The sequence below is a fragment of the Budorcas taxicolor genome, chromosome 2 (genome assembly GCF_023091745.1).
Source record: "Budorcas taxicolor isolate Tak-1 chromosome 2, Takin1.1, whole genome shotgun sequence".
Taxonomy (NCBI): Eukaryota; Metazoa; Chordata; class Mammalia; order Artiodactyla; family Bovidae; genus Budorcas; species Budorcas taxicolor.
Window position 1 is genome coordinate 139,485,309 of NC_068911.1, and position 72,089 is coordinate 139,557,397.

The 72,089-nt window shown below is 41.1% G+C and overlaps 2 protein-coding genes across 2 annotated transcripts; one reads left to right on the top strand and one right to left on the bottom strand.

Moving 5' to 3' along the window:
• Window positions 1-267: 267 nt before the first annotated feature.
• On the bottom strand, window positions 268-22,078 carry MDH1B (malate dehydrogenase 1B). The gene is made up of 9 exons (XM_052635998.1): window positions 22,057-22,078; window positions 16,542-16,654; window positions 12,910-13,044; window positions 12,579-12,721; window positions 10,463-10,959; window positions 5,339-5,480; window positions 3,786-3,949; window positions 721-860; window positions 268-405 (listed from the first exon to the last, which is right to left on the bottom strand). Exons 1-9 carry the CDS (start codon window positions 22,076-22,078, stop codon window positions 268-270), a joined length of 1,494 nt encoding a protein of 497 aa, XP_052491958.1.
• A 314-nt stretch (window positions 22,079-22,392) lies between these two features.
• On the top strand, window positions 22,393-40,173 carry FASTKD2 (FAST kinase domains 2). The gene is made up of 12 exons (XM_052635452.1): window positions 22,393-22,442; window positions 23,112-23,932; window positions 26,861-26,964; window positions 27,859-27,967; window positions 28,239-28,362; window positions 28,619-28,758; window positions 29,855-30,027; window positions 34,713-34,876; window positions 36,534-36,746; window positions 37,160-37,244; window positions 38,919-39,033; window positions 39,978-40,173. The coding sequence occupies exons 2-12, from the start codon at window positions 23,213-23,215 to the stop codon at window positions 40,095-40,097; spliced, it is 2,067 nt and encodes a 688-aa protein (XP_052491412.1). The 5' UTR covers window positions 22,393-22,442; window positions 23,112-23,212; the 3' UTR covers window positions 40,098-40,173.
• The last annotated feature ends 31,916 nt before the right edge of the window (window positions 40,174-72,089 follow it).

A 72,089-nucleotide genomic window follows, 5' to 3' on the forward strand; every position in this document is an offset into this window, starting at 1 on the left:
CAGCTACTGCAGCCTGCAAGCCTAGAGCCTGTGCTCCACAACAAGAGAAGCCACTGCAATGAGAAGCCTACATACCGCATCTAGAGAGCAGCCCACACACAGCACAAAGACCCAGCATAGCCAAAAATAAGTAAGCAAAAGCAACAAAGAAATTTGAGGTGTGATTTCTTTAGCATTCTTATCAGATACTTTATTTCAAAGGATATACTAAACTTATAGTTTGTCAATAATTTACCTGAAAACTGATGAAATATGGATTACATTTATTTATATTAAATAGTGATTTTGTTTTAACACATATTTTAATACTATTTTAATAGCAGCCCTATAAAATATCATATCTAATAGATTACCTGATTGACATGGCTGAAAATTTGCCAACTCTCCAAGTGCAACAAGTTGCTCCTGCGGAAAAATTTTGCAAAAATTTTGTAATCGGAGAATTAAATGATCACATTAGTAACCTAATCATTCTTTACTAGAAATGTACTTTGATTCTGGATATTTAAGTAACCAACTACTATATTTAACATACTAGAAATTACACAACCAAATAAGTAGTGATCTTCTGCTGATTTCTCCAAACTTTTATGGCCTTCTATTGTTCCTAGAAATAAGAAGCAAATTTAAACCACAGTAAAACAGTGTATGCCTTGATCTAGGGGAATCCATTTAAGGCCATTATTAAAGTCAGTTTCTTTGTGGCTATTCTGACATTACCTGAATTAGATCATTTGCCATTCTGGTCATTACTTGTTGACTTATTTCTGTATTTTTGAGATCTGTAAGAACCACCCAAGTTCCATTCTCAAATTTCACAGGCATAGAAAAGACAATCCCTTTAGGAATACCAAACTGGCCTGCAGGGAACAAACACAAAGCAAGACAAAAGCACTCAGATAAATAAAGCTTCCTGGTGACACTGTAGAGAAGGACAGACACAGCTTTTAATGACATGGTTTTTAATGATAATAGTGGACCTAAACTTCTGCTGTTCCTTCTTTATCCCTTTCATCCCTGCTGGGTTCAGACGGCCTGCCCCTGCCTTGGGGACTAATGCAGCCCTTCTCTCCCACCTTGTCTGGATTCCTTTTGTCTGCTTCCTTAGTTTTCCCTTGGGCCTCTAGGTAGCCCCTGAGCCCCAGACACTTGTCCAATCTGGCCTTTGCTCTTCCAGCCTACGACTGCAATCACAGAGCCACGGAGCGAGCACTGGGAAGGAGAGCTGGTGATTTTCCCACAGTTCCAGTTCCCAGTTTAAATGTGCTCCAAATAAAAAGATTGATAATGTTTATTACTAACTGAGCAACCTTCAGATAAAATGCCTCCTGTTTTCGTGCCTCAATCAAGTAGGAAAATTATTCACACCATTCTAGCCATCAAAAATGTTGTCACTATGGAGAACAGTGTGGAGGTTCCCTAAAAAACTAAAAGTAAAGTTACCATGCGATCCTGTAATCCCACCCCTGGGCATGTTTGTGGAGAAAACTCTAATTTGAAAAGATATATGCATTCCAAATTCATAGTACTATTTACAATAGCCAAGATGTAGAAGTAACCTAAACATCCATTGATAGATGACCGGATAAAGAAGATGCGTTAACATATTATAATGAAATGCTACTCACCCATAGAAAAGAATGAAATAATGCCATTTGCAGTAATACGGATGGACCTAGAGATCATCATACTAAGACAAAGATAAACACCATATGGTATCACTTATATGTGAAATATTAAAAAATGGATACAAATGAACTTATTTACAAACCAGAGTAGATCCACATGCATAGAAAACAACTCATGGTTACCAAAGAGAAAGAGGGAGGGATAAATTAGGACTGACACATACACACTGTGCTATGCTGTGCTTAGTCATGTCCGACTCTGTGTGACCCCATGGACTGTAGCCCACCAGGCTCCTCTGTCCATGGAGATTCTCCAGGCAAGAATACTGCAGTGGGTTGCCATACCCTCCTCCAGGGGATCTTCCCAATCCAGGGATTGAGTCCAGGTCTCCCGCATTGCAGGTGGATTCTTTACTGTCTGAGCCACCAAGGAAGCCCAAGAATACTGCAGTGGGAGCTTGTATATGCGGTACCATCTAAGGGACACAATGATCACTTGCTTCTCACCTCACTTGCCCCCAGCATCGAGCACTTATTGATGAATTCCTATAGAGATTAACTAAACTTTTGGCCATGTGGAATCTTAGTTCCCTGACTAGGGTTCAAACCCATGCCCCCTGCAATGGAAGCATGGAGTACTAACCACTTCTCTAATTACACCAGGGACTTCCTAATTAAACTTTTTACAGAAAAAAAAAAGGTGAGGTTTTAAATGCCTAATTCACTAAAAAGGTAACACAGTGATTTGAATTCACATGATGGGTTAGTGCACTTTCACTTTAATTGAACAAGACTCTTTGAGCGTCTACCCATGAAGGAGCAACAGGAAGACCCAGCCAAGGCCCTGCCCTCAGAGTGAAAGTGAAGTCGCTCAGTCGTGTCCGACTCTTTGCGACCCCATGGACTGCAGCCTCCCAGGCTCCTCCATCCATGGGATTTTCCAGGCAAGAGTACTGGAGTGGGTTGCCATTTCCTTCTCCAGGGGATCTTCCCGACTCAGGGATTGAACCCGGGTCTCCCGCACTGCGGGCAGATGCTATACCCTCTAAGCCACCAGGGAAGATGAACTCTAATGGAGAGGACATATGAGGCTAAGAGCCCATCCATAAAGGCAGGCTGTGATATCCTCTCTGATAGAGGAACACATGCTATGTGAGTACAGAAAGACAGACATGAATTCAGACTAGCAGGATTTGGGGAGACTTCCTTGAGCTGCACCATAGTCACTGAAACAATGGGAAGAATCATGGTTCCGTTAGTAACATAAGGGATACAAGAGGTGGATTACATCGGGGAGCAAGACAATAGGTTTAATTTGGTGTATGTCAGTTTGAAGTGACAACATGACATCCAGCTGGCAATGTTTGACAGGGCAGGGCTCAGCAGTGAGACCTAGGCCTGGAGCTTTGGGAATGAATGGGCTTTGCTCAGGAAGAATGGAAAGCTGTAAGGTAAGAGATACTCTAGGTAGAGCCTACGCTCTAGGTAGAGCATCAGCTATTCTTTCTTTCCTATATTTTAAACACAGAAGTGCTCTGTATAGTTTTTAGTGGATTAAAATAGTAAGGACATAAAAATATATACCCATCTTTTGCGGATGGAGAGCAAGCTTTCCACATTCCTGTTGCTGCCTGGTACCCAAAGAGCTGTGCCCTTTTGATCTTGCATCTGTGTCTTTGCTCCTGCGGCTCCTGCACCCAGGTGATTTTCCCATACTTGTCTGTCAGGGAAATATGACTCACACTTGCAGGTGACACTTCTGAAGTGTCCCCTCCTTTATGATGCCTGTCTTGATTCTTCCTGCTGCCTACTGAAAACTGAGCTTGCTTTCCCTTCCTCAGCTGGGAAACAGTGAGAAAAACTCAACGGAATGATTTCATTGACATATGTGACTCTCCTTTTCTCTGCTGTGAGTTTCCTAAAAGGCAGAAGCCAGGCCTTCTCCCTGTGTGTGTTCCCAGCACATACACACGAACTACTGTGGCATTGCTGAACGGACGAGTGAAGGAATGCACGCGTGCATGATTATGGAATCGTGAACATCCAGATAGCTCACAGAACCTGGAAAGAGGTAGACAGGCGAGGACACAAAAGTAGGAGCACAAGGCATACACTGAGGTGTTTAGTCATCGTAAGATATGAAAAAACCATATTTACCTTCGCTCAATACCCCTAGAGACACAATCTCCCCAGGGGGTGAGCCATGGCACCAGTATTTCAGCGTAGTGGCTATACTGTGTGCAGCTAACATGCCTCCAAATTGTCTTCCTGTGGCAGTCAGCGTTTTAAGACTTGCCACAAACTCTCTGTTTACCCAATCCCTGTGAGGAGGGAAGGAAACGATTTTACAACGGAGAAAGGACTAGGAATGAAAAAGAATGGTCCCTGGGTCAGTGCATCTAAACACAAGAAATCACCTCCACAAAACAGAAATATGACTTCCTGAATCCCTCTTCAAACTTCTTCAGTCCCATAAAGAGTCAAGTAATGAAACAGGGCAGAAAGGAGGCCTAAAGCTTCAAACTAAAACCATGACAAAATAAATATGAACACGGAAGAAGGGCCAAAGGCTGCAAGAGCAGTTTTATCACAAAAAATGGATTCTACGTAGAGGCTACTGGAGCCAGGGGTACCTTTCATTTTAAATAAAGTGTCATGAAATGCTGACTTCCTCATATTCGGAAGTAAGGAATTCTTAAGCTTTTCTAATCTGAAGTTTAAAAACTCAGGGAATAGTCCAGCTGGACTAGAACAAGCCTGAGAAGGCCGTCTCTGCTGAGCCAACACAACAGCTCCAGGAGATGCTGGCCCCGCCAGGGAGCCATTCAGTGGAACCGCAGGAACTGTACTCCAAGAAGGTGGAGGACACAGAAGGACACAGCTTCTAGGCATGGGTGAAAGAAGGGAAGGGAAGAAAGGGGTGATGAAACGCATGTGCTCCCACGTGCACGTACTGCATGTGGAAAGTACTGCGAAGTTTAGAAAAAAGTTCCAAATGTGTCCCTCCCTCTACTTCTTCCCATACTCTTTCTGTGATGGTGGTGCTGACTGTGACAGGCACAGTTCTGAGGGCCTTGCCTGTCTTAATCCATTTCGTCTTTCCAGGAACTCTGTAAGGCCCATCCATACTCTGTTACCGTTTCCAGTTGGCACATGGAAAAATCGGGGCACAGAGACATTAAGTAACTTCTCTAAAGTCACACAGCTAATAAGTGACTGGATGAGAATTCCAACCCAGGCGGCTTGCCTCCAGAGACAAGGCTTCTTAATGCGTCTCAATTCTGTCTCTCCTGAGACTGAGCACCCAGCTTGGCCTGGACCTGCCCACCGGAATTCCTAATTCTCGAAATTCCTGATTCTCTAAATCAACTAGTTTTGATTTGAACACATATCTCTGTCTTTGCATTAAGCACTTTATATAGGTTTGCTTTAGCAATAACATTAATGGAATATGTGAACCACTTTAAGGATAACCTGAAATATAAAAATTCATAATTCCAAAATCAAATAAATTGGAAGTGGAGTCTGACTGGTTGAAATTCTGTGGAATTTTCTTTACTTCTTCAATAGAAAGCAAAAATGAGGCTGAATATGAACAATGTCAGGTTATTTTTGTACACAGATTTCTAAGATGATTTTTAAAAGATTATAGCAATTATTATATGTTTATTCAATCTTGTTAGAATACTTCACTTAAAGAGATACCATACCGATCAAAAAGCAGGCTTAAAACAGGGCGTGAATAGTGCGGAGGTCCCCAAATAGCGCTCTCATATCTGTAAACCTTGGCTTTTCTCAGATCAACGTAGTTATTTCCACTAATATTACCCCAAATGATCACATCTTTGATGCCTGTGAAGAAATGAAAATTTAAAAATAATATAACATAAAAAATGGCCTGCAGCCTTTCTGTTTGTGTGCTTGTTTTACAATTGGTCTTTTAAAAACAGACAAATTTATGCTCCCTAAAACTCTGCAAATGATATGGGTCATCTCCTTGATCGCCAGGGTTTGACCATTCTTAATAATGGTTGTGGGTGGTGCGGGCATATGACTGAACACTGGAGACACTGAAATGCTCCCTGAGTGAAACTGCTACTGAAAATGAAACCCCTGCTGTGGTCCTAACGTCACCATTCTGCTTGCCATGAAGAGGATCTTTTTTTTTTTTTTATCTGCTTTGATTCTGACAGTGAGTCCTTGATTCTAGACTGGAATGAAAATTTGGGCAAGTCACTTGACTCCCTGCATGGCGTTCATTTCCTGCAATATGTGGGTGTTGAAATAAGAGGATCCCTGAGGAACATCTTAATCCACAGAGTTACTGAATCAGCTTGTACGTGGGAGGTACTTTTAGATGGGAGGCTCAGAAGAAAACAAATCAGCCCAAATTCCTGCAATATTCTGGGGGTGGAGGGGAGTGAGTGAGAAAATAACTACTAAAAACATGATACGTACTTCGAAGAAAAAGAAGAGGATGCAGTTAGAGAGAAATTGGGATTGGCCTTTAATACGATTCTAGTAATTGTGGATTTTTTACAAATGTATCCAAGGGGAAAGAAGGCATTATTGATCTATCAACTTATTTGCTTCAAAACTTAATTTCTTATAATTCCACACCACTTTCTAGTATGGCGATAGAATTCTTCCCTGTTCTGTATGAACTAAGTTTGCTGTTGGCTTCAAGTAACAGAATATCCTTCTGACTTAGCTTAACTGGAAGTTCACTTTTCTCAAATAATAAGTCGAGGTAGGCAGTGACACTGGTGTTTGTTCAGCAGCTCAAAGATGTTACTGTCTTGGCCTTCCCCTCATGGTCCAAAAATGGCTCCAGCAGTTTCAGCTACCACACTCTTACAGAGTTGTGTTCAAAGGCAGGCAGTAGGAAAAAGAATTTTTCTTGTAAGCTTTAAGGCCCTTTATGGTTCTAAATGCCTTAAGTTACGCTAGAGAACATTATAGTGGACATCTTCTTTTTTCCCCCTAACATCTCTATTTTTTTTTTTTTTCTTTAACTGCATACAGGTTTTTCTTTAAGGTACTCTTACCCAGTTTCAGCCCATTTGGTTTGGGTAAAGCTGTTCTCATACCTCAAGTCTATCAATGGGTACGAGACCTAGATTCCAGATTTCTGATCACAACAGCTGATCTGATCTCCTGTTCTGATCACGAGAGCTGAACAGGTCTCCTGATCTCTGCTCAGGAGACGGGCACATGGTCCAAGATTGAAGGCAAAAGGAGAAGAGGGTGGCAGAGGATGAGATGGTTGGATAGCATCACGGATTCAGTGGACATGAACTTGGGCAAACTCTGGCAGACAGTGAGGGACAGGGAAGCCTGGTGTGCTATAGTCCATAGGGTTGCAAAGACTCAGACACAACTTAGCTACTGGACAACAACACATGGTCCAAGCATAGCCAATGAGAAAATATTCTGCTAGATTTTATACAAAGAATTAAGAGAGTATTTTTTTTTTTTTTGCTCCGTAGGGTTGTTGAACAATGATGCCAGGGGCCATTTTGCCACTTTTTAGAGAAAGTCAGTCTGAGAATCAGACCAAAGCGACAGAAAGCAGAGCTGAGTGATGAGCCAAGTCAGAGCACAACCCAGGCTTGACATCATCATTTGAATTCCAGCATCTGGCTACACCTGGAATAAGAACTACCCCTGCACTCTTATGTCAGAAAACACTGTCTGACTTCTGTCTCTTTGAGTGGACTTTCTGTCACTTGTACAAAGTGAAAAGCAGAGGAGAAAAGAAAAGATACACCCATTTGAATGCAGAGTTCCAAAGAATAGCAAGGAGAGATAAGAAAGCCTTCCTCAGTGATCAGTGCAAAGCAATAGAGGAAAACAGTAGAATGGGAAAGACTAGAGATCTCTCCAAGAAAATTAGAGCTACCAAGGGAATATTTCATGCAAAGATGGGTACAAAAAAGGACAGATATGGTATGGACCTAACAGAAGAAGAAGATATTAAGAAGAGGTGGCAAGAATACACAGAACTATACAAAAAAGATCTCATGACATGGATAATCATGATGGTATGACCACACACCAAGAGCCAGATATCCTGGAATGCCAAGTCAAGTGGGCCTTAGAAAGCATCACTATGAACAAAGCTAGTGGAGGTGATGGAATTCCAGCTGAGCTATTTCAAATCCTGAAAGATGATGCTGTGAAAGTGCTGCCCTTAATATGTCAGCAAATTTGGAAAACTCAGCAGTGGCCACAGGACTGGAAAAGGTCAGTTTTCATTCCAATCCCAAAGAAAGGCAATGCCAAAGAATGCTCAAACTACTGCACAATTGCACTCATCTCACACACTAGTAAAAATACTCAAAATTCTCCAAGCCAGGTTTCAACAGTATGTGAACTGTGAATTTCCATCTGTTCAAACTGGTTTTAGAAAAGGCAGAGGAACCAGAGATCAAATTGCCAACATCTGCTGGATCATCAAAAAAGCAAGAGAGTTCCAGAAAAAAATCTATTTCTGCTTTATTGACTATGCCAAAGCCTTTGACTGTGTGGATCACAATAAACTGTGAAAAATTCTGAAAGAAATGGGAATACCAGACCACCTAATCTGCCTTTTAAGAAGCCTGTATGCAGGTCAGGAAGCAACAGTTAGAACTGGGCATGAACAACAGACTGGTTCCAAATTGGGAAAGGAGTACATCAAGGCTGTATATTGTCACCCTGCTTATTTAACTTATATGCAGAGTACATCATGAGAAATGCTGGGCTAGATGAAGCACAAGCTGGAATCAAGATTGCTGGAGAAATATCAATAATGCCAGATATGCAGATGACACCACCCTTATGGCAGAAAGTGAAGAACTAAAGAGCCTCTTGATGAAAGTGGAAGAAGAGAGTGAAAAAGCTGGCTTAAAACTCAAGATTCACAAAACTCAGATCATGGCATCTGGTCCCATCACTTCATGGCAAATAGATGGGAAACAGTGGAAACAGTGACAGACTTTATTTTGGGGGGCTCCAAAGTCACTGCAGACGGTGACTGTAGCCATGATTAAAAGATGCTTGTTCCTTGGAAGAAAAGTTATGCTGAACCTAGAGAGCATATTAAAAAGCAGAGACATTACTTTGCCAACAAAGGTTCATCTAGTCAAGGCTATGGTTTTTCCAGTGGTCATGTATGGATGTGAGAGTTGGACTGCACAGAAAGCTGAGCACCGAAGAATTGATGCTTTTGAACTGTGGTGTTGGAGAAGACTCTTGAGAGTCCCTTGGATTGCAAGGAGGTCCAACCAGTCCATTCTGAAGGAGATAAGTCCTGAGTGTTCATTTGAAGGAATGATGTTGAAGCTGAAACTCCAATACTTTGGCTACCTGATGTGAAGAACTGACTCACTGGAAAAGACCCTGATGCTAGGAAAGACTTGAAGGCAGGAGGAGAAGGGGACGACAGAGGATGAGATGGCTGGATGGCATCACCAACTCAACAGACATGAGTTTGAGTGAACTCCGGGAGTTGGTGATGGACAGGGAGGCCCGCTGTGCTACAGTTTATTGGGTTGCAAAGAGTCAGACACAACTGAGTGACTGAACTGAACTGTATGGAAAACATCCCAAGTAAGCGTCCCAATACACTAGGTCTGAGAAACAGGTTTTTGTGTGACTGAACTCAAGGAAAATTCTGAAAATGTTTGCTACCTTCTTGGCATCTGGAATTTTCCTGAAATGATTCTCCGTGAAGGCTCACCTAGTTCACGTCACTTTAACTCTGTCACTGCCAGCTTCCTCCCTACCACTCCCCTTCAACTGCTGTCCCTCTGTCATCTCCCTTTCTTTGTCCCAACTGGTCTCCATTGTTTTTTCCTTTTCTGCTTCTCCTGTGCTCCCTTTAAACACAATTCATCTTCTGACTGTCTCATCCTCTTATGATTCTCGAGTCTACCAGCCCAAACATTACTAGGAACAGAAACTGATGAGATAGCATATCCTCTTAACAAGTTTACTATCCTTACCAACCATTACCATGTGCCAGGCACTCCTCCAAGCCCTTTTGAAATGATATCTCTTTGAGTCTTGGCATCGGTTCTAGGAGGTAGGTGGTACTCACAACCTGATTTTACAGATGAGGAAGTAAAGTACAGTAAGGTTAAGCGATTGCCCTAAGTCACATAGCTGGGAAGTGGGGTAGGACCATTTTAACAGAGCCCTGAATACCTTTTAAAAAACACTGATGACTGTAGATAACCATTCTTATGGGGGAAAAAAACTGAATATTAAGCTTCAAATTACTACTTGAAAAAAATAGGAATCTTATTATTTAAATATTTGTTTCTTAATTGTTATAATGATGTTAAAAGATCAGCTAGTCATAAAAGCTAAGGAGATCAAACCAGTCAATCCTAAAGGAAATCAACCCTGAATATTCACTCGAAGGACTGATGCTAAAGCTGAAGTTCCAATACTTTGGCCACCTGATGCGAAGAGGTGACTTATTGGAAAAGACCCTGATCCTGGGAAAGATTGAGGACAAGAGGAGAAGGGGGTGACAGAAGATGAGATGGTTGGACGGCATCACTGACTCAATGGACATGAAAGTGAGAAAACTCAAGGAGATAGTGATGGACAGAGAAGCCTGCATTTCATGGGGTCACAAAAGAGCTGGACACGACTGCGCGACTGAACAGCAGCAATTAAGATGTTTGCACGGTGCTGAGATCACACAATCAGAAATGCCTGGCGTCTGCTCCGTACTTTCTAGTCCAGATATCCTGACTGCCTTTAGAAGGGACAGGTTCTTCCTGGAACCTGCTGCTGTGATATCTGTTAAAAACTAGACATGGAAACTTGAGCTCACTCACATGAGGGAGTAATTTTCAGTTTCCTGGCCAGTGCTGCCTTCGCTTGGCCTTCCACACCCAAGGCCACCGCGATAATATTGCGGGCAAAGGTTGGGGCGTATTTCATAAGCAACGCTGTTTTGAGATTCACAAAGGTTTTCCCTCCCACAATAATTTTGGCAAAATTATGAGCATTTTTCTCAATCAAGGATCCGTAGAGCTGACACAGAGGAGCTCTGCTGCGAATGCAGTCTTCCAGACTGTATATCTCCTTGTCCACGTGGTCATCCAGGATGATGATCACGTGGGCCCCGTGGAAGGCCTCTTCCGCTTGGGTGCAGATGGACACACTCTGGAGGTAGGGTGACGCCAGATCCTCAGCCTCTTGTTTGTGGCTTATAAGTTTTTCTTCTGTGTGCTTATTGTCAAATAGGTTTATGCTGATTTCCATTTGTGGTCCAAACACTTCACCACTTGTCAAGATGGGAATTAGATGGTAGCAGGCAAGAGATGATGCACTAATAAAAATGGAAAACCAGATTATGAATGGTTAAATCTTTGGCTCCTTCTCAGGCTCTATTCTTAATAGGTATTTTTCTGCATGTGCGTTAATACTTGATTAGTATCTTAATTGACATATACAGCTGCACAGATATTTTTAAGGCTAGGAATCAAAAGTAAAACAAAAATTTCTCACTGCTAACTTCTTGTTTTGGTTATTGGAAAACAATCACAAGGTAAGAAGTGTACCTGTTTATAAGGCTTCTCCAATTAAACAGAATAGGCAGAAAGCAAAATTTAAAAGAACTGTCATGTTACTGTAATTTCATGTTGGAAAGTGTTATTCGTTCAGCTGAACACAGGCAAGGTGTCATGTACCTGTACTCACAATTCAGCCAGTATTTGAGTACTCTATACCTTGGCTGATAATGAGAGCCCTAACAACCTCATTATCGTTAGGGGACTTCAGGAATACATCTGGGCACTTTTGGTTTTCATTCAGGGTTTGGAGAGAGCTGCAATGGGGTTTTCAAGAGCATCTGTACCATTTTAATCCTTTAAAAATATCTAAAGCAGATGAAATATTAAATCTGGGTGTTTGGTTCATGTATGGTTATTACATCATTTTCAGTTATTTTAGCATTTGGAATATTTCATAATAAATAATTTTTCAGCTGAGCCTGCATATTAGGATACACACGTAAGCAGTAAGAAGGGCAGTGTGAGAGACAGATTAAGAGGTGAGGAAAGGAAAGGGAGAGGGAGAGATGCAGTAAGATGCACAGCAAAAGAGACAAAGAGAGACACAGTGCAGAGAAAGAGAGGAAAAGCAGTGACAAACATTGAATGCGTCCACCCAGCACTGAGAGCGAGAGTGATGAAAGTGAGAAAGAGAAAAAGAAAGAAGGGGCGGGAGTGAGAGGAGGGGAGGTTACAGAGAATGAGCGCAGCAGGAAGACCCAAGGATGAGGACGGCGCTAGCATGTGTGGGAGAGGAAGAAGGCAGCAGTCAGGAAGATGGGGGGGGGGGCGGGGAGGAAGGAAGCAAGGGGAAGGGAAGGGTGGTATTGGGACAGACAGTATAAGACACACAAAGAGAGGGCAGGAGGGCTGGAGACAGTTATGCAAAGTAAATATCTTTGCTATAAAGCTGCTCTTAGATTCAGTATGTATGTGCATTACATGCATACTGCGTACACATTAAAACTATATGTAGTCTAGAACTCTGGTGGTGATTTAGTCGCTGAATTATGTCCGATTCTGTGTAACCCCATGGACTGTAGCCCACCAGGCTTCTCTGTCCACGGGATTCTCCAGGCAAGAATACTGGAGTGGGTAGCCATTTCCTCCTCCAAGGGATCTTCCCGACTCAGGGATCACACCCAGGTCTCCTGCATTGCAGGCAGATTCTTTATGGACTGAGCCACCGGGAAAGTTCTAGAACTCATATATGGGGCTATATTAGGTGATATATATGCATATACATATACTGTGTATCTATAGTAGTCTTATAACTACATACAAATCTCAAACTTGACATTCAGATATGCTTCCATCATGTAATTAATTCCACATCATTTTTCCTTTCTAAACATAAAAAGCCAGTCTCACAAATCCTGGGATTTGACGGTCCCACCTGGTGATCCAGACCTGCAAGGGGTTAACAAGACCTTTCAGGGATTCCTTCTCCAGCTCTTTTTCTATATGTGTCCCCAGGTTTTCTTGAGCAACGCTCTTCATCAACTCAGTCGTCATGCTAGAGGTGACACCATAGTAAAGCTAAATATTGGCAAAGAAAAAAAATCAACACCAGGATAGCTAACAATGGCTATAATGGAAAGTTCTTGTTTCAAACCCAAATAGAGTAAAAAGAGAGCTGAGAGAATACCTTATAAAGAAAGACATTTGAAAAATACAATAATAAATCAATAATGTTTTAGACAGATAAGTCAACTTAATTTTTATACCTGGGCATGTTCTAGGAACTCGTTATATCCTCCCAAAAGCAAACCCTTTCCTCCACGATCCAATAGCTCTCTCCAGATGATAGGGGACTTGTTGTGACTCCACCTATTCTTTTTGCACAAATCTTTCAGCCACTCCTATGGAATAATAATGTCCATGAGAAGTCACACATTGTATCTGTCTTGGAATTCAATTCAGAAGTTCACACAGTAAAATTGTAGTTTTTTTTTTTTTACCACCTCTGTGTATATATAATAAAATTGAGATATCTTTAAACTGTAAAATACAAATATAGAAATAGTGATGAGTTGAGTAACAAATTAATCAAGTAAGAAAGAAAATTCTTCAAATTCATCGACCAAATAAGGGTATTGAAAGTTGCTCTCTTTCCTGAGCAGACCTGAAGTGCAAGTGTTTAGCTTAAAATAGAAGCCAAATTTTCTGACTCAAATGGTCTTTTGTATGAGCTATCTCTGGTCTTAGGGCCACATCTTGATATTGCTTTCCAAATATGTGAGTATAGTTTATATTTTTTAGACTGAATTAATGAGCTAAAATTATCTGGGGATTTCTGATAATATTTACTGAGGAAAAAGTTTAAATCATCATTATCTGGTTGGCACACACTAGGCCATCAACACCTGCAGAGAGAAAGAGCGCAACATTGCTATGGGTATAAACTATGTGGCAACATTCTTGCCTTTGGAGGTGTGCATAATGAGGCTACCTACCTACAAACAACATCTTAGAAATCAATTTTCCTTGTTGACGTTTTCACCATGATGAGTCCCCCACGGTCCCTCCAGCTGCAACCTAGGCTCACCAGTGAAGTACTGGGAATCTGGAAGAAAGGGACTCTACCTCAAAGGCCTTCAGCAGCAGGCAGGGTATGGGGATGTCCTGGCAAGAGCTGGGAGAGTATGTACAGAACTGGCCCCCGAGGGAGCTGAATCAGGAGGGGAACAGAAACCTGGATGAGAGAGTTTGTCAGAGTGAGTCACTCTTCTATGAAGGAGTGCACCCTGACAAAGGTGCACTCAGAAGAGTGTGTAACATGCTGCTAGGACGGTTCTTCAAAGCTTTGAGGAAAGGATGAAACAAAACGGAAATGCCAGAACTGTCAGGAACGACCATGGAAGAAGGGATGAAAAAGCTTAGAAAGAAAAGGGCTCGTCACAGTGGATACGTTACAATGGAGGGCTGGCAACTCACTAGTCTACTGTGTCCTCTGGAAGGGCCTGGAGGACACTACATTCACCAGAGTGACAAGGAATGCAGCCGTGAGAAGGGTCTCGGCATCACTGAGAAGCCCCGTGTGGCTTCATTTCTGGGCCACGGTTGTTAAAGGTCATGCTGTTATAAAAGAGCTGGACCCCCTAGAAACTGGGATAATAGAATTCTGAAATAAAAGAAGACAGGGGGCAGTGCCCAGCAGAGGACGTCTACTGTGAAAGAAGCACTAAGCAACCCCAGCAGTAAGAAAACTTAGTCAGCTGAAGGCACAATGGAGATATGAAAAAGTTATGCAACGGCCCAAGAAAACAAGTTATCACTCAACAGAGCTAACACAGCCATTGCTTTTGCCATTAATGCTGATTTCTTGTTAATGGCACTATCCCTCAAAGACTACAACCAGCCTCTTGGTGGCAAACTGATTACACGGGATCCCTCTTCCCTGGAAAGAGAAGTGATTCATCTCGATTTTAATCAACATATATTCTGGGTAGAGAACTGCCTTTATTGCTTATAAGACTTTGGCTAGCACCCTGTTCAACACTTTTGAAAATGTTTAACCTGAGTTTGGGTAAGCTCCAGTAACTGGTGATGGACAGGGAAGCCTGGCGTGCTGCAGTCCATGGGGTCACAGAGTCGGACATGATTGAGTGACTGAATTGAACCTACCACATGGTTCCTGCTTAACATCACTTTGAACCAAGAAGCCCACTGCAAAGGAAAGGATGTATGGCTTTGGGCACGTAACCAGGGTGTCCACTGGCCCTGTCATGTATGGTACCATCTAGCAGTGCGATTAGGGGATGGAACAGCCCACCGAAGGTGCAGGCACCAGCTGAGAGACTGATACCTGCACACCTTGGTAGTGGCTTGCTCAGTTTTTCTGGCAAGTGGACAAGCACAGCAGTCACATCCTGAAAAAGGAATTGAGACAAGGGCTTGGGCCGCTAAGGATACAGGTCTAAGTCACCACACCTACTAAGTCACCTGCATCTGCAGAGGGTGAGGGGGCTCCACCAAGGATAGAAGAGGAGAAATGTGAGGAGTGTCAGTTATGGTACTGAAAAGATGTGTAGTGGAGGCTGCTGCTGCTGCTGTAGTGGAGGCTACTGTCATTTAACTAAACTTCGACAGAGGACGAGATGGTTGGATGGTATCACCGACTCAATGGACAAAAGTCTGAGCAAACTCAGGGAGACAGTGAAGGATAGGGGAGCCTGCTGTGTTGCAGTTCCTGGGGTCGCAATGAGTCAGAAATGACTTAGCGACTGAACAACAATTTCTTATAAAGTTAACCAGAATTCTGGAAAAGCTGTTCCAAGATAGTGTGAAACTTACTATATGGAGCATGTGGATCCACAAGGCACAACTGTTGCACTAGCAAATCCTGTCACATGTCGTCCCTATTCCTCCTTCGTGACCAAGGCACTCATGCCCTCTGCCACCCGGTATATTGACTACTGATGTTTCAGTGCTGAGTATCTCTCTGGAAATTGATCTCAACCGAAAGATGTTCCTTTGCCTAAGGTTAAGTCTGTTCCCCAGGGCAGCCCACATCCAGTGACTGTTAGCTGTCGGAGAATAGAAGCCTGGCCTGCTTGCCGATTTTGGGGGGTATCTCTGAAGGGTCATACCAGCTTTAGAGTTCCCTGTAGGGCCAGCTGAGCTCCCTGTCAGTGCTGTGCATGCCTGCTAAGTCGCTGCTAAGTCGCTGCTAAGTCAAAATCCTGTTTGACTCTTTGTGACTCCATGGCCTATAGTCCGCCAGGCTCCTCTGTCCATGGGATTCTCCAGGCAAGAATACTGGCGTGGGTTGTCGTGCCTTCCTCCAGGGGATCTTCCTGACCCAGGGATCGAACCTGTGTGTCTTTTGTCTCCAGAACTGGCAGGCGGGTTCTTTACCACTAGTGTGACCTGGGAAGCTCGTTAGTGCTGTATGGCAGTTCAGCTTCTCCCATTGCACAATTCTGCTACCTTCATTCTTTCTCAGGATGCTGTTCCAAAGAGTACTCCCCAGTAAAGGAAACTCCTTCACCTAAATTTCCATCTCAATTCAAATGAAGGTCATGTCAAGTAAACAAGTCCCTCATGCCATTAGAAATCAATATGAAGGAGAATTCAAAGTTAAAGAGTACATACAGGCTCCGCGGATTCTTATCAGAAAAAGAACAGCCAAATTTATTCTACTTACTGATTAGGAACTCATTGGTTCTACTAGGCACTAGGAAGAAATATGAATAATGTTTTCACCCCGAGAAGTAGGGATTTATTAGTATCAAAATATCAATAGTACATGAACATTCAATACTGGAAAGCTATCTGATACACTAGCTAGTATTTAATAAAACCGGAGCACACTTTTATGTGTATGTGAGTTTAACAAACTATAAAGGCCTCTTACCTCCCAAACATCAGGATGTTGTGTAATTTTATGTATCCGGAAATCAGGAAGATTCTTTTGTAAATAATCTGCCAGAAGTTCTGCTTTCGCATAATACGGGCAATCAGCTCTACCTTAAAGAGTTCAAATTAGCAATATTTTCTTTCATCACATGGAAATTATCATGTAGTCCCAAGCATTTGTCATGTAATTATGGAATTAATCACATAGTTACAATGTAATTTATATAGAATTATAGCTTAAACTGTTACCACATAAACTTTTGACTTTTCTTATATATATATATATATGGCAAAATAAAATGAATTTCATAGGAGAGCAGAATCATAAGTTATAACATGTAGAAAGGAAAAAAAGACTAATGAATATTTATTCTCCTCCAGTTCTATTTTAGATCTCAGATCCTCTAAGAGACTGCCAGGTTACTAATTAAGCATGAACTGCTAATAATGAATGACTCATTAGTAGCGACAAAAAGGCAAAGTTTAAAGGGAGGAGTGGTAAAATTTCTGGAGGATCTGATATGTGTGGCAGGAATGCTATGGAAAGCAGAAGTGGAGGGAGACAGAAGAGTCTGGGATACCTTTTTGGCGTGGGTAGGGTGATCCTGACCTTACTAGAGAAATTGTGGGTGCGAAGGCTCAATTATAGGCAAGTGCAGTTGGAAATGTCTGTAGTGTATCTGAGTGGATATGACCATCAGGCAGCTGCATGTTCAAATCTGAAGAGCAGGCCTCATGTAATGGCTTAGGATATAGATTTTGCAGTCATCAACATAGAGAAAGTGACAGCCACCAAAGTGGGTGGGATTGAATGGACGTCTGGGGCAGGGGCCAAGGGCAGCACCCTTCCTATGGCACTCTTCCCTGGTTACTCCCAGTCACCAGTTCTTCAACCTTTTCGTGACTTCTAAGTCATCAACTCCTCTCAAACTCCCCCTATTAGCTTCCCTGTCTAATTCAAATCCAAAGCTCACGAATTCAGACCACGCTCTGGCTCTTGTCTTAAATTCTCTTGCCTCACTGTGCTTCTGGCAAATTAGCCCTCACTCTGGATAAGCTCAATAATCTGCCTTTTCTGTGCCTGAGTTCCATGTACTTGGCACCTCTGGATAAACATGGTAGAACAAAGCAGAAGAATCATTATAAATTCATGGTCACCAGTCTCAGTTGGCATCACCAACTCATGGACATGAGTTTGAGCAAGCTCTGAGATTTGGTGATGGTCAGGGAAGCCTGGCATGCTGCAGTCCATGGGGTCACAAAGAGTCACACATGAGTCGCGCACTGAGTCTCAGTTGGCTCTCAACTCTTTCTGGAGATCCCTCTGTTTCCCTTAGCAGCTCTCTCTTCTGTTCTCTACAATTACTATTACAAACTTGGTCTACTTCCTTCTCTCCAGTATTTTTCTGCGATATCAGATGATAGAAAATTCTGCTTTCTGCTTTACACAAACTAAACCAAATCATACAAAAAGGCATCAGTTGGGAAATCTCTCAACCTCCTGCCATCAAACCTATCGGCCTGTCTGCATCTAGACTCATTCTTACCTTCTTTCTTCTATTTGATGGAAGAGGGGTCCTACCTTCCGTCCAGGTCTAATCTCACCACTTATGATCTGAACACCACCCCTTTCCACTTCTATTGGTTACCTCTCTAACATCTTAGCTCTGCTTCTACTGGCCTGTTTCCATCATATTTAAATATACCTATAATATTTAAGTTTCTCCTGTCCTAACATTCAGAAAATGAAGATCATGGCATCTGGTCCCATCACTTCATGGGGAATAGATGGGGAAACAGTAGAAACAGTGTCAGACTATTTTTTTGGGCTCCCAAATCACTGCAGATGGTGACTACAGCCATTAAATTAAAAGATGCTTACTCCTTGGAAGAAAAGTTATGACCAACCTAGATAGTGTATTCAAAAGCAGAGACATTACTTTGCCAACTAAGGTCCATCTAGTCAAGGCTATGGTTTTTCCAGTAGTCACGCATGGATGTGAGAGTTGGACTGTGAAGAAGGCTGAGCACCGAAGAATTGATGCGTTCTAACTGTGGTGTTGGAGAAGACTCTTGAGGGTCCCTTGGACTGCAAGGAGATCCAACCAGTCCATTCTGAAGGAGATCAACCCTGGGATTTCTTTGGAAGGCATGATGCTAAAGCTGAAGCTCCAGTACTTTGGCCACCTCATGCGGAGAGTTGACTCACTGGAAAAGACCCTGATTCTGGGAGAGATTGGGGGCAGGAGGAGAAGGGGACGACCCAGGATGAGATGGCTGGATGGCATCACGGACTCGATGGACGTGAGTGTGAGTGAACTCCGGGAGTTGGGGATGGACAGGGAGGCCTGGCGTGCTGCGATTCATGGGGTCGCAAAGAGTCGGACATGACTGAGTGACTGAACTGAACTGAACTGAACTGAAGAAATAAAAAGCCAATGACTCCCTTTAGCTATTGCCTCCTACCTGCTCTTTTCTATTAAAGCTTTTTGAAGCAGTTCTTTACATTTGCCATCCCCAGTTCCTCACTTCTGTTTCTCATACCATTGCAATCTGACTTTTCCTATAATTCTTTAGAAGGTCACCAAGACCTTCATGTCACTAAATCCAATGGATACTTTTTGATGCCTTTCTTATTGGCCCTTGGTAGCATTTGTCTCCCTTCTACTCAAAATACCTACTATGGTGGGGGCATTCTTCAGGTGTTTTTTTTCCTGCTTCTCTGGCCCCTCCTCATTATACTTTTAGGTTCCTTTCATTTATCAATTCATTGAAAGATTAGCATTCTGCAAGACATCTTATCTTCATTCTCTATGATTCTTCCTGTATACTCTTCTCCATTCTCTTGGTTTCAAGTAGAAAGCTCTATTTTCAGTTCAGAACTATTTCCTTATCTATCTTTATATGCTTGTATTTTTTCAACTCCTTATCTATCTTTATATGCTCTTTCTTGTATTTTTTCAACTCCTTCTGAATGTCTCATAGGCACTCAGCATGTTTATGATAGTTTTGCCACTACTCCCCCACTATATCTGCTCCTTCTTTTATGTTATGTCCATCTACCCAGTTATTTGGGCTTCCCAGGTGGCACTAGTAGTAAAGAACCCACCTGCCAATGCCGGAGACATGGGTTAAATTCTTGGGTTGGGAAGGTCCCCTGGAGGAGAGCGTGGCAACCCACTCCAGTACTCTTGCCTGGAGAATCCCACGGACAGAAAAGCCTGGTTACAGTTCATAGGGTCGCACTGAGTCGGACATGACTGAAGTGACTTAGCAAGCATGCACCCACTTATTTAAGGGTAGTAGGAGTACTACAGTATGAAGCCTGCTTTTCTGCTTTTTATCAATGACTTACCATCTACCCAGTTATGCAAACTACTGCTAGAAAATAATTTTAACTCTTCCTTCCTCCATCCAATTAAATATCTAGTTCTATAGATTCTGTCTCCTTAACATCACCCCAATCCATTCAGTTCTTTCCAACTCCATTGCCCACCATTCCAGGTGAGGCCACCAGTATCTCCTTCCTGGACTACAGAATCTAACTGAACTCTGGATAACCAATCTTTTTCTTCTCACATTGTAGTAATAACACTCAGATAAAATGCATATTATATATTTGCATTTTTGTATTTTGCATTGTCTTTTGCATTGATTATGTATTTACAAAATACAGAATCAATGTATTTTGCACTGATTATGTATCTCCTTTCAAAAGCCTTCCATGTACTTTGGATAAAGTTTAAAATACTGAACATGGCTCACAAGAATCTTTTGATATATTATCTAACTGTGGCCTCAACTGATAATAGTCCCTTCCTTGTACTCTATGCTTCAACGCTACTAAATCTCTTTCAATTTTCTGCTTATATTCTCCATCATTACCCAACTAGTGCTCCTACTCCCAGCTACCCATGCCTAATTTACTCTCTTCCTTCTAACTTCCTCTCTGACAGGTTAAGCACCCGGTGGCTCAGACGATAAAGCGTCTGTCTACAATGTGGGAGACCTGGGTTCGATCCCTGGGTCGGGAAGTTCCCTGGAGAAGGAAATGGCAACCCACTCCAGTACTCTTGCCTAGAGAATCCCATGGACGGAGGAGCCTGGTGTCCATGGGGTCGCAAAGAGTCAGACACGACTGAGCAACTTCACTTTCACTTTCTGACAGGTTATGCTCATCTTCCCGGACTCTGATTAAAAAATCCCTTTCTCCAGGAAGTCTCTGCCTAAATAAGGTTCCCTGCCACTGCTACTGCTCTGATAGAACCTAGCCTGGCCATTACCAGAAATGCTTCTTTGCACATCTGTTTACCACTGTCTTCCCAGCATACAGTCAGTCATTGCTCAAAAATATTATTCTGAATGAAAAAAGAAACAAAGGAAATAGGTTTCAGGCAGATGGGAGATGTCAGTTGTGTTGACGCTTCCAAGAGGTCAAATAAGACAATGACAGACAGCTCCTGTAAGAGTCATTGGTGATTTTGATGAGGGCCATTTTGGAAAGGAGAGAGAAGTAGAAACCAGATTTAAGACCTGGAGATAGAAGAGCAGTCTACTCTTGAGAAACTAGCTGAGAAGGAAAGGAGACAGGTACAACAGTCTGTTGCAGTAAGACACTCTGGTGGTTTTCTGGATATCAGTCCACATTTTCAATCTCTCTCCTCCATTGCTGACAAGGTGGATTTCCTAAAATGCAAACTCATTAAGATACCCGCCTGCTTAAAAATTTTAAATGACTCCTCATTGTTCTCAAGATACAGCTCAAACACCTTCGCTTGGTGTCCCTGAAGGGCAAAGATCTGACTCCTCCTCCCATTCTTTTTTTTTAAGCCTTAAAAAAAATTATTTTTAATTTTTAATTGGAGGATAATTCCTTTGCAATGTTGTGTTGGTTACTGCTGTACAGCATGAATCAGTGATATCCCCTCCTTCTTGAGCCTCCCCCAACCCATCCCCACCTCTAGATCACAAAGAATCACTAGCTATCTATTTCACACATGGTAGTGTGTATACCTCAATGGTACCCTCTCAACTTGTCCCAATCTCTCTTCCCTCCGTGTGTCCACAAGTCAGTACTCTATGTTTGTGTTTCTATTCATGCCCTCCTGCTCCCATTCTTGACGCAGGTCCAGTCACTTCCTCCATATCCAGGGACTTCTAGCCTCTGTCCCTTTCTCTGGAATATCCTCCCTACTTCAAACTTTCATAAATCAGCTCGTGTCACACTTCTCAGAGCCCTGTGCACATTTCCCTCATTGCGTTAACCGCACCATCAAAATTGTTTGTTTAAGTGCTACTGGATCCCATGAGACCAAGAGCACCTCGAAGGCAAGGATGTCTTTCCCTTCACTGTATCCTGCTTCCGGCAGTGTTTGTACACACTGCTCAATTTACCTTTTTGAATGAAAGCATAATAAAGCCTGGGTGGCCCATATAAAAGCTGGGGCGGCCACAGGAGGTAGGCAGTCGTCGGTGTTTTGAGCGATCTGCGGGTGTACGGGGGTATCACTCACCCGCCAGCACGAATTTGGCCATGGCAAAGCCGGGACCCTGGACTTGGGACCGCGGCTCCACCGTTTCCAGGTAACCAAGCCGCCCAGGACTTGGCGCAGGCGCACTCGCCAGCTGAGAGCGGACTCGCGCCCAGCTGGAAAGATGCTGGGGTGCACAGTTATATATTGCTATTAAAAGCTCTGCGGTCTCCCTCGTGCCTGTTCCCTGCAGCTAAGAAAAAGTAGTCATTCTTTTCGGTAGGCTTTTTTCACTCTAAATATTTCCAACCGTCCGCGAACAAACACTTTTTGACCTACGAGGGATCCGTAAAATCTCGCGATTCGCTCAGTTCGCGGGGAAACTGTCATGGCCGCGCCTGTCTACAATCACAGGCTTCTACTCTAAGGTGAGTGGAGGACGAACTTAAGCGGAACAGTTGGTTGTACTACGCCTTAGACTTCTTGCCTTTCGGAGAAAGGTCTCCGAAGTTGCCCGGGAAGTAAGTTGAGGGAAGTGGGTTCATACTAAGACGCCCGGCTCCGGAAGCACGGACTCCTCACACGGGTTCTGAGACCTGGGGAGACTGGTTGCATCTCTCTCCCAAACGCAGGCCACGTGCAAGCATCACTTCAGTTTGCTGCTTCCTCCCCTGAACCGTTGTGCTTGTCCAAGGCCTTATTTTAACAGTTCGTGTTTAGCTGCTGTTAAATCCTCGGGTTAAAAAGTATCCATCATGGTTAAGCCCTTAATTTTTAATGCCGACATCTCCGTAAAATCTCTTACTGCAAAGAAAGCTTTATATGAAAACTTTCCCGTCAGAAACCCACTTTTTTCTTTTTTTAAGACTTACTTATGCATCCACTACTTCCAAAGTAACCTTGCTCCTTTAAGACTGTGTATACACATTGTGGTAGAGGTGGAAGAACCCCGTATTTGGTAAAATGGTTTTACCCTTTTAAGGTAAATCTTAATGTCTCCCTAAGTCCCCACTTTAGTCTCTGTTACATGGGTTTTATATTTTTAAGTAGAAATTTTACTCTAATTTTTATTTCTCCTATAACCCCTTCCCCTGCAGGAAAACGACGGCAGACATGAGTTTTTTTTCATATGTAGAAGCGACGTGTGTGTCATCTTGATAACTTTAAAGTCTTTTGAAAGTACTTCAGTAACTAGAAAATGAATAACAGAGCGGGTTCCTTTTTATGGAACCTCAGACAAGTCAGTACTTTCGTTCCAACAGGCAGAACTGTGAGGCTATGTCCTTTGGCATTTTGCAGACCAAATATTACTTATTCAAACTGGAGCCGAAGAAACCTCTTAAATACATTTGGTAATAAAATGCATTCATCTACTAGATATCTGTTTCAGGATGCTTTAATTTTTAAATCGGAAGGTGATAGCTGTCAAAAAAAGGGCATAAGCACGGTAACAGTATTTACAGTTGACAAACTACGTTGTCCTAGAAGACTGTCCTTTGATTCAAAACACTTTCCTGTCTCTGTTAATGAACTGAAGAAAAGCTTTCATCAGGAAGCCTCTGATGAAGATGTTCTCACCAAGAGAAGAAAACCAACCCTAATCAGCAGTAAAAAACTGTCTCAGGAGTGTAATTCCCTGAGTGATGTGTTAGATATATTTTCAAAAGCACCTAAATTTCCCAGTAGTAACTATTTCTCAGCCATGTGGACAGTTGCCAAACGCATGTCCGAGGATCAGAAGCGCTTTGAAAAACAGTTGATGTTTAACCACCCTGCGTTTAACCAGCTGTGTGAACACGTTATGAGAGAAGCCAAGATCATGTATTTCGACAACCTGCTGTTTAGTCTTCATGCTATAGTGAAGCTTGGGATTCCTCAGAACACTCTGCTCGTACAGACTTTGCTGAGGGTGGTCCAGGTAAAATCAAAAGGAGGTGTAAATATACTCGGTTTAGCAAATCTTGAAAGAATGATAGGAAGTAGACATATAGCCTCCTTGAATGAAACTTATCATTGGAATGGTAGTTTACATTTCTTTCTGCATAGACTAATATTCTATGATTTAGATACCTCAAGTTAGCAAGATCTTTTGCTTTAGAAGTTTATGAACACTTGCCCCATTTTTCTTCTCGGGAGTTGAGTAATAGTGAATAAGCTAAAGGGGGAAGAGAGACAAAATATACACGAACAGGTTGGGTAGTTGAAAGGAGGAGAGAAGGGAAGGGAAGGAAGCTAGTATTTATTGACTCCCTATATACCTTTTACTTGTGTTGTCCTGTTTAATCTTCACAATAGCAGTGTGAGGTTGGTGTTACTCTAGCAGGTGAAGAAAGAGATATTGTTAAGCAACTTGACTAAAGTCACAACTACTGAATTTATTTATTCACGCAATAAGTGTTCATTGGCCTGTCACCTGTGGATTAGTTATTACACTTGTTACTAGGGATGTAAAGATATGGAGAACATAATTCCTGCCTTTGTAATGTAGAGGGGACAACAGATACTTTGTAGGCAATTACAAAAATAACCAATATTCATTCATACATTTATGACATTGTAGACACTACGAAATTGTAGCACTGATCATTGGGAATACAATTACAAAATAAGGGCCACATAGAGCTTTTAGTGCAATGAAAGAAAAATATACACAGTGTGTAACCAGGGGCTTCAGACCTAGTTGGGAGAATGCCTTCATGATGAGAAGAGGTGATGGGGGAGAAGGATACAAGATTACTGTTTGAAGCAGATATATACAGAGTTTGAAAGAAGGATGGTCTCATATAATTCTCAGTGTAGCTTTTAAAAGTAGTTATTGTTACTTCTTCCTGATTAGGAAATTTAGGCTTAGAGAGGTTAAATAGCTTGCCCAAGGCCACATATTTGTTAATGTCACCATTTGTAGGTTTTTGATAAATACTTGCTGGTTTAATGAACAAACACCTTGTCATAGTAGAGCTAAAATTCAAGCCCAGTAGGAGATGATGTCTAAGCTGAGTGCAAGGGATGGCCAGCAGTCAGTGAGAAGGTTGATAGCAAAGGAGATGGTGTTTCAAGTAGAGAAGACTATATGTTCAAATCCTGGAGAAAAGTTTGGTGAGCTGAAAGTAGTTCACTGTGGTTGAAGTACAGATTATTGGGGTTATGAGTCTGAGGGAATTGTTAGGAAATTGTTCCTGTGGTTGTCAAGGAGGAGGGGTTGGTGTCATGACAGGGCATGAGGTTCGGGAAAAAAGAGGCTGAATCATAAAGAGCCTTTTATGCCTGGCTAAGGAGTTTGCCTTTATGCTATAGGCAGTGGGGATCCACTGGAGTATTTTAAGCAAAGGTCAGGCTGCTCCAGTTAGTATTTAGATCACTCTGTGAGTGGAAAGTTTATTGGAAAAATGAAATTGGGTGGGGGAACCACTTTTAGTTTCAAACAAAGGAGTCAGTGTCCTCTTCAATGTCACTGAAATGACACCAGGTTGGCCAAGAAAAAGAATAGTTTCTTTAAGTAATTGTTTACCTCTTAAGAGTGGGCTCTTCAGACTTTGAAACTCAATGATCATAATTAAATAAATTTTTTTTAAAGATAGGAATTTCCTGAGGATGATCTGACATGTATTCTATCGAGTTTGTAGATATTTGAGAATTTTAAACTTTTAACATTACTGTGATTTCCATATGTTTTCAACCAGTAACTAATTTGTATTGTGTGTGTTTATTTAAACTGCAGAATATCTGTGTTTTTTGGTAGACTCTGTTCCCTATATAGTTACTTAAAAGTAATTGCAGTAAGTCACTTTACCTTGTCAGTGATTCTCTAAATGAATTTTGGACAGGTATTCCCATCATCATAGTATCTTCATTGGTGAAATAGGACCAGTGGGTATTTGGGGTCAGATTATCTATACATGTAATTGTATCTCACTAACATGTGGGAATGTTGCAAAGACATTTTAGCTAGGTATGAAATATATCATCAGTGAAGCTTGCCCTTCAAACACCTAGCCAGGTGGTCTTGTCTTTTATAGGAGATATTGGTGGAATGCTATAATGGAAACCCTCTCATGGGAATGAGACCTTTTTCCCTTCCAGCAGTATCCATTTCTTATCAATATTTGCTTCTGATTTGAGGCATTGTGGCTTGTTGGTCATGTAATTTTAGCAAACGAGTGTACATCTTGCAAGTGTGATTACAAGTACTCTTGTGAGGTGTATAGACTAGTTGTGATTAAATTGTAGAGCACTAGGTGAGCTGTGGTATTACTGTTCACTTTCTAAATTAGGCCCTTTCTGGAACTAAAGTAATACCCTGATTCAAAGGGTTTGAAAGGATCCAGGGGGCCTGGGTTCCTCTTGAGATCAAGATAGTGGTGGTAAAATGTGACAGCAGATGTGAATTAGAAAGTTTACAACTGAGGTTGCAGTTTGATACTCAGGAAAGAATATAGGGAAATTGTAAGCACAGCAATGTAAGATTCACGAGGGGTGGGAAAACTGTCCTATGGCTTATTACTGCACTTTTCACCATGATGGCCTTCGGTCTCAAGAAGGGGTAAAAATAATGCTTGATGAAAGTTATTTCAGAAGTGGAGGAATATAATCAATGTCAAATCATTTTCAGTGGTAATTGAAAGTGTAAAGAAATTGTTGATAAAAAAGAATGTGTATCAATTATTTGAAAAGTTCACTTACATATAACGTCTGATTTTCCAAAGTTGCTGTTTATTGTGGACTGACTGAATAATTGGTTTGATACTTAATCCTTTAGTTGAAAGCATCAGTTCAGTGGTTTTGCTTGGGTGAGGTCATCTACTATGAACTCATTACCTATAGTGTTTTTGTGATTACATTTCAATAGGAACGTATCAACGAGTGTGATGAGAAATGTCTTTCAGTTTTGTCAACTATCTTAAACACAATGGAGCCATGCAAGAATGTGGATGTTCTTTTGGCAGGATTGCGGTGAGAACTCTCTTACACTTTCTTCAAGTGGCTTTCTCTTTTTCTCTTATCTCAAATCAAAAACCAAGATGAAAATTGAACAACTTTTTTTTTTTAAGTGGGAGCATAAAAAACTTTGTTGGTGGCGGTGGCAGTTTGGTTGCTAAGTTGTGTCAGACTCTTGCGACCCCATGGACTGTAGCCTGCCAGGCTCCTCTGTCCATGGGATTCTCCAGGCAAGAATACTGTAGTGGGTTGCCATTTCCTTCTCCAGGGGATCTTTCTGACCTGGGAATCAAACCCAGGTCTCCTGCATTGTAGGCAGATTCTTCACCAACTGACCTACAAGGGAAGCTGGTCTTTCATAGCTTATTAAACTTAAATCCTGACTTTGGAACAGGTGAAGCTAGAAATAATGCTTCTTTCAGGATTCAGTATAAGAAAAAGTGTGGACAACATTAAAATTATCTTAAAACATAGTATTAACATGGGCCGGGGGAGAACTGATACATGCTCAGTTCATAATGGTTATTTGGGCACTATGTGGGACTCACATGACAGTAGCCCAGCTTGCAAAGGAGGTTGAGTTTTTATAAAATTGATGCACCTAATCTTATGTCATAGGTTTATGAAAATAATTTTTAATTCCCAATTTCATGACTATGCATTGGGATGTCTTAATATAATCTCCTGGTATTTGTTTATGCACAAAGATAGCAAAATAATGTGAGAGAAAAGAATACCGGTCAGGTCCTGGAGCTTTCACTAACTGTTTAAACTCTCGTGGGCAGATATTTCATTTCTTTGGGCTTCATATTCCTTGCCTATAAGTAGGAACTGGACCAACTGACTTTTAAGATTTCTCTTCTTGTTTTAAGATCCTAAGACTGTGGTATTTGTTGTGTTTGATGACAGGATGCTAGTTGATGAGCAAGTTTGGAAAATAAAACATGTCTTCACATTACAAACTGTAATGAGAAGTATTGGAAAAGATGCTCCAATTGGTCTTAAAAGGAAATTGGAGGTAATACTTTCTGAATTTTCTTTGTTGGGTAAAATTTGAAAAAGATATTTCCTGTGATTTGCTAGCATCTCCTAAAGTCAGTTTATTAGGAGGACATTGTTGTGCTTTTGGATATAACTTTGCTTAAGTGGAATAATAGAAATATTTATGTGTATATGTGTTTACATACCTTTATATGTCTGAGTCATTTTGCTCAAACTTTATCCTTTTTTATTTAAATATAAGATTTTAATTTATTTTACCACAAATGATAAAATTTATTTTTCTTTAGATGAAAGCCTTGAAAGAATTAGACCAGTTCTCTGTTTTGAATTGCCAGCACATGTTTTCAGTGCTGGCTGCCATGAATCACCGTTCCATTATCCTTCTGAATGAGTGCAGTAAGAGAGTCACAAGTAAGGGGAATTTTTCTTACATGGTTTATAGCATCCGATCTGTTCTGAACTATATTTGTTTTGTTTGTTTGCTGTTATATGAAAAAATATCTGATGATATCATTAGATCTAAAGTTTATTTTTACCTATAATTATTGTTTTTTGTTTTTACAAAATACAGTGCTGCTTTTCTAAAAAAAGTGCTGGGTATATAGTATTTTGAATCTTACAGTCAAAATCATCTGGTAATTTTTGTTTATCTAACTCATTCTTAAAGGTAACATCCATGGGTGTCCTTTTAAAATATTGATCAACATATTGCAGTCTTGCAAGGACCTCCAATATATTAATATAGATCTTTTTAAAGGAATAGCAGATTATGTGGCTACAACTTTTGACATCTGGAAGTTGAAAAAAGTAAGTATGTTAATAGTTTAGAATAAGTCTCAGAAACTTTCAAGAAATGTATTAATTTATTAATTTGTGGATATCCTTCTCTATCATTTTAAAGTGGTTTAGATTCCAAAATATTCCAATGCTGAATTGGTTTTGAAAAATTAGCTCCTTACAATTTCTGTCTGAGTGTTACCTATTGTATACTGTTCAACATCTTGATCATCTTTCTGTCTGAAACAAAAATTGTATTGCCAAAGTCGGTTTTTCATAATATTATATGGTACTTTGGTTGGATACTAAGGATTATTTCTGCCTTTCTGTGTTTCCTTTGTTAGATTTAGAATAATAAAAATAGGTAATATGACGGGCTTAAGCTTTTTGAAGAATAAAATGTCATTACTGTCTTCTATGTATGGAAAGTTTGCTTGGTTCTTCAAGGGTAAGAGCCTTTAGGTTCAGGCCTGTGTTAATAATAAAATGTCTAAATGAAGCAACTGGTAAAAGCTGCTTTTTATAGTGAAGCCGAGGTAACCATGTTAGATTACTGGCTTAGTTCTCTTTGGAGATTGAGGTGAATATTGTGTTTACTATGGAAATTGATTTTGAAAAGAGAAGTCCTTATTGTAAGAATGATAAAGAGGGAAATGAGAGGTGAAGTCGAACGTTTATTTTAATCAATGTATTTCAGCTCTATTCTCACTTGTAGTATTTAATATTGAACATAGAAATTTTTGAGTTATCTTTTATCTATTAGAATATAGGAAGTGTCTAGGTTTGGAAAGGAGAGCAGTTTGAAATTGACTTGGTCATTTTGAAAAACTTCAGAAGAGGGATATTTAAAGGTAATTTGCAGAGATTTTGTGTGAAAAGCATGTAGGAAAGGATTTATTTTAAATGACACTGGAAATGAGAACCATTGTGTGCTCTGCTTCTCGGCTTATAAAAAGAGGTGGCTTATTAACTTGATATTTTATAAGGGAAAGATAATTACTCCTTTTAAGGGAATATTTTTCAATCAGGACAATTCTGTTGCTATTTAAACTGTTTGAAATCGGAAAGATTTCTGAGAACACTGTAATTCTTAAGAAGTTTTTCCTCAATTCTTTCTGTTTTTTAGGTTCTTTTTCTCCTCATTTTATTTGAAAACTTTGGCTTTCGACCTGTTGGTTTGATGGACTTATTTATCAAGAAAGCAGCAGATGAACCTGGCTTCCTAAATGTGAAAAGCCTTGTCGGTATTCTTAATGTATATTCTTCTCTCAATCACTTCTACAAATGCCAGACCCACAAGTATGTACTTGTTCATTTTTACTTTTTTATTGCCACATATCATATTTATAGAAAAGATTAACAAAGCTCAATGAGTCCTCACAAGCAAACCCATCCCTGTCCAGAAATAAAACATAATATTCTTTATTTATGAAGGTAGACAGTTTTATCTTTGATAAAGATACACGCTTTGCTTTTGCTCTTTTGTTGTTGTTCTTTGCAGTGTATTTGATAATTCAGTGTAGGAGACTTCGTTTCAAGCTTCCACCCAACTTATTCCCTTAGCACCCTAGTTTATAGTTCAGTTTTGACCCTAGCTCTTTATTTGGTCCCAAACTACCGCTTTCTGTTCTTTTCATTTTAACTCCAATCATACATTTCTGCTAATAAACACAGCAATTTCTCAGATGTGCCAGACTCTTTCAGACCTCTTCTTTCCACCCAGAACATCTTTCTTTCTCTAGATCAGTTAAGGGTTTGTTAAAAACCAGAAACGTATATAACATGACATCTTGCTTAGGTTTGAATCTTAGTTCTGCCATTCATTATCTACTTAACTTTACCTTACCTGTAACTTACCTGAACCTCAGTTTCTTCATCTGTTAAAACGGGGATGAATAATGACTTATTTCTAATCATACTGCACAATTACATAATCATTGTTATGAGGATCAAGTGAGTTAACCTGTGTCAGAATCTTAAGGCAGTGCCTGATACACAGGAATTATTAGATTAAGGCCTTGAAGGAATAAACTGTGGCAGTTCTGAGGGTCTCAGTGGCAGGGTTCACAGGCCATTTCTTGGCCACCAAGTGGCTTGGCTCCCAGCTTATGCAGTGGTTAAGAATCCCCCTGCCAATGCAGGAGACGCAAGAGACACGGGCTCAGTTCCTGGGTTGGGAGGATCCCCTGGGGTAGGAAATGGCAACCCGCTTTAGTATTCTTGCCTGGAGTATCCCATGGACAGAAGAGCCTGGAAAGCTACAGTCCATGGGGTTGCAAAGAGTTGGACATGGCTGAGCGACTGAGCATGCATGCCCAGCTTGGCTCCATCAGCTTTTTGTCCCTGTGGTTTTTTTCTAAAGATCTAGATTTACAGAAGAGAAAATCTGATTGAGCGAGTTTGGGTCACATGCCCGTTTCTTTGGCTCTGGTGATCAAAGAAATGCTGGGCCAAGAAAAGCAGCTGCTCACTGTTCCCTCCATTGTTCCAAAAAGACTCACTTCCTATATGTGTCCTGTGCTTTCCCTTATGTCTCCATCAGAGCTCCTGTGCTTGTCATGTCTTGTATAAATCTCTGGTGGAACCTTGACACATAGCTGCAGTTATTTGTCAATAAACCTCTCTCCACAATTGCAGAGCTTTCTAGTGTCAGACCCAGGTGCCTGTGTTTCTAAACGTAGCACAGAGCCTGGCACAGAATAGACATGAAATAAAGGTTGAAAAGATTCTCCCCAAATTCAGCCTTCCTCTACTACCCACTCTTGGTTTTATTATGAAGCTGGCTCCTATGTTCCTCCTGCCCCTTCTTGACAAATACTGTTAAGATGTGAAAGTGAAAAGTGTGAAATTGTTAGTCGCTCAGTTGTGCCTGACTCTGCGACCCCATGGACTGTAGCCTGCCAGGCTCCTCTGTCCATGGGTTTCTCCAGGCAGGAATACTGGAGTAAGTAGCATTGTTAAGCTGAGTAGTAATTAAAACTCCAGAAACAGCCGCATGAATTCCGTAGAATTCAGAGAACAAACACTGAATAGTTAGGGAGTTTTTCAGTTGACTGTAGGTGTCCCAGGAGATAATTTGGTCCAGTAAAACTGTTACGTTGGAAATAGAGGATGGATAACAAAGGTAACCCTAAGTAGCTACACAGGTTAGGAAATTCAACAAAACACAACTAGGAACAGGTCATACTGAGGGGGAACCGTGAATGTTGTACTTGTCTGTCTGCTCTGCTTTCGTCTGACTTGTTGGTTCTCAGTTGGCCATGGTCTTGGCTCCTAGGGGACGTTTGGCAGTATCTGGGGATGTTAGTTTTTGTGTGGCTGGGGAGGTGGGGGAGAGGGTGGTTGTACACTCTCCAGTGGGTGGGGGCTGGGGATGCTGCCAGTGCCCTACTGTGCACGAGTCAGCACTGCAACAACGAATTGTCCAGGCCAGATCATCAGCCGTGCTGAGACTGAGGAACTGCGGTTTCACCCTACCCTCCTACCTCAGCATTTCTCCTTTGGAGAAGTAGGAGTGATAAGAGTCGCTAATAGATTGAGATTAATCAATAAGAAATTCCTGAATGTCCATGAATGTTCAGTTGCCTGAAGTTGGTATTTTGAGGACTATAAATAAAGAAGTTTGTGTTCTCCATCCTTCTTAGGATAGAGAAGGAGGCAAGTCATGTATATTGAGAGGAAGGCAATGTGATAGGTACCAAATGAGTGCTTTATGGAGGAAGGAGAAAGGAAGATGGCCTCCTAGGGTGGAATGGCAAAGGTTTTAGGAGCAGTAACTCGAAGCATTTGGGAAGTGAGTTGGCTAGAAGAGATGGATTAGGTAGGAGAGTTGTAGAAAATTTGACTTAGCACTTTGTATATCCACATGCTGTTCCTTAATCATTTTATTTATGTTATGGCCTCTGGTAAAGAGAATGTGTTAAATCTAGAATATCTTCCTGGGTTTGAAGCCCTAGGAAGAAAACATGTACCATTTCAACTCTGTCACTCCAGTCCTTTGGTTTCTTCTCTTTTTGATCTGTGCTTGCCACCCTGTAGATAATCCCGGATTGCACCTCTGGCCATCAGTGTGCTCCTGAGCTCTGGGTTGTATATGGTCACCGGAGATTCCACAGGGGTCTCAAGATCAGTAATTCTGAAAGTCAGCTCATTCTTGGTCTTTTGTTTGTTTTGTTTACTGTTTATCAAGTACCATGTCAAGTGTTTTTTTTAAACCACTTTGTGTGCTTGGCTACTTATTCGTGTCCAACCCTTTACAACCCATGGACTCCTCTGTCTATGGGATTCTCCAGGCAAGAGTACTGGAGTGGGTTGCCATTTCCTGCTCCACTTTATTGAGGTATGAGTAACAGCATGTAAAGAGCTGTGCATATTCAATGTTTACAACTTGGTGAATTTTTAGCTGATTATTTTTGACTCTTTCTTTTCCAATAATATTATCCTCTTTCTCCTCTAATTGTATTTGTTCATTTAGTCAGAAAACTTGTATTAAGTGCTCAGGTACTTAAGACAAAAGTGAGTAAGACATAATCCTTTTTTGCCAGATGATTCTATGTAATGGGTAACATAGACATAAGTTGGCAATTAAATATAGCATGAACATGGAAGTGGCGGAGTTTTGTACAGGTTACCTAGGGATAGAGGAGGAATGTGCCAGGATGCTAGCCTGGTGAAGTAGAAAGTCAGGGTAGATGTCAAGCGTCCTCCCTGGAGGAGATGGTACCTGAGCAGATCTTAAAAGATGGATACATAGGAGGTAGCCATGGAAAGAGCATCCGGTGTAGAAGGGACTGTATTCAAGTCAGGAGGGAAAGAAGCAGCGGACTACGGGAATGACGCAGACTGTAGTGTTGCGGAAGGTGAAGTGTGGCACGAGGAGTGGGGGGGGGGATCACCCCTCGGGCTCCAGACCAGCCCCTGTGGCTGCCTCCTCCAGACCCCCATCAGCTTCTCCTTTGCCTCACTGTTGTCTCTAGGACCTACCACAGCCTTTCTCGTCATCCATCTCCTCCCGCCATGGGATCTCCCAGTCGATCTCAGGCAGTTCCCTTTGTGGCTCACTGTTACTAAGAGCTTACTTCAGGGCACACGTGCCCTGTGCCTCACTGGTCACTTAGCACAGCGTGAATAGGATACACTTTCAGGGCTCCCATTTCTGTGCTTAGTTTCAAGTGGTCTTTGCTTTTGCCATCTTTTCTACTTACTGTAATTCTCCTTATCCCCAAAGCCACCCTGTCTACATTCTTTTCTGTACACTAGCAGAGTACTTTGCAGGCACTACTTTTTTTTTTCTGGTATAATGAAATATAACTTAGGCCTTAAGAGTCAAACTGACCTGGGTTCAAAGTGTGTCTTGGCCCTTTATTAGCAGTGTCACACTGGGCCCATGGCCTCAACTAACCTTGATTTCCCTTCTCTTCATCTGTGCTCAGTTATCCTACATAACCGTAGCTGAGGTGGTACGATTAGGCCTGTGGTTCTTTCAGCTCAGAGCATTAATAGCAACAGAATTTTAATAGGTTATAAACCTGTAGTGGCATTCCAGGCCTTGTAGATTTACTCAGGATAAAAGCCTAGCACCGTGGTTAAAAGGCTCTGGACCCTAACAGCTTGGATTTCAGGGTTGGCCCTGCTGCTTCCTGGCTGTGTCCCTTGGACGAGTTACTCGACCTCACTGAGCCTATTTACTCATTTTTGTTATGAGGATAATAATGACAGCTATCTCATAGAGTTTGAATGGGAATTAAATGAGTTAAAGCCTATAAATATCTGCTCTATGTAAGACATACCATGGCAGCTCACCTTTATTGAATGTGTGTATTTGTTATGAGAGTCAGCTGACCTGAAAGATGTGTGAAGACCTAGTGCAGATGCAAGCCTGATGGTTTTATCCACTGAAAGCCGTTGGTCCTGTGACACCTCACTAGCGCTATTATGATCTTGTCTTTTCATTTGTAAGCCAAGTTTCCTTTCTGCCTCTCTAGGTTCCTAGAAGTTACGGCCAGTGCTCTGACTGGTAGTCTTCACCACATATCTTCTGAAAACCTGTTAAATGCAGTGTGTTCATTTTGCTTTATGAGCCATTTTCCCCTGGCCCTCATTAATCAGCTTCTTCAGAAGGACATCATTGATGATCTGCTGACGTCAGGTAGGATGTCAGTGCGCAGTATGACTAAAATAAGGCAGTACTGCCAGGCTACCTGGTGATTCTCAGTAGGGGCTCAGTTGCAGCAGTGTCAGTTAAACCTTCTGGAGCAGGTGCTCCTAATGAAAGGACCAAAGATGGTGACATCAGAGGGCCATGCTTTAAGCCAGCAAACCTGTAAAGTCAAGTCGCTCAGTTGTGTCCTACTCTTTGTGACCCATGGACTATACAGTCCATGCAATTCTCCAGGCCAGTGTACTGGAGTGGGTAGCCTTTCTCTTCTCCAGGGGATCTTCCCAACCCAGGGTCAAATCCAGGTCTCCTGCATTGCAGCTTTACCAGCTGAGCCACCAGGGAAGCCCAAGAATACTGGAGTGTGTAGCCTACCTCTTCTCTAGTGGATCTTCCCAACCCAGAAGTTGAACCAGGGTCTCCTGCGTTGCAGGCAGATTCTTTACCAACTGAGCTATGAGGGAAGTCCCTGTGGAGCCTCCTTTAATGACAGACCCTGCACATAGCCGGCAGGAGTAAGAAACACATCGTCACTGTTTTTTTGACTTACACTTTATGCACCTATACAAAGACTAAATGTTCAAGTTGCTCTTTATGTCCATATCAGAGGTATTTATACTTCTAATCTTTACATGTCACATTTGAAGCCAAGTTTAGTCAACTTTTGCAGCTATAAAGCTTTGCCACCCATGGTCTGTAATGAGGGCACAGCTGTTAGATTAAGAAACCAAATAGTTAGCAAAGTAATGAATTTATTTCCTCTTAAAACCAAAATTAATTGTTTACTTTTGGTTTTTACTATTAAAGAAGGAAAATCAGGGACTTCCCTGGTGGTTCAGTGGCTAAGACTCCACGCCCCCAATGCAGGGGGCCTGGGTTTGATCCCTGGTCAGGGAACTAGACCCCACATGTGCAGTTGAGACCCGGTGCAGCCAAATAAATAAATATTATTATTATTATTATTTTTTTTTTAAAGGGAAAAGCAGTATCAGCCTTACGCCCATGTTCATTTGCTTCATCGTGTTTGACTCCTTTGCAACGCCATGGACTGTAGCCTGCTAGGCTCCTCTGTCCATGGGATTCTCCAGGCAAGAATACTGGAGTGGGTTGCTGTTTCCTGCTCCGGGGGGTCTTCCCAACTCAGGGATCGAACCCAAATCTCTTGGGTCTCCTACATTGGCAGGTGGCTTCTTTACCATTGCGCCACCTGGGAAGCCCATATCTGGGAAATAGGGTTATTTGAAATCCTTTTAAAAACAGTGGAATGAAATTTCAGAGTGTGGTAGAGGAATACTATGTGCTGATTTTTCAAGCAGTCTAATGTAGGGGAAGCAGCTGTGAACCCAGGAGACTGAAATTCTAGTTCCAACTTTGCCCTTAGTTAATCAGGGTGCGCTTTAACGTTCTTGAGCATTTCCTCATCAGTTCAGTGAAGAGGGAGGAAATTTTTCAAGGAAAAATACTTGAAAGGTATTTTAAACCTTAAAACCTTATCAGGTACAGGCACAGATCTACACACTGTGGGAACTTGGGGGACATAGAGAAATCCCTCCTGATAAGAAGCAAATAATCAGAATTATAGGTACATTAATACAATTTCTTTAATGTGACATTACTATTATTTCTTAACTACATTTTTTTTTTTTAGGTGACGTGGAGAGGAATGTTCACAGGCTTCATGTTGTGGCTGCTTGTCTAAAACTTGATGATGCTCCTTGTCACAAGGACCTGGACTTGGTGTTGCCACCGTTGCCCCCAACAACCTTCTGTCCACAGCCAAAGGTTGCCGCAGTGCTGAGTGACCTTCTGGGGGAAGGGTGCTTCTCACAAAGTGTACAGTTGCCACATAATTATTTTATTGGTATGGGACTTTATACGAGCTTCTTCTGTTTTACTTTATATTTAATTTTTTCTGACAAAAGATTAGGAGTTTACTGCGGCAGCTTAGTGTGGTGCAGCGTTGGCCCTGGAGCTGGACTACCTGGGTGTGGATTTTCACTCCCCGGCTTACTAGTGCCCTGCTTTCAGCACTTGCAAGCCTCTTTCCTTATGTGTAAAATGGCAGTAATAATAGCACGCACCCCATACGGTTCCTGTGACCTACAAATGAGACAATACATGTAAAATCCAGACTAGTATCTGGCACATGTAAGTAAGCTCGGTATACCTTAGCTGTTGCCATTGTCATTATGGGTAGTAGTAGTAGTCATTTTTAAACAAAAAAATCACTGAACAGTGTTTGAAAAATTAGTATCAATTTTTTTTTTCTTCCAGATTTTGAAATCAGAATGGATGCTAACCGGACCCAAGTGCTTCCATTTTCTGATGTGGACGTGGTAACTTCTACAGATATTCAGAGGTTGTTTACACATACTCATCTGCTGAGCTGTCTGTATTTAAATCTTAATTCTCAAAGACTTCGTATTAAATAGCAGTAACAATACAAAGACTTTCTATTTGTATGGAGCTTGTTACGTACCTAGGGATGTCTCATCCATTAGTCTACTTCTTAGGTATATATGTAGGCACTGCGGTTGAGGACTGTGGGTTGGAGTTGGCCGTTTAATGAAACAGGCAGTTCTAAAAAATTAGGATTTAAAGCTAAACAGTGCAGTCAAACAACATCGACATAATTGAAACCATCAGCACCGTGTAAATTTTTGACAAGATAATGAAATAGTGATCCTAAAGAATTAAGACTTCTACCCAAATAAAATACCCAGTATAAATATTTTGTTCTACCAGTCAAACCTATCAAAAGATAGAAAAACTTTAGTTTTTTAATTAAGGTATATTGTATATGGATCAAACCATATTGAGGTTAATTAGAAGTAGTTGCCTTGCCTCACACAGTACAGAAGGTGTCTCTGGGATAAATTGATGCTGCTCCCCAAGAGCACCTTCTGCCTTGTAAGCAGCTGGATCAGGTCGTGTTGCACACACCCTGTGTTCACACCCCGTGTTCAGTCAGCCTTTGTGGAATGGCTTTGCTAGGGCCTGCAGGGCACACAGAGCTGAGTCAGATGGATCCTGACCCCAGGCGACTTACATCCCCTACTGCTTTGTAGGACATGAATACGTAGAGAGAGGTACAGAAAAAAGTCTGTAGGGATTCAGACTCTTTATCTGACCATCACTTCCCACTCACAGCTCTGTAACTTTTGCTCCTTTGCAAGTCCATCTACATTGCTCCTTGGCCATCTTTTTCAGCCGCTATCTTCCCTATACGTGGCGCCTATCTCCCCTTAAGGAAAGCCTTTCTCTCTGGCCTCATTGGAAGATCGTTTTTCTTTTTCTGGAATTCAACTGTTCTGGCATAATAATATATTGTAATAGCTCTCAGCCTAAAGTACTGAGAAGAAATGAGAAATCAGTGTTCCTTTAAAGATATAAAATTTATTTCTCTTTATCTCAGGTAACAGAATAGTATCATAGGAAACAGTAAGGATACAAATGTCTTTTTCCCCCAGTGAACTTAATCTTTCCAAAAGGCTGTGAACAATGAAAAAAAAATTACACCTTCAGTTTTTTTTTACACATACAGATACTATCTTTTCAACAGTCTTGTCTATCTCTTGTTTTTGGTCTCCCCATCCTGGTTTTTAAATGCTTCTCTCTTGGGGAGAAAATATGTACAAACAGAGCATTTTCCATTTAGTGTTATCTACACCAGTACTTCTAGTGGCATAAATAATTATATTTAGATCAGCGATTACCTCTGTATAAGAAAGCCCTAAAATGGGTGCTTTCATATCTGGAAATTTTCCTCATGAAGAATGTAGCCATTCTTAAAGATGGTTAAGAGATACTGTTTGTATAAAACATCTTTATAAGCTTTTGGTTCCTAAGTAGCCTTCACATACTGAAATGTCTGCATAGGCCAGGTAATGAGGAAGTGAAGGGCTAGTACAGGAGGGAACGGTGAGGAATGTGGTCAGTGGAGGGCTCAGCTTTGAAATCTCCAAAGAACAAGGATACAGCAAGGTTGTACACAGTCATCTCATTAGTAACTAGTTTGTCTTTTTGTTTTCAGAGTAGCTGTACTCTGTGTTCCTAAATCTGCTTACTGTTTGGATTCAACCCACCCCAAAGGATACCTTGCTATGAAAATGCGGCATTTGAAAATAATGGGTTTTCATGTAATCTTGGTAAGAAAAATTGCAAATGAAATCATCTTCGATTACTGATATTCATTCTGCCGGGAATGTTATGGTTGAAGTTGGTTACCAGGACTAGAAAACTGCCAACAGTATTGGAATAAGTGTTTTGCTTATTGTTTTCTTTGAAAAAGAACATTTCTGGTACATGATTTTGTTTCTGCTCAGTTGATTACTAGTCATTTACTCGGGGTTTGATAACTTAACCTTTTTTTTAAGTGGAAAAATGTAAATAATATATTTTCCTATTTAAGAACATGAAACCATATTCAGTTTCTAAGTTACCTTAAACAGGAAAAGAAAAGGTGTTGATTAAAGCTTTGTTTTCATGGGTCAGTGTGAGGCCACTAAGGATATTTCTCACTAGAAAATGCTGGAGGGTTGTAAGAGGATAGTTCTTCCCTCTGTACTTCATTTGATTCTGAACACCAAAACTTGAGCAGCCTCAAGATACCTGTATGGAGTGAGGACCATACAAATAAGTTTATATTTATATTAATGTTATGATCGATCTAAATGCCAGTCATTTGGTCCTGCATATAATGTGACATGTAAACATTTGAATCTTCATTATGATACTTTAGTATCTTAAAACTGGATCATGCCTGGATTATCAAGGTTAAGATGGCCCATTTCTCTAATGAGCTAATCTGTAACACTTTTTTTTTTCATATTGGCTATTATGTATATTCTAAGGAAGATTATCCCAAAAAAGAAATGTTTGCACCCTTTAGAGGACCTTTAAAGTTTTTGTAATTTTCACTGTGAGAGCTTTCTTCAACCCTAGTATATATAGTCATAACTAAACTTTTTAAAATGTGCATAAATTGTAAGTGGTTGGCTTGATGTTATTTTAATATCCTTGGGTGTCAAAACTAGCTTTTATATGTCATCATCTTCCTGCAAACTGATTATTTTCCTCTTTCTTTGGTAAGGTCAATAATTGGGAGGTGGAAAAGCTAGAGATGAAGGATGCAGCCGCAGTTTTGAAGACTGAAATCTACTCACCCAAAGCACTGTCTGCTGCTGATAGACATTTGCAAAGCACATGTTAGAGTGAAAAGCAACCTTTTAGTGTTTGGAGACCTGAATTTGTAAAAATAACTTTAATAAATACTATCATTCAGTTGTCGATGTAATTTACCTGACTGCTCACTATCATACAAAGTGTTACTTCAGTTCACTGTTAAAATTAGTGTTAAGAATGAAAGAAATGTTGTTACTGGCACTTTAGAATATGCTGAGAAAATTGCAGAAGGGTCATCTTTGCAGTAGTACCTATTCCTTCCAGTACCCAGATACCCGACAGATTCATGAGCTGTAGATTTTACTGTTTCTCATTAGCTTTGATGCATTAAAAACTGGTTTCTTAGTTGTGATGGTTTGCAGGTAATTTGGTGTGGGCAGTCCTCGGCTTGGAATCTAAGCTATTTTAGGACTCAGTTATGGACAACATTTTCAAGCACTGGCCACAAAGCAATTGGACTAGGTTCTCCAGTTCAGTTCAGGTCAGTCACTCAGTCGTGTCCAACTCCTTGCGACCCCGTGAATCCTAGCACACCAGGCCTCCCTGTCCATAACCAACTCCCAGAGTTCACTCAAACTCATGTCCATCGAGTTGGTGATGGCCTCCAACCATCTCATCCTCTATCGTCCCCTTCTCCTCCTGCCCCCAATCCCTCCCAGCATCAGGGTCTTTTCCAATGAGTCAACTCTTCGCATCAGGTGGCCAAAGTGTTGGAGTTTCAGCTTTAGCATCAGTCCTTCCAGTGAACACCCAGGACTCATCTCCTTTAGGATGGACTGGTTGGATCTCCTTGCAGGCAAAGGGACCCTCAAGAGTCTTCTCCAACACCACAGTTCAAAAGCATCAATTCTTCGGTGCTCAGCCTTCTTCACAGTCCAGCTCTCACATCCATACATGACCATTGGAAAAACCATAGCCTTGACTAGACAGACGTTTGTTGGCAAAGTAATGTCTCTGCTTTTCAATATACTATCTAGGTTGGTCATAACTTTCCTTCCAAGGAGTAAGTGTCTTTTAATTTCATGGCTGCAATCACCATCTGCAGTAATTTTGGAGCCCCCCAAAAATGAAGTCTGACACTGTTTCTACTGTTTCCCCATCTGTTTCCCATGAAGTGATGGGACCAGATGTCATGATCTTAATTTTCTGAATGTTGAGCTTTAAGCCAACTTTTTCACTCTCCTCTTTAACTTTCATCAAGAGACTTTTTAGTTCCTCTTCACTTTCTGCCATAAAGGTGGTGTCATCTGCATATCTGAGGTTATTGATATTTCTCCCGGCAATCTTGATTCCAGCTTGTGATTCTTCCAGCCCGTGCTTCTTCCAGCCCAGCGTTTCTCATGATGTACTCTGCATACAAGTTAAATAAGCAGGGTAATAATATACAGCCTTGAGTACTCCTATTTGGAACCAGTCTGTTGTTCCATATCCAGTTCTAACTGTTGCTTCCTGACCTGCATATAGGTTTCTCAAGAGGCAGGTCAGGTCATCTGGTATTCCCATCTCTTTCAGAATTTTCCAGTTTATTGTGATCCACACAGTCAAAGGCAAGTTAAAAATGTATAAAAATTAAGGAGGTAGCATGTTAAAAATGAGTGAGTATCGGGCATCTGCAGTTGTAAGAAGCATTCCAAGTGGAAGTGGTTTGTGAACCAAACTAAGAGAAACAGAGATGAGATAACACAGAGATAGCAAGGAGTCCAAGTTCCTTAAGACTGATAGGCGGTGGGTTGCCTCTTTTAAGGTCATTCCTTTCTTCCTTTCTCCCTCTTCCCCTCTGCGCTCACCATTTCACAAATTCTTTTAAACTAAATATATATAGCTGAACTCTTGTGAGCCAGACCTGGGGGCTATTTTTCAGTTATGTGTGTAATTCTTTTGTGGAAATACTTGTTCACGTTTGTCATATGCCTGTCTGTCTAATATTTGAGTTGCTGGGGATATAGCAGGTTTTACCATGTGTATGTTGGTATTATTTTACCTGCATGCAGAATTCTGAATGTTTGTGCCTCACCCCCTCACCATCCCTGAAATTCATTTATTGAAACCTAACCCCCACTGTGATAGTATTTGGAGGTAGAGCTTTGGGAGATGACTAGATCATGAGGGTGGAGGTCTCATGAACTGGATTAGTTCTCTTACGAAAGAGGCCTCTGAGAGCTCCCTATCACTTCTCCCTGTGAAGTCAGTGAGATGACCATCTGTGAACCAGGACAGGGGCCCTCACCAGACAGAATCTGCCTTGATCTTGGACTTCCAAACCTCTCCCACAGTTATTTGTGAGAAATAAATTTCTGTTGTCTATAAGCTGCTCAGTCTATGGCATTCTGTTAATGTCAGCCGGGATGGACTGAGATACCCCAGATACACAGACGTGCAATTACTGAACATCTTACTCTGTGCTGGGCACTGCTAAGCATTTGGGTATATTCTCCATTATCTTAACTGTTTGACATGTAGTTGCTATTAATCTCTTGGGACCCTTATTTCCTCTTATCTAATAAGAGGATAAATTATTTATAAAGGCTATATAAGTAGGATAGGACTGGAATTTGAACCTGAGCTTGTACGGAGTTACAAGAAAAGTAGTTGAGAAACCCCAAGTTGGCAATAAAAAATCTCGAGCAATGTGACTGCGCCTGTCACAGGTTTTATCAGCGTATCCTCCCTGCATTTAGAAAAGGTTAGAGCTGAAAGGAAACACATCAATCATTTAACCAACCTCCCTCATTGTATGGATGAGGAAGTAAAGGTTCAAGAATGTGATTTTTCTGGAGTTTCAGCCACATCATTGATTTCCACATTATTTCCTTTTCTGCTCTGTGCAGCTTGTGTATTAGGAAATCTGGACTTTTATTCCAGATTGGACATCATCTAGTTTTACGTACTTAACCAAATGATTTAATCTTACAAGCTTCAGAACAAGAGTTGAAATCTATTAGGGAACTAAAATTTTCATTCTTTAAATAGTAAATACATTTGTAAATTTTTTCTAATAACTTAATTATGACTCATTTTCAAAGGATTGGACAAATTGATGGATTCTTTGGAGGAACTAGCATTCCTCTTTCACTGGTATTACTAGTATTGGCATTCTTCATTGCTGTGTAGTCTGAAAAAATCTTGTGAGACTGAAGATATAGAGGGAAGAAAAACAATTTAATAATATATAAGTCTCAGGATTAAGATTTACTCTCCAGGAAAATATATAAATATTTTCCTTTTCTGGTATTTATTCAATTGATTCAAAACAAAAACCACTTAAGTCCAGTTTGATTTCATGGACCCATTTCTCACACAATTAGGATCAATAAATAAAAGATGGGAGTTTATAAATCTAAATTCTGACTCTTTCTGATTAAATCACAAAATATGTTAATATTTTAGTACCAAACTCTAAAGAGGATAAAATAACCTACTTTATTAACCAACTGAAAGAGTGAATATGAAAGATATAAAGTTGGACACATATATATGTATGACTTGCTTCTAATGCAGTCTTATGCTAATAAGTCAGCCATCTTGTGAAAGAAATAGATGTAAAAGACTTTGATTTTTTTTTAATGTTTAATTTTGAGTCTTGACCTTTTTTTGGTTGTGTTTTGAGCAGTGTTAGGATTGGCTTTTGTTTTTATTTTATTTTTTGATTCTTAAACGTTTTAAATATGTCCATTTGCATTATGTCACACAAATGTAAACATCTAGTCAAGAGGAAAAAAATAGGTGATATATTTATGACATATCTAAGTAAAGAACTCCTATAGTTTGATAAGGTACATATTACAAAAGAAAAACGAGTGATGAGCTGATCAACAAAAATATTTCAGTCTGTTGCTAATTAGAGACACACATTCAAACAAATGAGAGGTTTTGCCTTTCTAAATTAGCACTGTGTGTTTTTTTCCTTTAGGAATCATAGTGCTGACAGGTAATGAGGCAGGCACTTGCGTATGCTGCTGGTAGGATGTAAATTAATACAACCTTTCTGGAATGCATTTTGTGACTTTTTCCCCTATACTTTAAAAAATAGCTTTATGGAAGTATAATTGACAAACAGCAAACTGCATATATTTAAAGTGCACAATCTGTTGTTTTAACAGATTTCACATATATATAAAATATCCATGAAAATATCACCACAATCAAGGTTATGAACATCCACCACCCCTGAAAGTTTCCTCCCTTTTTGCCTTTCCTTTTGTTCCCTGGAAACCAGTGATGGGCTTTCTACCACTATAGAACACTCTAGTGTCTTGAAAACATTGATACCTATTGACGTTGACCAGGAGTTAGATTTTTAATTATCTTTGTGTCTCTATGCACCCTTAGTATGCACATGATAAACATTTGTATTATTCCCACACTGTATGTAAGGATTCTTATCACTCCATTGATTTCATATTTTACTGCATATAGCCTAACACAGGGAAGTACTTAAGTGTTCCTCGTTAATGGAATATATATCTTCTAAGCCCTTGCTACTCAGAATGTGGTCCACAGACTAGCAGGATCAGCATCTTCTGGGAGGTTGTTAGGAATGCAGACTCTTGGAACCCATCTCAGAACTACTGAACCAGAACCTGTATTTTTATAATATCCCAAGTGATTTGTATGCTCATGAAAATGTGGGAAGTGCTGTTCTAAGACATCATTTTAATATTTGTAAAATATCTAGATATATCATAATTTACTTAATGATGTGGGGAAAACTTTAACACTTCTATTAAATGGAAAAAACAAACACTTGACTGTATGTAGAGGATTCAAATTTTGTTTTCCTGTTTTTTTTCCAAATTATGTTTTAAATAATAGCAAGGGGTGTATAAAAAGAAGAAAAGGGATAAAAATGTAGAAAGTGGTATTTCTGAATAGTAGAATTGAGTAATTTTAATTCTTTATGTTTTATTTTTCATATTTCAAGAATGAATATGTATTATACTTAAAATAGAAAGAAAAATGATTAAAAGTGAAAAGAAAGTGAAAGTGTTAATTTCTCAGTTGTGTCCAACTCTTTGCAGCCCCATGGACTGTAGCCTGCCAGGGTCCTCTGTCCATGGAATTCTCCAGGCGAGAATACTGAAATCGGTAGCATTCCCTTCTCCAGGGGATCTTCCCAACCTAGGGATATAACTCGGGTCTCCCACAAATTCTTTACCATCTGAGCCACATATTAGCTGATCTTAACCCATTTCTAATGTTTGATTTCCCAAACAGCATTTTGGCAATTAGTGGTAACCACAGAGCTTAACATATACTCAGAACTGTGGGGGATATGAAGAAATGAAAATAGAGAGCCTCTCAGGTTGCTCATAAGATGCCATTATTGTATGTTGAAAGATAAACTGATGTATGACAAGGTCCGAAGCAGAAGATAAGAGGAAGTTGGGGGCGGGGCAGGAAGGGGTCACTGGGTTGGGTTTTCAGAACTGTGCTCAGCTAAACAGAGGAGGGTGAACAAGATTTGGCAGCAAAGGGAGACCATATATGATCTGAAAATTATTTCTCCCAGGGTTTTTGAGATGGAACAATATTGATGGCGGTACATGTGTTAATTCTGACATCTGAATTTTAGAAGGGAGAGGAGCCAGGAGCAGTATCCTTAGAATGTTAATGTTGCAAGTAAATAATTTTCTTATGTTTCCTGTGAAACCTTGTGTATGTGACAGTGCAGCCTATTTTGCACATTGGTTCATTCTACCCCATTCCATGGTTTATCTTTTTCAGGTCAAGGTGCACACAGAAAATAGCAGTTCTTATAGCACTAAGTGGCAGAGTATTTTGGTGTTTATTTGGAGCCTTGTAGAGCAAATGGCAACCCACTCCGGTACTCTTGCCTGGAAAATCCCATGGACGGCAGAGCCTGGTGGGCTGCAGTCCATGAGGTCGCTAGGAGTCGAACACTACTGAGAGACTTCACTTTCACTTTTCGCTTTCACGCATTGCAGAAGGAAATGGCACCCCACTCCAGTGTTCTTGCCTGGAGAATCCCAGGGACGGGGGAGCCTGGTGGGCTGCCGTCTCTGGGGTCGCGCAGAGTCGGACACGATGGAATCGACTTAGCAGCAGCAGCAGCAGCAGAACAAAATTACGTATGATATAACAAGAACTAAAATCAGTAAAATTCCAAGTATTAGTAAGGAAGACTTTAAGTATGGACTTTGTATAAAATTCCCAAACACACTAGTTTTTCCAAGTTCCTTCATGAGAGGCTTGATCTTGCTTTCTAGGCATAACTATTAAATATCAAGTGGTGTGTTTGAAATGGCTATATGCAATTTTTGATCAAGATATTTTATCAATTCTTGGTTATCACTATTGACAGGACACTACATAAATAACTGATGAAATAATTTTAAACTTTTTGAAAGTTTAATTTTAAACTTTAATTTTTGAAAGCATTCAAAAATTAAAAATTGTATTTAGAGCCTACCCGCTTTCTTGTTCTGTCATTGCCAAATGTGATGATATTTTTTGTGATAATACAAATAGATAAATGCAGTTAAATTTCTTCATATCAAATATTTACAAATAATAATGGAGTTATAATTTGCACAGTGTGCGTGTGCCGATAATAACAGTCACTCTGCAACTAGTTCAGACATCTCTAAGCGAACAAGTATAAGTAAACATAAGGCAGAGATTGGGAACATCTACCCAGAGCTGTACTTACGAGACGCTGGCCTTTCTCAGCCCTTGACTGCGCCTTACCATGAAATTACTCACCAACTAGAGTGTTTTTGTCCATAAGGGTCAGTGTCTCACTCAGCAGCAGGCTTCTTAAGAAGCCTAGGTGACGTGGTTGGCTTCACACAACATCACAGCAGAGCGTCATGGGCCAGATGCTTCTTGTATTTATCCATAGGAACTGAGAAGAGAACCATCAACCTCCCCTCCCCACTTTGTTCAGGCTACCTTCTAGGGAGCACTAGGTGAGGAGGTTACTGGCCAGTTGGCCTTTGGCTACCCAGCCTTTTGTGGCTAACCAGAAGGATAAGGAAATAGTTATTTCTTGATACACTTATGACTCATTTGTGCCACATGTGTGTGTGTGAGGCTCACTGGTGGGCCCATAACACAAATCTATACATTTTCCAACCCCCCCTTACAGCTTGCATTCCAGATGTGACCTAACCTCCCAAACATATGTGCCTGCCTGAGATTAAGAAGGCCAGATGAGACGGAGGCCATATTTCTGCCATCAGTCAGTGACATTGGATTTTTCTGGAATAACAATAGCAGAGGTCCCAGGGTGTGGTGCAGCAGGGTGTGGGACTTCCATTCTGCTGGGGGCATAGTGGCTCAGGTAATGCAGATCTGGAACCCCCAACAAGGCAGCATCTTCATGCTTTCCTACCTTTGGGGCTCTAAGTAGAGAGAGCAGCTCTCTGGACAGCCAGTTCTATGGTGCCATTCTGAGAGGCTTTCCTGGAAGTTAGATTAAAGGCTGCTTCTTCAGCTCGTCCAAATATCTCATAAGCAGAAGGAGGCTTCTGTGAATGCCCGGAACTTGACATCCAAGTATGTTGTGTTTGAACTAGTGATTTCTATTATCAGCAACTGAACACTGATAAAGACACTGTAATATATATTATAGTATATATATATATTTTATATACATACACATATAGTGTTCATGTAGTATATATAATGCATTTGGTGTATGTACACACACATAATGGGATACCATTTTTTAACACTTTCTGAATTTTGCCCTGAAGAGTTTCACTCAAGGTAACAGACATATATCATGTAACTAAGACCCACTAGGAATATCCACATATACTGTCAACTGGTTTTACATGTGCGTCACCCTCAGGAGGTTCCTCCAGGCAGCAATAAAATTTCACTGGCAGATGAATGGCAAAATCAGCCAACTTGACTTTGTTTTCTACTTTTTTCTCCTTCCACCCAATTTTCCCCATACTTCCCATTTTGCAACCCTGCCAGTTCCATCTCGGGCAGTTTCTTTATACTAGGACCCTCAATCCTAGTGTAGAAAGAGAGAAAGAATAGCCTCAAACTTTTGCCTAATTGTCTTGGGAAATTTGTTCATATTTTTACTAAAAGAAAATGCAGTGAAGGGAGACTTTCATCTTGTCACAGCTTTTAAGTTAGACAATAAGCCAATGCTATCATATTTTGAGATCTTTGAATTGCTTCAATGTGACATTCATCGAAACATATTTCATCTACCATGTTAAATGCTAGTCTCGAAGAAAGTCAGCTGAAGATAATTGAAAGGGAGGGGCAATGCCCTCTTCTCCAGCTTGAGGTTCACATGAAGTAGCCTCCACTGCTGCTGTAGGCCATAGTGAAAACGGTCCCACGCAGAGCAGTCCACAGGCTGTGCCCCTGATGCACCTGCCCTGTATTCAGCTGCAGGGACACCCTCCCCCATCCCTGCCATGCTGAACTCTGCACAGACCCCTGCATTTTAAGACTGCAGATACCACTTGCTCCAAGTTTTCCTTAGGGTGTACTCTGATCCACAGCCATTCTTCTCAAAGCACTCTCCTGGGCTGAGGTAGTAAAAGCAGAACAAGTATTCTAGTCTTAACCTCCTATCTTGCCCAACAATATATCTTGGGTAAACATGACACTTAAAAAAGAAAAGCAGAGGCAACCAAAGAAGGTCACCCTTTTGAGAACTACTTGATCATTTTTAAAAGGTTGCACCATATGCTTTTCTAAGCCACAGAATCTCACATGGCACTCTTTGTCCTAGAAAAACAAACCAAGCAAGATAGTTCCCCAATGGCTCAGCAGTAAAGAATCTACCTGCAATGCGAGAGAGGCAGGAGATGTGGAGGAGGAAATGGCAATCCACTCCAGTATTCTTGCCTGAAAAATCCCATGGAGGGGGAAGCCTGGTGGGCTACAGTCCAAAGGATCACAAAGAATTGGACACGATGGAGCAACAACAAACAGAAAACAAGACTTTTCTCAGTTTCACCTCCACTGTGCTTTTGGTATCGATCTGGGTTTTTAAGGTTTTAAGAAATTGTGTCAAATATACAAAATCTGCCATCTCTCTTGGCCGTTTTAAAGTGTACAGCGCAAGAGCAGTCAGTAAGTCTTCTTACTTGTGCAGCCGTCACCACCATGCATCTCTAGAACGCCATTCAGCTTGTAAAACTGAAACTGCACCTGTTCAGCTGTAACTCCCATCCCTTTCCTTTGGCTCCCAGCAATCTCCACTCTCTGTCTCTATGAATCTGATGCATACCTCATATGAATGGAATGATACGGCGTTTGTCCTCTTGCGTGGTGGCTTATTTCATTTAGCGTAATATCCACCGTGTTCATCCTCACTACAGTATGTATCAGAATATCCTTCCTTTTTAAGGATACATGATATCCTCTTGTATATATACACAGTATTGTATACTGTATATATACACCACATTTTGTTTACTCCTCCATCCTTGAACACTTGGGTTACTTCTACCTTTTGTATCAAGATGTTGTTTCCCGCCCCCCTGCCAGAAACTTGTTATTCTCTTGAGTGTCAAACTGTTTTAAATCTTGGTTTTGTATTTCTAGAGCATTTTCTTATCCTAAAGATTACATATCACTGATCACTGACACACATACACTATATGTATATACGTGTGCAAATATATACATGTACATATGCATACACTATACATATGTACATGTTTACATTAGATAGCTAGTGGGAAGCTGCTGTACAGCACACGGAGCTCAGCTTGGTGCTATATGATGGCCCAGAGGGGTGGGATGGGGGTGGGGGGTGGGAGAGATGCTCAAAAGGGAGGGGATAGATGTATGTATATAACTGTTTCACTTTGTTGTACAGCAGAAACTAACACAACATTGTAATTATATTCTAATAATGAAATTTTAAAAATAAGTACAATCACCAAAAAAAATTATATATCTTTGTCTCTATCATCTATCAATCATCTATCATTTTTCCTAAGAAAATCTTTAGTCATTTATTTTTAAATTAAGTACATGTTACTATATTATATGTTATGTGTCCTCATATTCTATTGTAGACTTAATTTTTGGAAATAACAAAAAACCACAGAGGACAAATTTGATGAATTGAGAGTGGGTGACTAGGTGACAATAGAAATGGCATTTATTAAGCACCTACTCTGTGCCAGGCGCTGTACTAGCATTTCATACCCATAATCTCATTCATCGTTATCACAGTCTGTTTGGCAGCTGCTGATAAACATTAATATTCATTTTATAGATGAGGAAACTGATGCTCAGGGGCTTTAAGCTTTAAATGGGTTTCCCAGGAGTGCACAATTAGAAAAAAGACAGACCTAGATCTGTAGCCTGAGTCCTTCTGATCCAAAACTCATGCGTCTTCACACCACTATCTCTAAAACTTTCCTAATGATTACAATCACTTGCATACTTGGTGAAAGTACAAATTCTTGGGCTCTAGCCCAGATATACCCGATCAAAGTATACAGAGGAGGGGCCTGAAAAAAATCACACTGCTTCAAGTCAGGGTATCTCCACTGTGTTTTTGTTAAATGTGTGACATGCATTTAAAATAAGGAGATTGTGTTATGCGGCTCACAGTTCTGGGGCACTTCCCACAACAGATACTAGAAATGTTACAAGCATTAGTTATTGGAAAGATAGTACAGACTTCAGGATGACTTCTTTGGAAGGTGATATTTGAATGTTCTGCTCTATTGTCACTAAGATGAGCAGACTCACTAGTATGTAGGCACAACTCATGGCATTTTATAGTGGAAAGAGTAAGATAGTCCTGATCTGGGATCCTGGATAAATCTTTTAACTTTCAGAGCCTTGGTTTCTTCATCTGTAAAAACAACAATGCTAATACCCATTTGAAAGGATGTTATACTTATTAGAAATATTCCTTGTCATGAAGCAGATGCTTAATTGGTAATTCTTATAATAGTAAATAATACATATTTATATCATTTTAATATATTTTGTGGTTGTGCTAAGTTGCTTCTGTTGTGTCCGACTCTGTGTGACCCCATGGACTGCAGCCTGCCAGGCTCATCTATTCATGGGATTCTACAGCCAAGAGTACTGAAATGGGTTGCTGTGCCCTCCTCCAGAGGATCCTCCCAACCCAGGGATCAAACCGGAGTCTGTTACATCTTCGGCATTGGCAGGCAGGTTCTTTACCACTAGTGCCACCTGGGATGCAAGCCCATTTTCATATATTGAAAGTGAAAGTCACTCAGTTGCTTGGGACTCCTCGCGAGCCCATGGACTATTCAATCCCTGGAATTCTCCAGGCCAGAATACTGGAGTGGGTAGCCTTTCCCTTCTCTAGGGGATCTTCCCAAGCCGGGGATCCAGCCCAGGTCTCCCACATTGCAAGCGGATTCTTTACCAGCTGGACTACAAGGGAAGCCCAAGAATACTGGAGTGGCTAGGTAGCCTATCCCTTCTCCAGACGATCTTCCTGACCCAGGAATCGAACCAGGGTCTCCTGCATGGCAGGCGGATTCTTTACCAACTGAGCTACCTATACAATATTAAATATATTTTATATGAATATATAATATTTCTATAATGTTTAACAGTGTATGTATTACATTCTATTATATATGATATATATTTACATAGTAAAATATATATTCTATATTATAAAATCTATGCTCTATTATATATAACAATATATATAATATAATATATTGATAATAATATTATAATTAAGCAAAATTTCTATAGTGATTATTACTTTGTCAACAAAGGTCCATCTAGTCAAGGATACGGTTTTTCCAGTGGTCATGTATGGATGTGAGAGTTGGACTATCAAGAAAGCTGAGTGCCGAAGAATTGATGCTTTTGAACTGTGGTGTTGGAGAAGACTCTTGAGAGTCCCTTGGACTGCAAGGCGATCCAACCAGTCCATCCTAAAGGAGCTCAGTCCTGGGTGTTCATTGGAAAGACTGATGCTGAAGCTGAAACTTCGATACTTTGGCCACCTGATGCGAAGAGCTGACTCCTTTGAAGAGACCCTGATGCTGGGAAAGATTGAAGGCTAGAGGAGAAGGGGACAACAGAGGATGAGATGGTTGGACTGCATCACCGACTCAATGGACATGAGTTTGGGTAAACACCGGGAATTGGTGATGGACAGGGAGGCCTGGCGTGCTGCGGTTCATGGGGTCGCAAAGAGTCGGGTACGACTGAGCGACTGAACCGAACTGAACTGAACAGTAAGTGTGAACTGCAGCCCTTGGCAGTGATCCTTATATAATGAGCTAGTCAACCAGGGTTTCCAGCTGAATTAAGGCTGGAGCTGAAATCTTGAAAAACGTGTACTGAAAAGCTTCTATACCTATCTCAAGGAGATACGGTGAGCTGGTGGTGGGGGGCGGGGGGCGGGGGGCGGCACGGTGCCGCAATATTTTAGAAGGCACGTTACAGTGGAAAGAGTAGGAAGTGAATACAAATGTCCCCTAGGTGGCGCTGCATCATCGTGAAAGTGCAAGTGGGAAATTTGGTATTTTTAGAGGTGACTTCCTTCTGGTTTGAATTTCAAATGAGAGCAGGACAGCTCCCTGAGATGTCTGGGAAAAACTGACCAGGAAGAAAGACTCTTTTTAGTAGGATTGAGTATACAATACTCTTGCCGGTGAGGCCCCTTCGGGTGTTGAGTTGGCTGTAGCTGGAAACAGGAAGCGGGGTCAGGCCAACTTTTATTCATTCTCTGTTGGAGCCCTGCCTGATTTTGACAGGTTGAGAACCATTTATAACTCTGCTGTGGGGGATACTTTAGCCTGGGATGTTAGTTCTTGCCCCTCTGGGGACTCAGTATGGGATTTGAGGGACGGGAGGACCACTGGAATATCCATATAGAAGATGCTAATGAATTCTAACAAGAATCGCCCTTTACAGTTTTGTGTGTATCACTGTGCATTTCTCGGCTAGACTCGTCCCCTCCAACCTCAATTTCTGGGCAACCTATTTTTCTTTCGGCATCAGAAGCGATAGCATCTGGGAAGTGAGTCTGATGAATTCTGTCTGGCAACCAACATCTTTCAGACTGCCAGATCCTGGGGGAGGAAACTGAGATGCTCAGAAGTTGGTTCAGGGCCAGGTATACCTGTCCTTGAGGTCCCAGTGATGGGGGGAAGGAGACTGGCCAAATGTGAGGCAGAACTTCTGAAACTCTGCTTCCTGAGTTCATTTGCGTTTTGGCAAAATGTGACCTTGGTTTCCAAGGGAAGGAGTTCACATGGATTAAAATGTCTCAATTGCTGAAGTTGCTTTGTGTCCCCCACTAAAGCCTTCTGCCATCAATCCCCATCTCCCAACACATTTTCAAATGTGGTGTCTTTGGAAGGTAACCATGGCAACTAAGCTTATTCAGAAATGACTGAATCTAGGCAATAAAGGGGGAGGTAACCCCATGGTATTTTTCACTGGTAACTCACAGGACACTGGTAATTCTAACAGCTGTATACAGTGAGTACTGTTGCCTGTGAACAAGGCACTGTATGGCTTGAAGACATTTGATTCTCACAACCATGCTATGCAGCAGTCATCATTATTCTTTTAAACAGTTGAGAGAACTGGAGCAGAAAGATTCTGATGATTGGTCTATGGTTGTGCAGCTAGTTAGATCATCTGGACCCTGATATCAAAGGGCCTCTGATGTGCTGTAAAGACACTGCCTTCTAAGGAAAGCTGGAGAGAGGTCTTGTCATGTCCATTTTGCAGGTGGTGAAAATGAGTCACAGAAACATGGAACTGTTCAAGGCAACAGCAGAGCTCAAAACCTCTGTCCCCACCAATACCTTTCTGTCATATATGGCTTTGAAGTGAAGTCGCTCAGTCATGTCTGACTCTTTGCGACCCCATGGGCTGTAGACTACCAGGCTCCTCTGTCCATGGGATTTTCCAGGCAATAGTCCTGGAGTGGATTGCCATTTCCTTCTCCAGGGGATCTTCCCAACCCAGGGATCGAACCCGGGTCTCCCGCATTGTAGACAGATGCTTTACCGTCTGAGCCACCAGGGAAGTCCCATCTATGGCTTTAGCACTCTCAAAATGATGTCATCTGCTTGCAGCTGGTCTTCATGGTATATCTACTTACAGATGAGGGAATCGAGACATTAAGAGGTTAAATGACACTTCCCAAGGTCTCAATGATTCTCTTGAAGAAAAGGAACACATCCATCTCTAATTTCATGCTGCCTTCCTAGATTTGGTGCTTTAAAAAAGCCCTTCCACTTATCCATCCATTCACCCACTCATCTATTTCATAAGAATTTATGAATGTATTAGGTACCATGTATTATGTGTGATTGACAAGGTTTTCAAGACCAAGATAATTCATCAGAGATGAGTTCTACTATACTATAATAATAGGACCATCTTTGACTTGACTGTTGTGGAAATACTATGTATGAGCATAAGCTTTTATATGTGGGGATTATATATTCTAATTAGCCTAAAAATGCATGCTATATGTGCTATAGATATGATATCATGTTTATAAATTGCCTAAAATGATCACAGGGAAGGATGTTATGCTTAAAATTTTTAGTAAAGTCAAAGGCTGATGGAGACTCAAAAGTAACATGATCTGTGACTCCAGCTAGAGCCATCTGCCATGCAGGGAACTCAGAGTGCAGAGAGGAAGAGGGGCGGCCCTTGTCCTGAAGGGCATGTTTGCTGGCTCGGGCCCATTGTTCACTTGGTGAAATAGAGCCATGACTCAGAGAGGAACGTTTGGAAACCTCGACTCAGAATCCTTTTGAGAGCTTGAAATGAGTCCTTTGAGCACTCGGAGACTTGGAGGTAGCATCGTGACTTTTGCCTGAAACAGCTCAAAGGCCTGGAGTTGCTAGACGGCAGAGCAAAAGCAGAGGGCAGCAGGAGAGGGCTGTAGGCTTCCAAGCTTTACTGAGGAGGGGAAGGCATGATCTTTTCCATCGATTAAACAGATGCCAAGGAAGATGGCAGGATTGAGTCATCCTGAAAAGCATCACCCCGGTGGCTCAATGGTAAAAAATCTACCTGTGTTGCAGGAAATGCCAGTTCAATCCCTGGGTCAGGAAGATCCCCTGGAGAAGGAAATAGCAACCCACTTCAGCATTCTTGCCTGAGAAATCCCATGGACAGAGGAGCCGGGTGGGCTACAGTCCATGGGTTCACAATTGGACACGACTCAGCGACTAAACAAAAACAGAGGACTTCTTGCTAGGGTGCAGCAAACCCAGCAAAAGGAGGCTGTGTGAGCTTTTCACAGTCAGCCTGAGCCCACTGTAGGGTCAGGGCAGGGGCCCTGTGGTGTCAAAGGGCTGCAGCCAATGGAAAGGGGCGTGTTGGTGGTCAAGCGTCTCTTAAGAGCCCCCAAAGAGGGAAGAACTAGCATTTACACACCCAACACACAAAAAAGACACCTTCACAAGTCACGGGTAAATATAAAGACCTTGATGCTGTACCTCTTGTCTTTCCTCTCCATTCTGACCCTGCAGGAGCCTTAGGGATCACAGTGAGGGGGGCAGGAGGAGGGAAAGAAAGAACGAGGCGGACAAACAGCAAAAGAAGAGTCGCTGCTCCTAACTGAGCAGGAGGGAACCTTAAATGTAGAGGCAGTCTGAGCTCAGGTTGGAGAAGAATTTCCAGACACAGAGCATTTTAGAAGAGAGAGAATTTGTTGAAAACAAAGTGCTGAGGTAGTGAGGGTCGCTGCAAAGATAGTGGACCCACTTCCTGACAGACCGGGTAGAGCTGACCCCTTTCGTGGGCTTGGGGCCAACTTCTATAGTCTCAAGACAAAATTCCTATGGAGAAGGGTGGCGTTAGGTCATTGGTCAGTGGCCTTTGGTGGCCACCTTGCCTAATATGGAGACAGGAGCTGGGTGGTTAGGGCCAGGCTGGCTCACGACAAACAGGATGGCTCATGACCATGGTTGCCATAGAGCTTGGCTAATTCTGGAAATATTGTCCTATGACCTCAGCATGGGGCTCCACATTAAATTAGATGAGAGATTAGTATTTGGGGAATCAATCAGTAGATGGACTTTTTAAGACCTAACAGTGAGACTACTCCAATATTCAAGTGTGGACCCAAAATGTTCCAGTATAGGCTTGAGGTCTCCCTGGGAGAGGAAGGAAAGCTGGCTGAGCAGGCATGACAGGCAGGGGATGGGAGAAAACTGAGCTGTTTCCAGTCTAACTAAAGGGCTTCCCATCGGGCGCTAGTGGTTAGGAATCTGCCCACCGATGCAGGAGATGTAAGAGACGCAGGTTTGATCTATGGGTCGGGAAGATCCCCTGGAGTAGGAAATGGCACCCCACCCATTCCAGTATTGTTGCCTGGAAAATTCCATGGATAGAAGATACTGGCGGGCTGTAAAGAGTCGGATATGACTGAGTATCTGAGCAGCAGCAGCAGTCTAAGTACTGATCCAGCCCACACATCAGGCTGGTTTCACTTTCGAAAAAACTTCTAAGGTATTTTCAAAGGAACTACTGGCTTTCCCTCCCTTGCTCCTTCACCCCCAGCAGCTAGGCTGCTTCTAGAATCCACAATCTATGGGTTTTCTTCTCTTAACTTCTGGGTGGTGAAACATCCCCCACTCTCTTCTGCTTGGTTTCCCATTTTGAACTTATTACTAAGGAAAGAGACTACTTTTTCCGTAAATCGCAGGCAAGAGCTGCTAACTTCCTCTAGGTGACTCTGTTGGGCCCTCGGGGTAAGGTTAGACTCTGAAGGGAGTCAACATTACAATTAGAAAAAAAATCATCTCTTGCAATCAAATATCCTCTACTACTGCTTATAATAATAGCACACAACAGTATGCAGTGTGGGGCCCCAAGAAGAGGAACTCATCTGCAATTATTTGTGCTTGCCAGGGAAAGGATTTTTTTTGTTGTTTATTTTTTTCCAGATTAAAAAAAATATTTTTTTATTGAAGGATAATTGCTTTACAGAATTTTGTTGTTTTCTGTCAAACCTCAGCTTGAATCAGTCATAGGTATACGTATATCCCCTCCCTCTAGAGCCTCCCTCCCATCTCCCTCCCCATCCCATCCCTCTGGTTGATACAGAGCCCCTGTTTGAGTTTCCTCAGCCATACAGCAATGTTGATTATTTTATTCATGATTAACCAGCACTGTAATGATAGGGTTATAATGATAACAACATGACACGTGAAAATGTTTGAGGTATAAATTGCTGGCAAGATGCTAACTCTAGAACATGAAAGTCTCAGAGGCAAGGAGTCTATTCTGTATGTGTGTGTGTGTGTGTGTGTGTGTGTGTGTATGTGCACGCATGTGTGTTTCTCTGAGGAAAGAGGAGAAAGAAAGGGGTAAGATTACCCTGCATATGTGACTATGGGTGGGGCAGAAGTGGCCCGGGTCCTCCCCTTCTCTATTCCAAAGGCTGCTTTGCATTCAAGGTCAAGAGTGCTTAAGGCTCCCACAAGCCCTTTCCTTCCTTCAGTCCCTCACACAGAGTGAGAAATAATCATTACCAGAACTACAGTGATCTTTCCTGCTTGTGAAAGTCTATATGTAACTGTTTCAGAGAGGTTGTATTTCTCTTTTCAGTTCAGTTCAGTCATTCAGTCATGTCCGACTCTTTGCAACCCCATGCTGCTGCTGCTGCTAAGTCACTTCAGTCGTGTCCGACTCTGTGTGACCCCATAGACAGCAGCCCAGCAGGCTCCCCCGTGACTGCAGCAAACCAGGCTTCCCTATCCATCACCAACTCCTGGAGCTTACTCAAACTCATGTCCATCAAGTCAGTGATGCCATCCAACCATGTCATCCTCTGTCGTTGCCTTCTCTTCCTGCCTTCAATCTTTCCCACCATTAGGGTCTTTTCCAAAGAGTCAGTACCGCACATCAGGTGGCCAAAGAATTAGAGTTCCAGCTTCATCATCAGTCCTTCCAATGAACACTTGGGACTGATTTCCTTAGGATTGACTGATTTGATCTCCTTGCAGTCCAAGGGACTCTCAAGAGTCTTCTTCAACACCACAGTTCAAAGGCATCACTTCTTTGGCGCTCAGCTTTCTGTATAGTCCAACTCTCACATCCATACATGACTACTGGAAAAACCATAGCTTTAAGTATTTCTCTCTTAGAAGTTCAGTAAATTCTAGCTTCCCCAGGGCTGACCTTGAGGATCAGCACCCCTGCTTTCCATTTTCTCGACTCTGAAACAGTGTTTGGTGCCATCGTTTATGACTTTCCCAAGGTTTGGGGGCCTGGTCTGGCAAACAGGATATCTATCCCCTACACTGGAAAGAAGCAAATTCTTCCAAATATCTTCAGGTATGGCAAGTCTTCAAATTTTCATCCTTTGCATTTAGCTGTGGTTTTCACAAATGGTTAAACATGCCTCACAGCTAACTTTGGTGAATGAGGTTGATAAAACTGAGTTAAAATCTTCTTGGTCAAATGAAGGCATAAAGAGAGAATTTTCTGCTAAGATGTAAACCCTAGTTCTGGAAGCAGTTCCAAAAGGGAAAGGCAGCTGATATTTTGAAGAATGTCAGCATCATGGGAATGCATATAGGGTAAGTCTCTCAGGGAAACTATTTTAAGCTCAGACCCACAACTATAATATATCAAGTGTAATAATAGCCACTGTCTCTTCACATTTTTTCTCAAAGGTTAATTAAATTAAAGCCTCTAACTTTGAGGTATATATTATTATGCCCATTTCACAGATGAAGGACCCTAGACTTAGCTGCATGATTTTGAACAAGTTATTTAATCTTTCAGATTTGATTCCAGAGCCACATGGACACATTACATAACTTCATACTAATCAGACAAAGTGTGTGTGTGTTAGTCACTCAGCTGTGTCCAACTCTTTTCTACCCCATGGATTGTAGCCCACCAGGATCCTCTGTCCACAGGATTCTCCAGGCATGAGGACTAGAATGGTTGCCATTTCCTTCTCTAGGGGATCTTCCCCACCCAGAGGTCGAACCTGGGTCTCCTGCATGGCAGCAAGTCATTTTCAAACAATTAGCATCCAGTTTCTCTCATTTTTATACTACCATTTGAAAGTACCAATTCATTATCATGGTTTTTTTTTTCACTTTTGAATGAATTTCTTCATGATTTAAAAAGATCCTTTCCCCCCATTTTTTTTTTTGAACTGTATGGAGTGGGGTGGGGATAAGAGTGGGGGTAGGAGGAAAGTCCACTGGACTGAGGATCAAGAGACCTGGGTGCCAGCCTCCAACCCTGTCACTGAACTTCTCTGGGGCTTGGTGTACTTGTCTATATGACAAGGAAGTCAGACAGAATGTCTCTAGGAGATGTCACTCTCTCTTTTTACAAATTATTAGCATAAGCCCAGATTTCCAATTCCAGCTTTTGGTCAAAGGTCTTCCCCGTTGCCTCCAACCACAATTTAAGCTCCTAGAAGAAGAACAGGCTGTCATCCGGGACTAAGAGTACCCGGTGCTTCCTAAATCAAATTCAACATTAAATTGCACTGCAAACAAAAAGTTGTACACAGTTGAAATGCTGGTGAATGGGACTTAATGAGCTCCATATGCCTGACCTCTGGGAAGAAGTGATTTGGGAAACTGTAGCTGGAACTGGAAGAGTCCAAGGGCATCAGCATCTGGTGTGAGTTACTCAGAATGAAGGGAGTCAACTGCGTTTTTGTTTGGTTGCCAAGCTCGGGAAGGTAGAAATACTGTGTAATCTGTGCTCACCTTCTGAGATCACACCGACAGGTTTCCAAGCTTGTCCTCACTTCTCAGGAGGCAGAGAAGAGCTTCCTTCCTGCTGCTCTCCCAGGCTGCCTGTACCCCTGAGGCTCTGAGAGTTCAGGTCTGTCCTGTTGAAAGCAACCTCTCTTGTTGGACAGGTCAGTGACTTTAGACCACTTGTACTTGTTTTGGTCAACTCTGCAGCTCCTCAAGGAGCTTGTCTAAAGCCCAGGTCTGACAGGGTCATTTCTCTCCCTTTCTCAGAAAATGCCAGACTCATGGCTTCATGCATGCAATGCACGCTGTCTAGTTAAGCCCGGACTTGCTTTTTCAGATTCCTGGGTCATTATTCCCCATCCTTGGCATCCTGTGTTCTAGCCACATTCCAGTCTCATCTCCCTGAGTCTTTCCACCTGCTTTCTCCTCTGCAGCATCCCTCCCATCCTGTCTCCACCTGGAAAGCTTGTGATTGATGCAGTTTGAGCAACACATACCCTGTGTGTAATGTATCGGCTCACTCGTTGCCTCCCCATTCGTGATTAATCTGTGCCATTTCTGTGTTCCATAGTCCTTAGATGCAATTGGGGTGAGAAAGGAGAGGTGTATAATTGCCTTCCATATTGGAGAGCTCTTCATGAGTGAGAGTATATCTTACTATTCCCTTTATATAACTGTGTGTGTGTGTTAAGTCACTTCAGTGGTGTCTGATTGTGACTCTTTATGACCCTGCCAGGCTCCTCTGTCCATGGGGTTTTCCAGGCAAGAATACTGGAGTGGGTTTTCATGCCTTTCTCCAGGGAATCTTCCCAACCTGGGGATCAAACCTGCATCTCTTATGTCTCCTGCAGGCTGTTCTTTACCACTTGTGCCATCTAGGAAGCCCAGAGTATAACTGACTCTCAGTAAATGTTTATTGAGTGAACCAATGAACAAAGGAATGGAAAGTCCTTGGAAATCAAGCAGTATTTCAGTCTTTGAAACTTCTCCCATATTTCTTTGGTTATCTTGTTCATGATAATTTATGTCTATCAGGTTTTCATGCTCTCTAACATCCTTTTTGAAGGCTACTGTTCCAGGGTAGGAAAACAGCTAATGCTCTTCTGACCTTGGGAAGTTGCTATAGAACAGCACAGAAAGGAACAAACCAGTAGACATGCTTGTCTTTATAGAATGCTTTTGCTCCCTGAGCTCATGAAGCAAGTAGATGGACATTGGTCTTAGAGATGTGTTTTGAATGCAGTCACTTCCTGTGGACAGTCTGGCAATTCAGCAGGTGTTCCAACTTAGGAACCTGCCAGGCAGTCGTTTAGGTCTTCCTTAATTAAATAGAATTTAATTAAAAAAAAAAACTTTTTGTTTTGTATTGGTGTATAGCCAATTAACAATGTTGTGATAGTTTCAGGTGAACAGTGAATGGACTAAGTCATACATGTAAATGTAAAAATATGATTTAATTCTGATCTTTTTGTTCTTACCTTTATTGCAATTCGTCTCCTAAATCCCAAGATACTGACACTATGAATCAGCACCTATCTTCTTGATATCAGATTCTGAAGATAAAGGATATTTATATTTTGGAGCCTCCTAGCTTTGGTTATCTGAAATAAAATTTAAGAAGAATTGATAGTGATATTTTAATAGAATATGGTTGTTTGGAATACATTTTTCAAAAAATGTGATCTTCCAACAGTCTGGTGAAATGGACCAGGTAAAAATGAAAATGCCTGTTATATAGATGAAGAAGCTGAAGCTAAGAAAGCATGAGTGACTTAACCAGAGTCACACACAAAGTCACATACCCAAACCCGCTATGATTATGGGGTAATCCTACTTCCCATTGTAAGGATTCATAAATGAGAAGGCACACACATTGTAGCACAATATTTTTGGCAACTTTTGTAAGTCTTTAATCTACCAAAGCAAATGATCCATGTTTGGTAACTGGTTTCTCAAAGAATTTCTCTGAGTCATTTTCATGGTCTAATGAGAGAGAAGCAGCTATAAGGGAAGACGGTTGGAGAAAGGAAAACAATGAATGTTGAACAGTCATTTGACTGAAGGTTTGGCACAGTGCAAGTTCAGTCGCTCAGTTGTGTCTGACTCTTTGCGACCCCATGAATCGCAGCACGCCAGGCCTCCCTGTCCATCACCAACTCCTGGACTTCACTCAAACTCATGTCCATCGAGTCGGTGATGCCATCCAGCCATCTCATCCTCTGTTGTCCCCTTCTCCTCCTGTCCCCAATCCCTCCCAGCATCAGAGTCTTTTCCAATGAGTCAACTCTTCGCATGAGGTGGCTGAAATACTTACCTTGAGGGGAAAACACATTGTGAAAGTGTGAGTTTTTATTTTACATTGTTCTGTTTTTGAAACTGGGATTATCCCCTTTCTCCATTCTCAGAGAGGTTTAGATAACACAAAAAAGGATTGGGATTCCATTTATTCAACTCTTTCAGAAAAGGTGAGGGTAATAAATGTGTTAAAAACAATGGACAATTTAAAATTCATTAAATTAGGTGTTCCCTGTTTAGCCTGCACTTGTTAGAATAATGAAATTTGAGGGTTTAAAACATAGCTTGTTTCAAAATGATGCATGAGTTCCCAAAAACCTTGTTTAACATATTGCTGGAATAATGCATATGAGATGGTTAAAAATGGAAGTAGAAAAAAAAATCCCCAACACCCTTAGAGGAATTTGCAATTCATAAAGTTACTGCCAATTTTGCATTATAGTTGCCATAGTAACCATGCTAGGCTTCTGCTCAAATGTTTCTCAGAGGGGAAGGAATAGTATATAATAAGCTCTTCAAGTGTAATTTTTTTTATTGTAGTTGAATTAGTGTGTAATTCTTATGTGAGTATTTTAGTAATCCATGAACGTGCACTCTAGTTATGGTTCTGATTTCTTATCTCTGTATGTTGAAGCAGTGTATGAAAGTTGCTGGCAACTAGCACCATTTGGTAATTTATTATAAAAATATTAACAGAAGGAATTATCTATGGTGATTATAAAAGTGAAAACAAGAAAGAATTTTGAATCTGACTATAGTAAATTTCCCAGACCAAAGCATGGGCTTGCTTATTGATTCAAAGTGCTTTCAGCCAAGCTTTTAGGTTACGTTTGCAAGTCACCCTTGTCTCCTCTCTCCTTTCTCTCAGAAGAGTCCTACATAGTGAATAAATGAAGACCAATTAGACCAAAACAATACTTTCATTTGGCTCTTTGGAGAGGGAGCTATTTTTAAATGGTAATTGACTTTGTGTGTGTGTGTGCTTTGTTCAGCTTCTATGGAGCCCATCTAACAGCTGAGGCAGAGCAGTGTGTGTCTGGACACCAAGCTAAGGTCATCCAGGGTTTGCTTTCTCATGGGCTAGTTTCAAATAGAGACGGAAAATGGGCTTTGGAGTCAAATGCTCTGGATTATGCTCTAGCTCAGCATTTTACTGGTTGAGGCCTTAGACAAGTCACTTAACCTCTAGAACCTCAGTTTCTTCATTTGTATGAATGCAGTGACCATGCCTTTTAGAGTGTTTGTGAGAGTTAGAGATAACTGGATGTGATACGTTTTGCACAGTGTATTAGTTGCCTTTTGTTGCTGGAACAAGCTACCATAAACTTAAGTGGTTTAAAACAACATACATTTATTAGTGCTGGAGGACGAAGTCCAAACTAGGTCTTTGTTGTTCGATCCCGTTCTTTGTCGTTGTTCAGTTCTGTCCGACTCTTTGTGATCCCATGGACTGCAGCACGCCAGACTTCCCTCCCCTTCACCATCTCCTGGAGCTTGCTCAATCTCATGTCTGTTGAGTCTATTGAGTTGGACACGAGTTTGAGCAAACTCGTGTCCAACTCAACTAGGTCTTACTAGGATAAAATCAATGTGTCAACAGGACTGCCTTCCTTTCTAGGGTCTCTAAAAGAGAATCTGGATTTTTGTTTGTTTGCTTTGCCTTTTTTTTTTTTTTTTGACTTCTAGAGGCTACACGCATTCTTTTGTCCTTGGTTCTTCTTCCATCTTCCAAGCTAGCAATGACTGGGTGATACTGACTTTTCTACCTCCCTCTTCTGCTTAAGGATCTTTGATTGCATTGTGCCCACTCAGATAATCCAGGATAACTTCCCTATTAAAAAAAATTTTTTTTTAATGTGACCCATCTTTAAAACACCTGTATTAAATTTGTCACAATACTGCTTCTACTTTATATTTTGATTTTTGGCCACCAGGCACGTGGGGTCTTAGCTCCCCGAACAGGGATCAGACCTGTACCTGCTGCCTTGGAACATGCAGTCTTAACCACTGGACTGCCAGCAAAGTCCCCAGTCTCCCTATTTTAATGTTAGATGATTTCGATGAAAATCCTGATCCTGATAAAATTGCCTGGAGATGACAAAGGGAATTCTTGGTAATGCTCTTCCAGAAGATGGTATCTCCACAACTACAAATAATGCCAGTGCCCCTCGGCCTTATAGGAAAACAAGGCAGTGAGGGGTTCGCCTACTCTGTCTCCGCTGCAAATGGAATGAAAGAGAATAATCCTATGTACTGGGTGTTGATCAGTAATAAGGAAAGCATTCTGACCAACATTCCACCCTGGAGCACTGTGACCAAGGAGATGGTGCAGCTACGTCTCTGGAGGTCTCATCAGCTTGGGATGGTTTAGGTGTGGCTCTGCATGATGACAGGCAGATGGCTGAGTGGCCACCCAACTCCTTTCTTCCTTTATGAATCAGTGAATTTCCTCTCCTCTGTCTCTCTCCTAGGTGGGGTTTGCATTATTGCTCCCATAGGTCTCTCCAGAGCACTCAAGCGACTGAAAACATCTGTTATCACTATCAAAAATGGATGTATCCCCCATGAACCAGAGGTGCTCTAGCTTCATACTGTATTTGGGGGAAGCAGTTTATTAATGTCACCAGCACTCTTTCTAATTATTCTATAAGGAAGGCCTGATTTCAGCATCTTTCCTCTCATATCTATATGTGCTCATTCTTACTGCTTTTATTTCCCCTCACTTGCTTTTGGCTTCTGTTCTTATAATTTGAACTGACTACTATGACTATCTTTTTTTCTGGACTAGTTATTTCTTCATCCTTTGATTTAGTCAACATGCTTTCTCAAAATAATTTAATGATAATCCTTTTATAAGAGCAAAGAACAACCCCTCCAGGTTAATATTTTTCCAATTTGATTTGCATAAGGAGAATCTGCTTGAATTTTGCATAAGACATGTAGCAAAGAGCAATCCACAGGATCCAAAAAACTCAGATAATTGTCTCTTTTCTCAAGAAATCTACTCATTAGTAAGTATAAAAACTGTTTTTATTTACATTTTCCCCACAGTTTTCCTCCTTAGTTCCTCTACATTTCTGTGTGGCTAATGCCTGCTATTGGTGGAAGGGAGAGTGGAAAGAAGAAATTAATGATGTTGTTGATTTACATTGTAACCAAATTGACCCTCTTTGGAAATACAAACTGTCCCTCCTGTTGCACCATAGAAGATAAAAGTTGCTGCTCTACTGGCAACAAGAAAAAGGAGAAAGGGGAAGAATATCCCATCTGTAAAGTTGTCCTCTCTCTTCTGCTTGAGAGCAGGGGGACAGTAGCTGACAGAGACCTCTTCAATGTGCATATTTAATAAGCAATGGCCGTTCAATAAATACGTTGATGTGCTATGCTAAGCTGCTTCAGTTGTGTCCGACTCTGCAACTCTGTGGATTGTAGCCCACCAGGATCCTCTGTCCATGGGATTCTCCAGGCAAGAATATTGGAGTGGGTTGCCATGCCTCTCTCCAAGGGATATTTCCAACCCAGGGATCAAACTCGTGGCTCTTAACATCTACATTGGCAAGTGGGTTCTTTACCACTAGTGCCACCTGAGAAGCCCAAATATGTTGATATTTAAGTACATAAAATAATGTTTTAATTTCTACCCACAGGAGTCATTTCAGGGACTTGGCCTTGGAAAGTCTGTATTCCTTCCTCCTTTTCCTGGCAATTTGTTTTTTCCAGTCTTCTTGAAATACAGCTAGAATTTACTCAAGTTCTACTTTCTAATCATATTACATTTGACCATTTCGTGCTCCCAGTTTCTGGACTTAAGGTGGCAGATAGTAGAGGAATGGACTTGTGACTGCAATCATTCTGGTTGAACGTGCAAGGCAGTGAGGATTTTAGTGTGAAGTTGCTGACTTTGGTGTTGGACTGACCTACCTTCTAGTCCTAGCTCTGCCATTTATTCACTTTGTGGGAAAATTTCTTAAACAAGATGATCATAACAATTATCCAAACCAGTGTACTTTGAAGAGTTGAAGGGCAGTATGCCAGGGCAACAAGTGTAAATCAGGATAGTCTTGGCCAAACCTGGATTCATGGCCATCTTATTGTTAGCAGTATGAGCTCTTTCCTCTGTAAAATGTGTAGGAAAAATGTAAGAATTTGAAAAACATCCATCACATAAGACGTTGTAAGGATTCAATGAGGCAATGAATAGAGTGCTTAGCACAGGACTTAGATGCTAAAAGTCAGTAAATGTTAGTTACTAAAAAAAAAAAAATGTTAGTTACTGAACTAACTATACATATACAACTTTTCATGTTTCTTAGGAAATGTGGAATGTTTAATACTATCAATAATTACTGTTTCTCACTTATTTATCATATGGAGCTCACTAAGAGATCTATTATTTCTTGGAACAAGGGTGCTTTTTTTCCTGTTTCCTTTAAATATGATATAGAAGTCTCACCATCCTAACCCCTTGACTTGGATGAATTAATTTATTTTTGTTAAATCCATTTCACTAGAATGCTATTTACTCTTCTTGGGTTAGATACAAAGAATATAGAGGAGGCATAGCAATTATGAGTTGCAGTTTAGAATGTTTTTTTTGTAATTTAACCACCAGTGGAAAATTTTCTCCTCTATTAAAGTTTCCCAAGTAGAGATCTGCCTCGAAACTCCAGGAAATTTTGCATGGCCTTGTCAGTAGCTAGCTATGGGTTCAGCAGTCTTTTAATGTTTCTATTCTTACAATAAAAATGCTTATATTTAAGATCAAAAACATGCCTCTGATGCTTTAGCTTTGTTTAGTAAGAAAACAAGAATTGGCAATATTGAAATGTTTTTAATACAACTGTGATTAAAAAAAAAACAACAACCCAGCTTAACTGCATGGGAAGATAACAAAGAGGGGTAAATGCCTTGGAAAGTACTTCAAGTTTATTAGAGAAGGATTCTGAGAGCCCATCCCCAGAGTTGCTTGATGGATCCAATAAGTGTGTGCTTGTTTCTATTTTTGAAAGATATTATACTGGATCTTGTAGAAACCTCTGGACAAATGTTTTCTTGCTGCCATCAAGTTAACATGAATTATTGATGACTAATCTCTGTTAAGAGCTTCATAAACTACCTTCATTAATTCATCTATTCATCTATGTATCCATTGATCTGTGCTTCTGTTCAACAAGTCTTTGTTGAGCCTACTCTTATGTACTAAGGTCAAAAGATTTAAGTAAGCCATATTTAGTCTTTACTTTTGTGGTAGGTTTGCAAAAAATGGTTCCAATTCCCCCACTCATCCCTCTTAGCTATATTACTTTAGAGTTCCTTTTCATGTTGACTCTGATCCCAGCCATGAAACTTGCTTTAGCCAATAAGTTGTTAATAAGCATAACATAAGCAAAGGTTGAAAGCAGTTGTGCAATCAGGCTTGTTTTCATTCTTACCCTCTTTGTCACTTTAATAATGTCTGTACTAGTTCATTGGATGATTAGAGACATTTGAGACAAAGATGAACTGGCCCAGTCATTCCAGCCAAGAGCATACTATATTGGCTGAAACTGAACTGAACCCCACACAATAGGTCTCCCTATACATGTGAGATTGTCCAAGTGAAACCAAAAGAACCACTCAGTCAAGCTCAGTCAAGATTAGCAGAGTTGCCAAATCAACCATCTCAGAGGAATGAGTAAGAATCACTTATTGTTGTATGCCATTGATGTGTTGCGGTTGGTCATGTATCTGCCAATTGAATGTTCTCATAGATTCCATAATAATTTCTTTGCAAGAATGCAATAGCTGTTTTGAGGTATTTGCTTCTGGTGAGTTCATGCTTCTGAAAGACTTGGATTGAAATTCTAAAAATTTTGTGTATGTCTGTGAAACAGAAGAAGAGATTCATTCACTTATTTGTCATTTATCAGCTATTTGGGTGCTGACTCTATCAGACATAGTGATAGGCACCAGAGAATTTAAGGGAGAAATGTAAATAAGCCTATTAGTGCAGACTTCTTGCTTTAATGGAAGACACTCTAAATACTAAAATACTATTAGATTATTCATTCATTCATTCATTCAATAAACACATGTTGAACACCCAGTATAGACAAAATAGTAGGCAAAATGGTTGGAGGTTATAAAGAAGTAGGTTCTTAAAGAGTTTATTATAATATCTAAAGCGGGATACCAGTACACAAAATTAATACAAATCAGAAGGAATTAAGTGCTCAAACTGAAGTTCAAAGTATAGCTTAAGTGAAGAATGCGTAATAATTAATTCTTATTAGGAAAATCATGGAGTGCCTTAAGGATACCATGGAATTTAAGCTGGACTTTGAAAATTTTTGATACTTCTATAAAATAAAGAATATTGAGTTGTGGCAGAGGGCTTCGATCAGTGGCTGTAAGATTTTGGGAAAGGTAAAGCTGAGGAAGAAGACAGCCTAGAAAAAATTAGAGTCTAGAGGCCTGAATCCTCTCCTTCGCAGTTCAATTCATTGGTTGTGTGACTCTCACCAATGAACTTAGCCAGTTTTTATTTTCTCATCTCAAAAATGAGTAAACTGTTCTAGATTATCTGTATAGACATTTTTAGCTTTAAGAACCGCCTCCCAATAACCTGAGTAAATTACTCATTGTATATTTAAACACAATAAAGTAGCCAATATTTTCCATTAAAGACTGGCCAGCCTGGGCTCAGTTATTTTTGTCATATTTAAACTGATACAATTTGAAGATTTCATACATTTCAGTTATTCATACTTGAATATACTTCAATCTTAATGTGGTAAGCAGCATGGTGGAAATTCATCCTTGGAGTGACAGAATCATTGGTCAAAATGAAGGTAGGGCAGGGGGAATTAGTGGAGAGGTTTCATAAAAGAGTAGAGAGAATCAGACCAAAGTGGGTTCAAATACTGGTGCTATTGTCAGCAGCGTAATTCTATGCAAGCCACTTCTCTCTGTCTCGATGTTCTCATCTACAAAGTGGGAATAATAATTCTGCTTCATAAGGTAAGGAGCAAAGAAGGTAATACGTTCAATGTTAGTTATGAATAGTTCATTGTGGAAAATATAGGAATGAATAAGTGAGATTTCTGCATGAGGGTGTCCCTCCCCATACACATGAAATGTGTTCCTAAAAGACTGTACGTGATTTGAATTTTTAAGACTCCTTCATATTTGAAGTGTGGCTACTTAACAAATTTTACAAGTCCCGGCTGTGATTCTTCTTACTAAACAATTGTTTCTTAGATTACATGAAATTTGAATTTATAAAGCAGGTAATTATTTTCTTCAGGAATGGATTCTAGAACTAAGCTGAATGTGAACTAAACTGCTAGTTGCCTCTGCACCCCTCACTTTTTCCTTCTTTCTTAATAAGATGCTGAGATGCCAGTGTGCATCACTGAGAAGCTACATTGGGATACACGTGGCCAGTGAGATACAAGCTGAAGGCAACAGGTAAGGCATCAAGAAGAGTCCATCTTGGACTTCCTTAAGACTCTGCTCTTCTAATGCAGGGGTCGTGGGTTCAATCCCCAGTTGGGGAATTTCCATATGTGGTGTAGCAAAAAAAAAAAAAAGTCCCTCTTTACTACTTACTCTTCCCTTTTTCTTGTTTAGGATAAAGATTGAGTATCTAGAAACCCAGGGACATTTTGTGGCTTTGATAACGGAAGTCGTTATGCTAAAGCGAGTGGGGCAGCTGGAGGAGTTGCAGCGCCTGAGGACTGTGGGGCTGCAGTACCAACTGGACCATCCAGCTTTAGACTTTCCTTTTGGTTTGAGTGTAGGAACATAGCTCGTTTAAGCCTCTCTGTGTCTGTTCTCTGATATGAGCAGTTTGTTGTAGATTCTAACTGAGACACCTAGCAATATTGGTGGAATTGTGAAGTTCACTGGGCTGAGGGTGGTGATGTCCGAGTCAGAAACCACAGTAATAATCATGTTTGAGTAACACCGCAGCCCCCCCGACCCCCGCCCAACCCCACCAAGCTCATTGTCTATGCAAGTTCTCACAAGACTAACCAGTTGATGTTGACAGTGCTACTGTTTGTCAGTGAGACTTATCACATGTTCACTTAGATGCAGGGAAAGCATGTAGGGAGGGCACCCTGTTTAAAGAACCAGGAATGTCTTCATTAAGGAGATGATGTGTGTGCTGAAAACTCAAGGAAACCAGCAGTTAGCTACTGAGGTTGAAATGGAAGGGAGGGTGAGGTCAGAAGGAAAGGCACCCTGGGAAAAAGGAACAGCATTTGCAGGTGGGCAGAAGTGAACTTGGTCATTAAGGGAACTGCAAGTAGCACGTAAATGAAACCTCAAGTCAGAGATAGGGACAGGGAGCGGAGGGAGGTAGCGGACAGGGCCAGAAACTAGGTCAAGGAGCCGATCAGGCAGACACTCACAATCACATTTAGGCATTTTGCTCTGTCCTAAAAGGAATGAGCTTCCATTTTTGAAAGGCAGTTGTGACAGCAAGGAGGAGAAAGGATGGGGCAGGCTTGAGTCGGTTGTTTCAGTGAACCAAGTGAGAGATGATAGTTACACTAAGGGGTGGGATTAGAAATATAGAGAGTAGACAGATTCAGGAAACCACATGGGTCAGAACCAATAGGACCTGATGAATGATTGGCCTAGTGCCAAGGAAGGTGCGCAGGTTTCTGGTTTGGGATCTGTGTTAGTGCAGATCTGAAAATCTCATGGATGGCATATTTGCTGCTGCTTGTAAGAATCCTAAATGTCTGCTTCCTATTTAAAAATGAGCTTGGTTGCAATTGGCTTAGTGAAAATTAAATTTTATTGATAAGAAGGGTAAGCCATCTGGCTGTTCTCTGACTGGTTGATATCTATATCCCTGGGTATAATAAAGATGTAACCTCTTGCCACAGGAAGCTATTACCTGATATTATTTATTTCCTGATAAAAAGGAGCAAATCATGCCTGGACATCTGTGGAAAATGAGTTTCTAATAAAGCTAAGGTAGTTAATGTCTAAATGGGAGTTTCTCCTGTGATGATAAATGTCTGCGTTGTTGAAATAGTTTCCATAAAACTCAGTAGGTAAGAGGGTAGAGATATTGTGTAATTGTCAATGAGGCAATAAAAGGATGTTTGTTTATGGGGTTTATAATCAACAGTGAACTCTAACTCTTATGAAAAATGAAAATGTTTTCATGTACCAATTCAGCAATAGAAGGTTCTGTTCCAGAGAAAAATTACATTTTAATATGTATTTAGTATAACATCCAAAGGATAATAGAAAAAAAATTGTGGAGAGAAAAATAGCAAACTGTGAGCATGTGTGGGAATGCAGTGTTAATAGCTCTTAGAACAAATAATACCATATTGCTGACCATTCAGTGTACACAAAGGACTATTTTTTTCTAATTGTTCTGTGAAACTTTTGGTTATAAAATCCTTCACTGTCAGATTGCTCTCTGTACTGGTGGGCTGCTGGAATATAGCAGCAAGGGGAAGAGTATCCCTTCGCCTTGTCTACCTGGTTCTTTTTTTTTTGCCTAAACACCTTGATGAAAAAAAAATTCACCGATATTCTGGTATTGGATGTAACAGAACCCACAAGACCAGTATGCTATAGATGAATATGTCACACTCAATTGTCCTTGTCTCAGGTTCTTCTTCTATCTTCAGGTTGGGTGCTGGTGAGCCTCTAGACTCTAGAGGGTCTTGGTGGTCCCTGGGCTACAGTGGGTTCCGTGGTTTTCCTCTACTGGCTATGAGCAGGCACCTGCAGGGGTTCCTCATTTTGAAGATGGTTATCCAGAACCAAGTTGCATTAGTCATGCTCAGAGAGACCCCAATATATAATGTCTCACGTAAGCTAGAAGTTTACTTCTCTTTTACGTAACAGTTCAGAGTAGGCTGGGGTAGGTAGATGATTCTGCTCCACCAGCTCTGTCGGGTCTAATTTTCCTCTAACTTGTTGCTTTGCCTTCCCTTGGACTAATGTCTTCAGTCGGCTAATCTAAGCCAGGCCATAAGCATCATATCCTCTTCCCAGCCCATGGAAGAGGGAAGGAGGGATTGAGCTCCCTTTCAAAA

Bases quoted from the DNA above. Each gene is read 5' to 3' on its own strand.
- FASTKD2 (XM_052635452.1), top strand. From the start codon at position 23,213: ATGAATAACAGAGCGGGTTCCTTTTTATGGAACCTCAGACAAGTCAGT. The intron at 34,877-36,533 runs GTAGGATGTCAG...TTTTTTTTTTAG, and splicing joins TGATGATCTGCTGACGTCAG to GTGACGTGGAGAGGAATGTT. The intron at 37,245-38,918 runs GTTGTTTACACA...TTTTGTTTTCAG, and splicing joins ACTTCTACAGATATTCAGAG to AGTAGCTGTACTCTGTGTTC.
- MDH1B (XM_052635998.1), bottom strand. From the start codon at position 22,078: ATGGCCAAATTCGTGCTGGCGG. The intron at 13,045-16,541 runs GTAAGAGGCCTT...ATTATTCCATAG, and splicing joins AACATCCTGATGTTTGGGAG to GAGTGGCTGAAAGATTTGTG. The intron at 5,481-10,462 runs GTGAGTGAGCTC...ATTTCTTCACAG, and splicing joins ACTGAAAATTACTCCCTCAT to GCATCAAAGATGTGATCATT.